The 72,089-nt window shown below is 44.1% G+C and overlaps 1 long non-coding RNA gene across 1 annotated transcript; it reads left to right on the forward strand.

Moving 5' to 3' along the window:
- Positions 1–33,813: 33,813 nt before the first annotated feature.
- Positions 33,814–57,073, forward strand: LOC117068305. The gene is made up of 2 exons (XR_004431063.1): positions 33,814–33,865; positions 53,870–57,073. It is a non-coding gene; the product is annotated as an uncharacterized LOC117068305 (long non-coding RNA).
- The last annotated feature ends 15,016 nt before the right edge of the window (positions 57,074–72,089 follow it).

The raw sequence follows: 72,089 nt of genomic DNA on the forward strand, positions 1-72,089 counted from the left end.
CAAGACAAACTCCGTATAAAATGACTACCGTTAGAAATATTTTAAATATGCTATTATAGAATATTCCACTTTAAGGGATTTTTTCATTTATAGATAAATGGGTCCATTTGAGGAACGTGAAATTATGATTTTGCTTTCTCACAAAGCTTTCTTTAATCCTGTTGCTAGCCAGCTGACCTGTAAAGATAGTATCCTACATCTACCTTAACCTTCTTCCATTTCTGTTTCATTCTGATTCCTTTTCCTGCAACCCAGCATTTGCAGTCTCTAGAGGAAATAAAAGTCAATCAAGTTTAAAAGTGCTGAGGCAGCCCAGAGGTGATCTGTGTGTGCTTCCCACCCAGGCCACTTTCTTGGAGCCTCCCCACGGGTCCCTCGGGGCCTGGGCGGTTGTACCTGCTCTCTGGTGTCAGCAATGGGTTGTCGCCGATCCACAGTGGACGCGCCTGATCCGCCTTCACTGCCTCTCCTTGTAGTTGCCTCTATAAGAAGCTTCTGGTCTTGTTGGCTTGATGCTGTGGCCGTTTTCCCCCTCGTTATCTCTGACACATTGGTGGGCGTTATTTCACAAACCTGTGGTGCTAATTTTGTGTCAAGCACAGCTCTAAGCACTTTACAAAGATGACCCCATTGAAGACCTCATAAAACAGACCTATGAGGCCGGCACTGTGGGGATGCCCATTATACAAAAGAGGAAAGGGAGGTGAGGATGGGGTGAGGGATTTGGCCTCCCCCAGCTGATCATGGAGCCAGAATGGGAAGCCACAACAGATGTCCATTTTTTTCCTGCCAGCAGCGGCCCCTCCTGATTCTGGAGCGGAGCAGGAAGGGCGTAATCACACTCTGGCTGATAACTAAGATAACTCTGGGAATTCCACGGAGAGAGACCCTGGCACTCCTTCTTTGGACAGTGGCCCCAGGCCAACCGTGTCCTAATAAGGGCCTGACTACAGCAGCTTACCTGCAGTCAAAGAGAGAGCAACTGGGAGAGGTTTGCAAAGGTGGCTGTTTAAATGGGGGAAGGCAGAAGAGGAGCAAGGCTAGCTGGCAATTCCTGACCACTTCCCATTTGTTATCTCATCTAATTCGGCCAGGCCTCTGGATAATGAAGTGGTATCATTGTTATTCCCTTTTACATACACAAAATCCAAAGCTCAGAAGAAGTTGAAGGAATTGTGTTAGGTTATACGGCTAACACAGGGTTTCTCAGGCGTGGCATGGTGGACATTTGAGGTAGAACGTTCTTTGTGGTGTGCACTGCCCTGGGCATCACAAGGTGTTTAACAGAGGCCCTGGCCTCTCCTTGGTCCATAGATGCCAGTAGTATCACCTGGTCGTGACAAGCAAGTCTCTGGACATTGACCAGTGTCCTCTGGGAGGCAGAATCTGGATACCCTACCCCCAAAGCTTGAGCTCTTAGCTATGATGCCTCCCCATATAACCCTGGAGATGACCCCCCGACTCTCTGGCTTTAGTGATAAAGGGTTGAACTAGATATCTTTTAATCACCTTATGGCCCTAATGGCCTTCATTCAAGAAGTGTATAACCTGGTGGAAGACCTAAGGTGAGGACAAAATCAGTTGCCAGTATCTTCTCATTGTTTTAATTCCTGTCTTCACCCACCCTGGTGGCCCCAGGAAACACCGAACTGAGAAAGTAGAAGGTAGGGATGGCTTCCACAGAACTTCTCTGTTTTGGAGAAGCAAGCACACTTTGTCCTCTTTTATTATTTATTTTATTATTGTTTAGTATTTTATGTATTTTTGGCACACAATAATCGCACACATTTATGGGATAAGAGTGATATTTTGAAATGTGCACACAATGTATAATGTTTTAAGGGGCCAACTACCTCTGGCCGCTGTGAATTCAGGCCGTCGAAGGCCTGGCCAGCTCTGTGCCCACGTGCCTCGGGGCAGCCTTTCCCTTGCAGGGCTGAAAGGATTCCCTGGTCCCGAGTTGGCCTTGATGGCTCCACTAGCAACAGTTTCCCAGACAGGAAGGCCTGTATGAGCCATGGGCCCGTTCTGGAAGTCACATTTCAGTGGCACCCAGACGTTTTCAGTAAAGGGGCCGCCTGCTGGCTCTGACTGATGGGAGGTATTCTGAAACCAACTACATATTCAAAAGATGAAACTAAATACATGAGGATTAAGTACTTCAGTGAAACAGAAATTACAATTATAATATATTTTTTAACAGAAGTGAACAGGTGGTGCTTTAAATCTATCCGAGATTAACCCATATTCAACACGTTAAGCACCCAGGCTGTCATAATAAACGTTGTCTAATTATGTATTCTTAGGAGTGCATTTTATGTTGGGTTTTCAAATTGGAATTTGTATCCAGCTGAAGTTATCTACACAGTGCAGTTTTTGTGTGTAACAAAGTGAGGATTCAAAATATTAAGTATTTTTTGAGTAACTTCACTTCACTTTGAGGTCTTAGTGTCTGACACATAAAATACGGGGAGTACACATTCTCTGATATTATTTTTGTGAACGTTGTTGTTGTTGTTGTTGTTATAATTTGTATGCCCAATTGATTCCATTGCATAATCTAGAGAATGAGATCCATCTAAACCCCCCAGCAGCATCCATCCTCAGAACCTCCCCTCCCTAGGCCAGGCAGCAGAAGGAATGTCCCCCTTCCCTTGAAATCAGAATCTGCTGTCTCCCCAGGAGGTGCCTGCGTGGAGCTGTGCCTCTTCAGATTAAATGCTGCTGTTGGCATTGAAGCACACAGATTTATTTAGTCATCATATTTGTTGGGCTGCTCTACTGAAAAATGATGGTTCCTAATTAACATATCAACACATGAATCATTTCTAGAGTTCTAGCTGCACAAACTGCCCAGCTGCTGGTCATTTCTCCCAGAAAACAATCAAGGGAAATATACCAAGCTGTGGTTCTCCATCTTGCCCTCTATCCTCCCCCACCCATGCCCATGTCTCCCCTGCTGTTCCCATGAGCGTGACAGGCTCCATGGGACAGGAGAGGTGCCAGCTGAGAGCAGACTGGGGGCTGCAGGGAATGACTTGATCTTTTCATGACAATTGTTCTCAACCAGATCAGAGGACTCTAACGGAGGCAGGGGTGCGGTTTCAAGAGATTATTCTGTCTTGAATACAGAATTGAGTCTTTTGTTACTGAGGAACCGTTTCTACGTATCTAAATCATAGAATTGGCTCAAAAGTCTCTCCCTCTCTTCCCAAGCATGTGAACCAGGTCCTCATCTTGGCCTGTGAGTACTGTCTCCACAGGCATCAGTCACCAGCCAGCATGCAGGACTTCACAAGATGGAAACAGCCAATCTGGGCTGGAATGGGCTCTTGGTCGGGGTAGTGGGGAAGGGTATCTTAACACAGAGTAAGGTTGTGTTTCTGCCTGTGTCTCAAAATGTGCATTCCTACATGTGTGGCAATTAGAAAAGACACATGTGTTTGAATTCCCATTCTTACATTTAAATTTCTCAAGTCTTCTAGTACCCAGGAGGACACAAGTCAAGCCCAGACTTTCATTCAGTCTCACGTACAATCCAGGCACACACTGCTTTTGCTGTTTTGGTCATCTCACAGTTAAATTTGTGAAGACAATCACAAGCCATGAGGACCATTGTTTTTTTTTCTGCCACAGATTCCTCCCAGTGCTTGGGCACTTGTTAAATCGTATACATACCTAATTTCCATTTCTAGATTCTACAATAGGTGTGTCTTTTTTTAAGCCAGTAGACTTATTTTAAGCATTGTTTTGTGGCACTCTAGTATTTCAGCACGTTCAGCTCCAATGCCAATCATTACATTGAAGGACACAATCATGAAAGCCATCACTGCAAATGTTGAAATCCTGAAAAGTTTAAATCCCTAGAGTCTAAAATCCCTAACGTCTAAAACCCTTCCAAATCACCAACCTGAAAGACTAAAGTCTCAGATGGTGAAATTCTGAAAGTTGAATCTTGCGGAAGGAATTCGCGTGCTTTCATCTGTACACAGGATGGCTGCGTTGTGTTGGTTGCATCATGTTAGGTGAAACTATTGTTTTATTGTTTCAAACAACAAACTTGTTGATGTCTTTATTGGGAAATTGAGTACGGTTTAAGGAGAGGCATATGGGAGCCAAGTGAATAAGGGGTGGACTTGTGGGCTTTATTCCACATGTCGACTGGACTGGAATAAGGAATGCCTAGAAACCCAGTAAAGCATTATTTGAGGTGTGACTGTGACGATGTTTCCAGAGGAGACTGGGGTGTGAGTCTGAGTGGCCTGATGAGAAAGATCTGCCCTCATTCTTGGCAGTCATGATCCAATCTGCTGGAGGCCTGGAGCGAACAAAGACGGAAGGCAAGAAGGCAGATGGGTCTGTCTGAGAGCTGGTTCAGACTTTTCTTCTGCTGCCTTGGACATCGCAACTCCGGGGTCCCTGGCCTTTGGATTCTGGCACTTCCACGAGCACCCCCAGGTCCTGAGGCTTTTGGCCTTGGGCTGAGAGTTGCACCATTGGTTTTCCTGGTTCTGAGGCCTTCAGACTGACTGAACCAGGAAGCTACCATTATCCCAACATCCTAGCTTGCAAACAGCTTGTCATGGAATTTCTCAGCCACCATAGTTGTATGAGCCAATTCTCCTAATAAATCTCCTCTTCTATATCGATTGTATATATACATATCTTATCAGTATCATCTCTCTGAGAACTCTGGCTAATTTGGTGTTGGGGAAGCTGCATATCCTTCCTTCTTACTGTATCCTTCACAACACAATGGAAGAAATCTGTGAAATTCTTCCCTTGAAAAAAGGCTGCGATAAGTTTAGTGTACGAGGCTACCTAAGGTGAAATATAAAATATTAAAAGCTAATGATTATTGATGCTGTCAAAGCAGAAAGTCTCTCTTAATTGCAATGGCCATGCAATAATCAGACTTTCCAATGAACAAGCACATACTTATAAAATGTGCAGGCCGGGCACGGTGGCTCATGCCTGTTATCCCAGCACTTTGGGAGGCCAAAGTGGACAGATCACCTGAGGTTAGGAGTTTGAAACCAGCCTGCCCAACATGGTGAAGTCCCATCTCTACTAAAAATACCAAGAATTAGCTGGGCATGGTGGCAGGCACCTGTAATCTCAGCTATTTGGGAGGCTGAGGCAGGAGTATCGCTTGAACCAGGGAGGCGGAGGTTCAAGTGATCTCGGCAGTGAGCCGAGGTCACACCATTGCACTCCAGCCTGGATGACAAGAGTGAAACTCTGTCTCAAAAAAAAAAAAGAAAAGAAAAGTACAGATCACAAACACTCTCCAAATACGAGCGCACGAAGTGTTTGGAAGATCATAGAAGTGAAAATGCAGGTGAAAAATGCAAGAAAAATTTTCTCCCAAATTATTCAATTATGTATGACTACTTCCCTTTCACACATAGCACCAACCCACTATGCTCCGTATTTCACCTTCACGTCATTTCCGACACTGAAGGTTTGAATCATGTAAAGACTTTTAGAGAGTTCTAATTCATATTACGCATTTTTGCAAATTGACTCCATGAAAACGCCTTGTCACAAAGTTGACTTTGTATGTAAGCATTGTGCATGTGTGTGAAATTAATTAATTTTAATTAATGAATAATGAGATGTCTTTTTAAATAATAAGAGATGTCTTTCGTACATTTGCATTTGTGAAAGATAATATTGCTTGACATTTCTTTAGCCGTCTGCACATGTGGTGGTAACTTATCAGTTTTTCATCAATCTCCTCAAAAAATATAGGTTATCTGTCATGATAATTCAGATAACTACAGTCATGAGCCTGGGTGCATGCAGTCACCAATCATAATCATACACATTCATATATCTTGATTTTTTATCTATTTCTTTATGAACAGAGCTTGCCTGCTTATAACTGTTATACCCATGTGAATGTCTTTAGTATACCTGAGTGTTTATGCTTGCAAAAATATGTGTGTTATTATTGCCTATTTTATTGCATAACATGGCCAATCAAGTATTCTGTCCTATTTTTATGCTTCTCAAAAATATTCCCTTTTAAAATATAAATAAATGTTTTCATTAAAGATTTAGTTTAAATTTTTTTCCAGAATTGTATTTTGAGGATTTTGATATTTCAAAACTGTAATTTTCTGGATTATAGGCCTTAGGGGTTTTCAATTTTTCAGGATTTCAACACTCAAAATCGTGTCTTTTGAGATTATGGCCCAAACCTATTAAACTCATATAGACTTTTCAATGTACATGTTACAGTATGTATGTCATTGCTATGATGAGCAACGCCTCTGATAAATGTGGGCAATATCTTTATCTACTATAACTAAAAAATCAAAAGTCCTATTGTAACTTTTAATCTATACTTATATTGTCCTATATACTCTGATTGTCTGTGTATATTGTGTTCTATTAGAAGATAAACAATATTGGGCTTCACAGTTCCTATTATTGAAAACTCCAAGAGGTCCTGAAAAAATATTTAAAATAAAATTTTAAGAGATGATGACTTACATTTTTAAAAGAGGATTTGTTTTTGAGTAACATATAAATAGTACAGAACCCTTCGTACGCCCCTTTACACAACAAAATAGGCAATAATTCAGGATCTCTTGGAGTTTTCGTGATTCCTGTTATTGAAAACGCCAGTTGCTGCTCCCTGGTGAATCCCTGGGCCTTCACGGTTAGTAAATAACGAGTGACACATTTCATACATACATATACATTACATATATATTTTACGTATGTATTACATATATGTATCAGTTAGTCAAATATTATTTGAATGGATAAATAAATAAATACTAAGATAGGGACTTTGAGATAGATGTTTGGGTTTTATTAGCTTACGTGCAATCTTTCATTGGTCTTCTTCAACCACTAAGAGTTTCAGAACACAGGCACGTGGTATCTATATACCTTGACTATTGTCTTTCATCACACATGCAATGCATGGTCAAAGCATAAAGAAATAATGTTTTTACTGCTGATCTCAATCCTGGCTACACACTGGGATCACCTAGGAAGCATTTGGGAAGGATGAAAATGTAATTAGGATGATGGTTGCACAATTCTATATGCTAAAAACCATTGAGTTGTATACTTAAAGCAAGTGAAATTTATGATATGTGAATTATATCTATGTAAAGCAGTTAAAAGATAGTGAATCCCTCACCCAGAGATTCAAATTCACCTTGTCCCAAATGCACCTGATAAAATCTCCCCAGGTGGTTCTAATGTGCAGCCAGGGCTGACAATCACTAGTTTATAATCAGTTCAGAACTCTACGGCCAATCAATTCCTGCAGACACCTGGAATCCCAGACCCACTACGGAGACAATTGATTATTCTGTTTGTGTAGACCTGGCTACCCAGGGACCCACCTCAAATGCCACATATTATCAATAACACCTTAACTCTGTTGTTCCCAAACTTAACCAAACAATATATAAAACAGGGAGATTTTAAAGCAGACAACATCTTTTGGTTCACCTGCCAAGCTTCCGCATCACCATCCCCTGTGTTGGTGCCTGGAAATCTAAATTTGTAAAGGCTCCGTAGAGTCTGAGTTCCCTGACCAACATTCATGGGGCTATGTTAACGTCTTGTGTTAAAATCCAGTACCCAAGTTCTCAAGTAAACAGCAGATATTACCAGGAGGCTCATGTCCCAAAATAGTTTGGGGGAACTATTTGCACTCAAAGTCACAAGACTGATAAATGACAATTAATGTAGTCATGTCATAAGGGAGAGTGACATTCATGTAAGAACAGCCCGAGAGTGAGATTAGCCCCTGTTACTTCTTGGCTGGCCGACCATGGGCGATACCTTCTAATCCATTGGCACTCCCTTTCCTCCCCTTCTCCTGTTATGGAGAAAGGGCTGACCCTCCTTAGGCTGAGGTTAACTCTTCCATCACTGTTCTGAAGCCCATTTCACAGAGAACCAAGATTCTCAATTAGACTTTATTCCCTTTTATAACCTCAACCTCTCAGTTGCCATTCTTTCTTTCAGTTCTTAAATATGCTTCTCGCTCATCTTAATAACAAACAAGCAAAATCCTCAGGACTCCCTTCTCCCGCTTCCCTCTCCTGGCCAGCCATGTCCTATCCATGTCTCCATTTTGCATTCATCCTTGACTTGACTCCACCATCTGCCGCTATTGCTTGGCTAACACACCACTTGTGTCCTGGGCCATCCACGCCAGCACAGCCCCAGCATGGACCCCACCTCCTGATCTGCCTTCCTCGTGCTCGCCTACATGGCTTTGCAATGTGGGCATTCTCAAGGCTCTGTTCTTACCCTCTAGTTCTTACTTGCCCCACCCTTTGTCTTTATTAGTATTTGCCCTAGTGTTCCTCTTTCTTTCCTAGAAGTTCTCCTCTACTTTGATGCTTCAAATTGCTACATATAAACTGAAGGCTCCCAGAAGATTGCTCTCTACCAGATCTATTCAGCAGAACACTCAACAACCCCAGCTTTCAAGTCTCTCTCAAATTCAATATACCCAAGCTGAAATCACGATCTCCCCTACAGGACCTCTGTCTATGGTCTCCATGTTGGTGACTAGTGTCATGCCCCATCTAGTGGGTTAGCTCAAGCCCTGGCCATCACCCTTGGTCTCTTCCCTCTTCATCCCCCTTAAGCAAGGTTGCCCACATCTTCAAGGATTTTTACCCTCAAGTATTTCTCAAATCCCTTTGGTGAACTGTATCTCTGCAATCTCACATTATTCCAAATTGTCCATCAAAAGTGCAATTCTTGTCACCACCTTCTCTTAAACCCATAAATGATCCTCCACAGATCTGGTGATAAAAACCACAATTCCCGGTAGCCTCGTTAAAGCCCCTGGATAATCTTGCCCTCTCCATCTCCCCAGCAGTGGTCATGACTCACTCCCCTTTTCCTCTACTCTCCAGCCACGCTAGCCTCTGTCCTCCATGGAGGGAAATGAGTGTCGTTTTCTTTGGATGCTCTGTTCTCAATGCACAGCACAGTTGCTGCCACATCATAGGCACTGGAACAATATCTGTTGATCAAATGAATCTGAATTCCCGAAGCCTCAGTTTGCCCGTTTAGAAACTGGAGCTGATGATAGCAGCTAATATTTAGAATGACTTTATGAAGATGCTACCGGATGGCACTGGCAAGATACTCAGTGGAGTCTAGCACATCACTGGGGCACTGAACAAAGGTAATTATTTAAATGATGATGATCCTGTGGTCCAAGCTCCTTGGGAGGCTGAGTCAGGAGGATTGCTTGAGCCCAGAATTCAAAACTTCAGTGAGCTAGGATCACACCACTGCACTCCAGTCTGAGTGACAGCCTCAAAAAAATGATGATACTGATTAAGAATAAAGAAAAATCGATCAGGTGCACAAATTCATAGGACAAAATCCAATTTATACCAGATGATCAATTAATGTTATTGCAAGCAGAAGCAGAATCTTACAGGGTTTGTGAATATCACCCCCATATTTGTATATTTGAGAGGATAAAAAAGAAGTCCATTTTGATAGGGAAAAGAACAGATTTGGCACTTAAAGAACACCCCGGCTCTGGTTCAAATGGTCTTTGTGACCCCTGGCAAGTTGCTAACCCTTAGTGGGCCTCCATTTCCTTGAACACTAATCGGGTGTATTGGTCTGGAGAGGTATCTGAATTCTCTAAAGACTTCTAGGAGTGATCCCTTAATCCTGGGTAGGATTGGCCATGACTGGGGCTGGGGCAGTCAGGGCCTCCCCTCTGCTTCACTCAGAGCAGCTCCCATTTTATGTTTCTATATTAAATTCTGGAACAAAGGGTTCTGTGTCTAAAAACCCAATGGTGATACATAAAATGTGGGATTGAGGGGTGTTTGCTTCTGTCAGGATTCTGTGTGCTGCAAGTCAAAGAAAGCCCCACCCAAACCTGCCTCAACAGGAAGAAAATGGCCACTCACAAGACCTCTCCCAGGCTCAGGTTCATGTCTGCGCGGCTCCTGCACCTGCTTCCTTCCCGCCTGTCTCTCGCCAGGTGCGGCTGTGGCACCCACTGACACCTGCCCCTCAGTCCTCCTACCCACGGTCGGCCTTCTGGTCAGGCAACATCTGCGGAGGAGCCAGTCCTGGCACCGTAATCCCAAGGTGGCCCTGAGTCACGCGTCCACCCCTGATCCAGCCACGGAGCCCTGGGGTGCACAAGGTGCTGCTCACGTCAGCTCGGGGTTCTGCTCCCCACTTTAGGGCTGAGGATTGAGCCTCATGTGGGTTATGTGACCTGAGGGTGTGAGGAACAGGGCTCCTCAAGGGAAGTTAGAAAATGGTGACTAGACGGATAAAGAAATGCTGCGAGTGAAACCAAAGCTCAAACATTCTGATGCCTGGATGACTTTAAATCCTCAGAAGAATCTCAATTCCCTCAGGCAACTTCAGTGGAAATTGCTGCTTCAGCTCCAGCCACCAAATAAAGCCTCCCCCTGACCCACGAGCACCTCTGGACTAAAAAATTTAAACTTAAATCTCCAGGCCCTCGGAAAAAGCCAACCAGCCTTCTCTTAACTCAAACCCCGCTAAGGAATAGTCAGGAAATGAACAAAGCCCTCCGGAGTGCTGCTGTCGGCAGAATTCCGACTGTCACATCTTCCCTTCTCCGGGCTGTTTGCTCTGACTCTTATCCGCTCTATCTTGAAGAGCTTGACAAGTTCCTTACCCATTCAAGCAGCTCCCTCGCCATTACATACTTGCTGACCTAGAATATTAGTCTTTTGTGTGCTGCTATATCAAAAGCTTTCTTGAAGTCCAAGTAAATTATAGCCAGGCTTCCTCCTGTTGACTCAGTGCTGTTTCCCTTGAAAAATTCTATCAGATCAACCACGCGTGATTTTTCTTTGGCGAGTTCATGCTGACTACCTGTAATTAAGCCAGGGCGGGCGCGGCACCTGCCCGATGTGTGGAGTCCCTGTTCCCCTTTGGCTCCCTCTGAAGCCAAGATGAAGCCAAGAATGCTCCCGAGTAGCATGGAGACCTCTGTGGCCCCTTCTCCGGGGATTCGCCAAGCAGCTCTAGTTCCTCTTACATTTTTATCATACATTTAAAGGTGTCCTCAGAAATGGTCATTTCAGTTGAAGCAGGAGAAAGCACATGGAATTTGGAAGGTGCAGCCTTCAATCCGAATCCCTTCTCTGCCTTTTAGTAGCTGTGTGCATGGCTATAAAGGAATACCTGAGGCTGTGTCATTTATAAAGAAAGGAGGTTGATTTTGGCTCACGGTTCTCAAGTCTGTACAGGAAGTGTGGTGCTGGCATCTGCTTCCAGTGAGGGCCTCAGGAAGCTTCCAATTACGGCAAAAGGTGAAGGGAGAAACAGGCATATCACGTGGCAAAAGAGGGAGCGAGAGAGGTGAGGGAGATTCTAAGCTCTTTTAAACAGTGAGCTCTCATGCGAACTCATCACCACTCATGACATGGGGAGGGCACAAGCCACTCCCGAGGGAACTGCCCTCATGATCCAAACACCTCCCATCAGGCCCGCCTCCAACACTGGGGATCACATTTCCACGTGAGATTTGGGTGGGGACATACATCCCGGTCACTTCATTATTCTGGGCAAGTCCCCAAATGTCTCCGAACCTTGGGTTTCTGCCTGTCAAGTGGCACTGATAATGACACCTGGTGTGTGGGGTCATTCCCAGAGTTGAATGAGTTAATGAAGTTATGCAAAGCGTCTTATCGAGTCATTCATTTAACAGTCTGCCACATTATAAGGACTCAATCAGTGGTGGCATTTACTTATTTCTGCAAGTCAGATGCCTCCCCAGGCCATTTCTAATCTTATTTCCCATTGCCATTTTTTTCACTGCATATGACCTTAAACATCCCACCCCCTCCTCCGTTTTGTGTCACGTTTAATGGAGAGAACATTTATTCCACAATCTTTGCATTTGCTAGGAAAGAACTGCCCAAACCCTTCGGTTTCACTCTCCACCACGTATCCTCAGGGAGGAACAAGGTTTTCTGAATAATGAGTTTGGATCTTGGCATGTTCAGGTCAAGCCCTCTTTGTCTTTGTAATCGCCTCCCTGCAGCAGCAGGAAAGCTTGGGTCTACTCTTGGTGTGCCCAGAGTAGTCTCAATTTTTGGCTTTTTTCTGGAATAATTCTTACTAGCACCTTCTTTTGGTCTCAGTGTGCCCCATTTTGGGTGGTAAACTCCAGTCACCATGTATCTTTGTCATGCGTTAAAAGTGTCTCTGTTTCTGGCACAGCGGGCAGCTATCCAGTTGTGTCTGTGACCAGGAAGGCAACTATTCTTAACTCAGAGGTGGGTAGTACTGTGCTTACTAGGATTCTGTAAAAATGGTGACCTTATTTTTTTAAGTCTCTAGCTGCCCAGCTCCTGTGTAGCTCTTTATTGGGGTAGGACTCGGGCAGGAAGAGAATGCTAGCAATCCTCCTACACTGTCTGGAATTCATGTCCTCCAATTCCTATCTTATCCTACTCTTTAATTAGACTAAATAAAATGCTACCCATGATGTCTTTCCTATGCCATGCCTCCATTGTCCATCAGCTTGGAGTAGCACCTACTTCCTCTGAACTCCCAGGCGGCCTCTGAACTCTCTTCCTCTGGGTGATACTTGTCCACTTATCCTACACAGCTATACTCATTCATGCATATACAGTTAAATTTGTTCACTTGCTCTTTCAGGGCCAGTCCTGTCGTGGTCCACTTGTAAATTCTGTATAGTCATCATGAGTATTTTGCTGATGGAATGCAGTGGAAAACAATTTCTTTATGTGAATAAGTGAATGAATCAATGAATGAACTGATTTGGTTTCCAGGAGTTGTGATTACAGCAGTACACGTTACCACTAGCTTTGTCCTTGGGTAGCAGGCTGGTGCTTCATTCTAGTCCATCTGGGGACTTGCAATTGTGCCTACCTCAGCTCTGCAATTTATAAAAGTTAGACTTATGAATAAATACCATGAATAAGGTCTAACTGTTTTAAAGATTGCTAGCTACAGAAAATGCTCTGTGTTCATTAGGAGTTGTTAGGTGGGAGTAATAGCAGCTCAGATCCAGCTAGCTAACCGAAAAGGGTGTATCAGTTGACAGTGCATCCAGGGAGTACTGTGCAAGAGAAGGATGCGAGGTAATTGGATGTCAGGAGTAACTGGACGTGAGCTGCCAGGAGGCACACCCCTTCATTGTTCCCCACAGGCTTTGGTTTCACTCTTTCTCATCGCAGACTCTCTTTCTCCAAACGGGGGGGAGAATGGCTACCAACTACCCCAGGTTTTAAGGTGTCTGCCACTCAGTCATAGGAGAGATTGCTCAGGTTCTAGCAGTGTAGGAAGGACTCTGATGGTCCCAACCAGTGTTGCACCCACTTCCAGACTATCACCTGTGGTGGAGGGTGGAATCTGGGAAGGAAGTAAAAGGAGCTTGGGAAGGGCCTGGCAGCTCTAGTGGGGACCAAGCAGATAGGAGAGGGGTGGGTGTGGAGGAGCAGTTCTCAGAAGGTGGTGCTGGGGAAATGGAACAAGGGATGCCAACAACAGATTCTTCAATAACAGCATTTATGCCATTGTACTCTTCAGTGCCGTGCATTGGGCATTTGCTCCGGAGTGCTGGGAGTGAAGGAGGGGCAAGAAGGACAAGAAGGAGACAGAAGAGCACAAAGCTAAGGAGGTAAGAACTGATACCCATTGAAGATGAATGGCCCTGAGAGCAGTGGGTCTTGGAAATGACAGGGTAAATCAGGACTCTCTTTAGGACATAACTAAGGCCACCTGAGGGTGAATATGTCATCATCCTTACAAGTTTGCATTACAGCCTCTCAATCAGCCGGTGTTGTAAGACATTAGGGCTGGAAATCCAAAACTCAACCTCATAGACACCACCTCATGTTATTCAAGCCCTCCCACGTCCCTTTGCACAACTTGGTTGAATGCACCAAAAGCTATCATTTGTATAGATAGCACAATGCACTCCACGCAGGGCCTTCCTATATCAGTCCATTTGGGATCTGGTTCCATGTAATGGGCAGGAAGAGCAGGCATCATTAGCCCCATTTTACAGACAGGGAAACCAAGGCTCTGGAGATGAATGACTTGCAGAGGGACAGAGAGCAGGAGAACCACATAGTGTGGATGAAAGAACCCACATCTTTCCACTTGGATAGGCACAATAATGCTAATAGAATGAATTAGTGAATAAGAACAACATGGGTTTTGGAATCACCTATTAGCTGGACAACTTTGGACAGGCTACTCGATTCTCCTTCCTTGGAACCTCAGTTTCTCCAACACCAAACAATGGAGATGGCATCTAATTAGCAGGATAGGGTGATGCTCAACAAGGGTGGCATCAAGTGCCTGGATCACTCAGGCTCAATAACTGGTGGCTTCAGGTTTAAGTGATGGAAACTGGATTAAAATCCAGGTCTTTCACCTAGTGGACCTGTTGTTTCCACTTCGCTCTTCCTCCTGCATTTTATCCTTCCTCCTCGCAAGCAATGAGTATGATTCTTCAGTGAGGCTTTAGATGCGAATAATCATGGTGTCTGACTCTGTGCACCTGAGAACATCTGACCCACCCCTCTGCACCCTCCTTGTATCATCACTTGCTGAGGGACAGTACACAGACCCCAAGACCATTCCTTTCCTGGCCAAAGACAAACCTCAGAAGTTGTGTGCATGGTTTATCACTGTGGATCCTGGACCAGAAACACCAGTTATGCAGTGTTGAGCCCTGAGAATGTGGCAACATGATTCTCAGACAGCACATAAGTTCATCCCGACAACGGTTCTCAAAAGAAGTTACCTTTTTTTTTTTTGAGACGGATTCTTGCTCTGTCACCCCGGCTGGAGTGCAGTGGTGCAGTCTCAGCTCACTGCAAGCTCGGGCTCCCAGATTCACGCCATTCTCCGGCTTCAGCCTCCTGAGTAGCTGGGACTACAGGCACCTGCCCCCCGCCCCCCGACTGATTTTTGTATTTTTAGTAGAGACGGGGTTTCACCGTGTTAGCCAGGATGGCCTCGATCTCCTGACCTCGTGATCCGCCCACCTCGGCCTCCCAAAGTGCTGGGATTACAGGCACGAGCCACTGTGCCCGGCCAGAAGTTAACATTTTTATCTTGATTTTTTAGATTATATAACTAGTAACCAGCCAAGGTACAGTGTGAACCCTGACATTCAATTCAACCAGCTGTGTTTTAACCACTCTGTCATTCTGCGTTCAAGGACTTTGTGTCCTGGGACAATAGATACTTGGCTGCCAACCAGGGAGGACTCTTCTAATAAGGAAGAGCCATTCTCTGCTTTGGTGCTGGTGGGTAGGGGCAGTAGAGAGCCTCTGTAATGGCTGAGTTGAGTGTCCTGTCTGCCAGGAGGGAGGGGGACAGCTCAGAGCATAGTTAAAATCCTAGCCAAAACTAAAAATGAGGCTGGTGTTTCCTGTACATCGAGCACATGGGCTTAAGCTTCTTTCTTGTCACATGCTACATCTAGTCATTCAAGCTCTGATGTTTGCATGTGGCTGGTCACACTCAACTTACCCTTGCTATACCTGAATGTTGCTTTTAATCAATGGCTATGTCACTGAAAACTTGAACACGTTTATAAATTTAATCTATAGCTAAACGGTATTAAAATGGGCAATACCGTGGCAAGAAATTATTTTTAAATCCCCATAGTGATAATTTTAGAAAGTGATAAATTCGGCTCTTATAAAAATGCGTGCCTTGTAATATATATAATGCAGCTTCATAAACACACATGAAAAGTGCTTAATACATATATGTGTTGAATGAACAAAGGAAAACATGAATGCTTTAAATTTTCTTATTCAACTTGCTCACCCTGTTTTCCAACATCTACTAAGATTTTCACACATACCATTTTTTTCAAATCTAATAAAGGTTCTTGTTTATGGTTTGAGTCACTGTGTCTTTGCAAAAGTGAGATCTGTTGGTATCTTAAAGAAACATATATGCTCCTTGGAAACAAAATGAATCTCTTAATCTGAACACCAAGTGTTAATTCATGACAGCCTAGAAAAAAAAGAAAGAAAAAGAGAAGAAAAAACATACACATAGCATTAAAGTCAACACTAAGGGTTACTTCACTGAAGGCAAATTCCACTGCATGTGACATTATCTTCTGTCTTATGAATGGCAGTCAGACCTTGAACATGGAACAGAAGCAAAGGTGATTTATAGATTGCTAGTGTTGTTTATTGTCATGTTAGGAATTCTCTCTGCATAGTGGGATTATTGCACTTCTTGTTGATTAAAGGTTCAAGACATCATCTCAGAGTCGTAATGGTATCAGTCAGGCTGAGCTGAATTCATACAGAAATTCAGTTACCATCAAATTTGCAATTGTAAATATTTTCAGAAAGAATTGGGTGAAATGAGTAGCACCGTTTTTCATTATCTGTGTGAACTAACGTGCCCTGTGCTGCAGAACAAAGTCTGTGGTAAGAGGATTCCAAATGAAACCCACAGCAAGTGCGTCTACCACACTTCCAGAAGTGTCACATGCAAGGTTTGCTAGCACAGTGTTTGAAAGCCACCTAAGCTGACAGCTGACACCTAAGCCCATAGCATGACAGGTTCTCTTGGCCTAGAACAGTTTGTCAGCTGGGACATTGTAGGCATCTGGGCTCAGATGCCCCGTTTTGGGGGCTGTCCTGTGCACTATAGGATATAAAACCGCATCCCTGGCTTTCATTCGCCAGATGCTGGCAGCAGCTGCCCTGCACTTGCGGCAACCAAAACTGTCTCCAGCCATTGCCAAATGCCCCTTGGGGCAGAATTGCCCAAGGTAAGACCCGCTGGTTTAGTCACACATCCTTTCACCCTGTCCTGGTGTTGCTGGACATTGGGCCTCAGCATCGGCTGACCCAAAATGAAGGCAGAGTACAAATATAAAGTCACCCTGAACCAACGAGTCTGCACTCGGCAAGCGGGGTTTTCTCTGTTCCCATGCAGAGAAATGGACCACGGAGGTAACTCCAGATCACCCAGTGCCCCTCTTCTTCCTCACTGCCTGCCTCTGAAACAAGGACATTCTCGGTGCCACACAAGTTGCCAAAGGTCTCCTGTGCCCTTGCACTTCGCACGTGTTGAGGCTATCAACGCTCAGAACTCACCCCGCATAGGGCTGCTCACTGCAGTCTCCAGCACCCAGCACAGACCTTGGCACTTATGGCTACTCTGCAAACCTTCTCTGAATGAATATGGCACCTGAATATGGCAGTCAGGGACCCTTTAAGATCCTCTTTTACCCCTTCATCACTTTACCTTGACAACTGTGTTAAGCCAGGATGAATGGAAAGTCCAGAAATTTTGCAAACTACTTTCCATTTACTCCTTCCTTTCACCTGGTGCTTCTCAATCTATCCTATCAACCTATCTGTGGTGAGAAAGCTTTTTTTTTTTTTTATTTTTTAACAATTTCCAATCCTTCATGGATCAATACTTTTCAGAAATACAATCAGTCAATCGATTACTATAAAATAGAATGGTAAAATAAAACTGTAAAAACAAAAGCCCATTTTAAATATTAGTAGATTCAAAAGAAACAAAAAGCTCAGTCAATTTGTTATAATAGTTCCTAAACTCCTACTCTGAATTTCTGTGCCTGTCTCCCTTGGATAGTAAGAAACAGTTTGCAGATCCCAGCAGGTCGGGGACCACACTTAAGCAGTCTTTCTTTAACTGACTTTGCTGGTTGGGAACATCTAACTAGCCAATGTCTCCAGTACTTTTGATTAATGGCCATATATGGCCCCAATCAAGATCCAGATTTCTGTTTGGTGTGCAAAAGACTAGGATCCTTTTGTTTTTCTTGATATTTGAAATGTTTCAACCATAGAAAAGTTTAAATAACAGTAATAATAACAGTAAAATAAACATGCAGGCAGATGCCCTTCCTACAGATTCAGCAATTGTTAATATTTTATCATACCCTCCCCCTGCCAGCCCCCTGCATCCCAGGAAACTTGTCAGTCCCAGTCTACTTCTAGTACTTACCTCTAGCAATTTTTGTCATTAAAGCAATTCTCCACTCACTTGTCTACCATCTCTATTGTTTCTGCTCCATACCCTACATGGGCACAGGATGTGGACAGGAAATTCAGAAAAGAAATCTAAACAGTCAGCAACTGCAAAAAATGGTTACTCCACCTCAGAAGGGGTCAGGGACCCACAGGTGAAAACAGCAATTTTGGCACACAATACTGACAATATGAATTGAAGATGGATGTCTCTGAGAGCGGGGAGCATTTGAGCACAGGGCAGTGTCCAGAGCCGTTCAGGAGTAGTTAAATTGGCACACACGTGTGCAGGGCAGATTACTGACATGTTTCAGATTCAAGTGTATGTATGCTCCAACCCAGCCATCCAGTCCCCAGAAAACCTCTGAAGGAAGATACTTTATGTTCTCAATAGCAATTATTTGCTGGAAGAGAAAGATGAATAGAAGAGAATGAAGAAAGAATACATTTTATGCTCTACATTTCCTGAAGTTGGGAACTTTCTATCCTGAGCGTGAATGTATTACTGTGTAAGTTTAAAAATAAATAAATGTATAGGGAGGTGGCTAATGGACTATTGCTAATAATTCAAAAAAGAAGAAGTAAAAATTATTTCTTAAAAATCAAAAACAACACTAGTTTAAAAATATAAATGAAGATATTTAAAAACGTGACTGAACAAAGGCTAAAATATATTCATATTTATATGTTAATATAATATATATATATAATTAAATTTATTTATAACTTGTAAAAGTTTGAGGCAGTTGTGGTAGGGAGAAGGACGTTTAACAACTGTTTGTGAAAATTTAAATGGATACCATATACCTGCCGGGCCACATAGAAATACAAATTAAAATGTTTAAAAATGCCCATAGCTTTCCCCCCAGAAATTTATCTAAGATTAGAGTCTAAGAAATAATTATAGAATATAACATGTACAAAGATTTATGTTAGAAGATATATGTGGCATTATTATTTATAATAGAAACAAATGGGAACCATCGAATATTCTTTATTAAGAAGTTGGTTAAACACATGATGGTATTATATTATGATTGAATATTACACTGTAAGTCATTAGGAATAATATAAGAAATATGTATGACATTGGAAAATGCACAGTATTTTTTTTAAAGAAAAGAGCTATGGAGCTGAAGTGGTAGGATAATCTGTTAGTAATCCATGGTCATCTATAGGGAAAGGGACTAGGGGTGGCCTCTATTTTACTGTTGTGGCCTCTGTATATACAATATTTGTGTTCAGGATAAAATATAAAGCTTCAAAACAAACTTGGAAGCAGGAATCAACCTTCTTAGTCATCAAGCTTCCCCACAGATGGCACCCCGGCTGGCTTTGGCTCATTTACCCCAAGGAAAGTCCTGATGCTGAGCAGCGAGGAACAGGTGGATGAGAGGAGCCCCAGTCTCAGAGAATCCAAGAAAAGACCCCACATCTCTGAGACACCTAGGGTCATCCTCCTTTTTCTTTTGCAGTGTGTATGTGGGGCTGCTTGTGAGTAGGAATTACAGGCAAATGTAGAGTTTGGTGTATAATATGTTTTAGTTAAGGGCTGGAGAAGAAAAAAAACAAGATTCACTCTCTCTGGTTTCAGAGATACCAGGAGATAAGAATGATGGAGTCTGGAGTCATAGGTAAGGAATGAGGGCCTTTCAAAAGATAGACTGAATCTTCAGGATGGCTCCCAAACCTTAGGTTTCTCTCATGAGACTCTTGCCAGTTACTCCAGTCCAGGAGCCCTCTTTCTGGTCCACAGGTCCTCCTGTCCCTTCACCAGGAGCAGCGAGACTCCTGACCTTGGTATCGGCCTTTGAAATCCTCAAGCAGCAGACCCAGAGCTGCTTCTGACCTCTTGCCTGTCTCTGACCCCAACCCTCATAAGCCCTTTCCTTTGAACTCGTTTTAATGGCATCTTTGGTCATCCCTAAATAGCCATCTTTTCTTGCCCTCTTTCTTGTCAACACATTTTATGTCTGGTTGTTTATAGTCCCCTAAGTATCCAGGGATGGCAGGACCCAGGGGAAGGAATTGGGCTTGGGACACGGCAGCCTGAACCCATGCCGGGTCCCCGTCACCAGCCCCAAGGTGTCAAGGTCAATTAATCTCTACTACACATTTTCCTCGCCAGGCAAATGGGGACTTGGTGTTGCTTTGCAGTACTGTTTTAGGAATTGGAGGTAAAGCATAGTGCTTGGATGATAAATCGTAGTTATTGTTATGATCACTATTTCCAGATGAATGTCCTGTGGGAAGTTCAATACAGTGCCCGATGCTAGAAGCAAGTCTGACCGTATCAACTATTCCAGGAAGATGTTTCCCCATATGCAATCCATGGAACATGTTAATGGCTGTTGCCTTGGGGCACTGGGAGAATTATACTTCCAGCTTTCACTTTGTAAAATGTATTTTACACATGTTTGTACACAGACACCAAACACTGTTGTTCCTGTCACTATATGACCATCTATATTAGAAAACTAATCGAATGCTCACAGAAGGCTTACTATGTGCCAGGTTCTATTCGAATGCTTTATATATTTAATCTTTATTTAATCCTTTAGGACTACTATTGTTCCCATCTTACAGATAAAATGGCTGAGGTACAGAGATGTTAAAGCATTTTCCCTGGCACACAGCCACTATATGACAGAGCCAAGATTTGGATAGAGGCGTCCGGCTCGTGCCCACCACACTCCACCACATCCCAGTTACCCAATAGTGAACCTCATTGATTCCAGACGGCATTGACCAATGGCCCACAAGTGGATGCTGCCTGCTGATTGACCACTGCTCTGCATTGTGTATTTTGTCTGAATATTTCAACATATGTTTGTGGCATTATTCAACATTTATGGTGTCTTAAATATTTATACTGCACAAATTGGTTCCCCACAGACCTAAGGCTGGAGGGAGGCAGTTTTATCAAAACAACAGCAACTGCAAATGACAAAAATTCTTAAGGTTCTCTGGAACTTCTACAGTGAAAGCTTCTAAGTGAAGAGAATTATGTACAGATTCATTTTCAAAAATATCAAGAGAAGATGGATGAATAAGCAACATCCAAGGTAAAGGCTGCTTTGGAGGAGTTTAATTTTGCTCCTGAATATTGTGAAATGTATAGTTTACATGCTTTTTGTCATATTATGCATGAAGAGGCAGAATGTTTATACCCTTCTCAAATTAAAACAAAATTTAGAAATAGATTTATTTCATCCTGTACTACATATGAGAATAACACTTAGCAAAATCATTTCTAATTTTAAGAAGCTATGTGTTTTAGAAGAGACCCCCAAAAGCAATGCTTAATAAAACATTTTTGGAGCATGTCCTCTTTTACAACAAAGCACAAAACCTAAAATATTTCTTTATGCTTATATATTTTATTCTCATTAACTTATGCCTAAGCAGATTTCTCTAATTCGGTTTTTTGTTCTGTAATAAAGCAAAGTGCATATAAATCAAATTTTTACCATTTATTCAAGTAATTGATTCACCTTTTTTGGTGCTGTCTACTTTAATCTAAGCCCGCATTTATATTTCATGAGCTCCTCTTGGTGTTCCATCCACATGCCATAATTTTAAAATGTTTCATGGTCAAGTAGGTTTAGAAAATGCTGATCTAGAACTATCTAAAAATGTTTTCATACCTTGTAAAAAAGAGGAATAATTTTTGTTCGCTGAGAACAATTCCACCATCTGTTTTGATGATGTCTAGTTACCAATGGCATAAAATGGCCCATAGACAAAAAAATGATTAAGAAAAGCTCCCTCCGAAGAAAATGATGCCCTTGGGTTTTACCCTTGGAAAGATCAGAAGCCACTGGAAGGTTTGGGCAGGGGAGAAACAAGGGCTGACTTAGGTTTTGAAAGAGAACTCTGGCTCTGTCGGAAGGGCATGTGGGAGGGCAAGTTCAAGCACGAGGGACACAGCAACAACCATTGAGGCAGGAGAGGATTGTAGCTCGGTTCAGTGGAGGGACCAAGGAAGTGGTGAGAAGCAGGCAGGTGATAGGGATGGTCTGAAGTATGGGATTGGCTGCAAATTGAATGTGAGATGTGAGAGGGAGAGTGGAGTTGGGGGCACCTAGGATCTTTGCCTTAAGAACTTGGAAATATGGAGTTTCCATTTGCTAAGACAAAAAAAGTCTATGGTTGAATTTTTTAGCTTCAAAAGCTCAATTGGAACATTTTAAGTTTGAGTTGCATCTTAGCTACCTGATTGGGAGCACTGAGTAGGCATCTGCATTGTAAAGGAGAAGGACTTGCCATAGCTATAAAATTGGGGTAGTCAGTATGTAGATGATTTGCCAATAAACTGGATGAGATCCCTCAGGGAAATGACTCGCAAACTTGACTGCATGTAGCAATCACCTGGGAAGCTATGACAACAGACTGAGGCCTCTGTCCCCCCCAGGAGACTGACTGCACTGATCTACAGTGCACTGAGAGTTTTCAAGGATGCCCAAGTGATTCTGATGTGCAGCCAAAGTTGAGAATCACAACCTTTGGGATCCAATAGAAATGGAGAAGTGAACAGATCTGAGCTCTGAGCCCCAGGCAATCCAACATTTTTAGGTTAGAGAGATGAGGAGTAACCAGTAAAGAGACTGAAAAGGAGCATCAGTGAGGAGAGAGGATGAGAAACACTGGTGTCCCAGAAGCCAAGTGAAGAAAGAAGGGTGCCATCAGCTGTTGACAATGCTGGGGGCAAAGATATAAAATGAGAACTAAAACCAGACCATTGGATTTAGCAGTGGGGGTGTTGATACCTTCCTTTACAAGAACTGTTTTGGTGAGTGGTAGGGATAAAGGCTTGATTGGATAGGTTCAACTGGAAAAAAGAACCGAGGAACTTGGCACGAGTATAGACAACTTTTTGAAGAAAATTAATATAAAGGGGAACAAAGAAATGGGCTGGAGGGGATGTAGCATCCACAGAGTTTGGATTTGGGTCTGTTCCTTGAATTTACATGGGGATTACGCTGCAGTAGGATGCAAAGGAAGGAGAGAAATTTGTGAACTGCTGGGGCCATGTTGCCCTTGAGCATTTCAAAGGAGAGAAACTAGGGCCAGAGTGGAGGGGGTGGCCTTGGACGAGAACAGCAGTAACAACAGGGAAAGAAGAGCATACGGTCAAGCTGTACACAGGCTGGCAGGAGTGGGGACGGCAGAATGTGACAGTCCTCTCCTTTCTGCTTCTGTGTTCTTACGGGAAAATGAAACAAGATTTTCTGTGAGGGGGGATGGAGGAAAGGACATCACTGCTTTAGGGAGAGAAAACCAACAGTGGACTAATCCTCTTGAAGCAATGGAGGAGTCAAAGAATTTGCAGTGAGTCCAAACTACAGCACACAACAGAATCACCTGGCATGCTGGTTAAAGGTGAGATTGTGGGGTTTCAGCTCCAGGGTTTCAGGTTTCATAGGTGATGCCTGTACTGTGGCCAGGGGACTTCCCCTGGAGAACCACTGGGATGGGAGGCTGCAGACACCTGCTCGGCTCAAAGAGGGCTCTCTTAAGGGGAACTTATGTTTTCTGGTTGTATCCAGGTAGCCTGGCTGTGTTTTCCTCCAATTACTTTCAGCTGTGAATGTGGAGGTGGAAGTAAAGATTTAATTTGACCAATTGAGACTTTGCCAGGTAAGTTCAAGTAAATGACAAATATCCTCTGTTCCCAGAAATCCTTGAAAACGTTTTCTTTGAAAACCAAATGAAAATAGCTCACCACGAATAAGAACTTTTCCAGACAGGGCCACGTAGTAAATATGCATTGGCATGTATGTTAAGAAATACTGTTTCATAATTTCAGGGACCACCAGATACAACAAGTCATAACAGTCTTATCCATTTGTTGTTCTTAGGAATTGCTGGGTTCCATGTGAGTTTTCTTGGACTTTATCAACTATGTAAAGGTGATGTTTATATGGATATATAGATATGTAGATGAGTATGTGCCCATTATGTAGTTTTCCATAGTACAAAAAGCTATGGAAGAATCATGTAAAACCTCAGATTTACCTGCCTGAGTTTCCACTTCTCTATCAATAAAGTGTGCATAATAATGTCTGTTCCAAAGAATTATAATGATTTAAAAGTCAATGTTTGTGGAAGTTCAAGGCTAGGCACTTGGAAGTTAGTATATCCTGATACGTTTAAGTTACATGGTTTTGATGACCTTGCATCACTCTGGGTCCTGTGCTTCTTGGGGTCTTTCTTGACAACCTTGCTCAGTGGTATCAGAAGGTGGTCAGTATCCAAGAGTGGGCTCTAATTTCCTATCTGCTCTTTCTCAGGAAGCTGATGAAGGCTTCCAGCAAAATGGCAGCTGGAGAAGAGAAGAGAGAAACTTCTGAGAAATACATATGTGTATATATATGTGTGTGTATATATATATACACACACACATACACACACAAACACATCCACATACATATATACATATATACTTTAAAATTTCCATGTATAGACACATGTATTTTTTTGTTTATGCATGTATGGAGATATATATCTCCAATAAATGGTGCCTAACTTGTTAATGGCCAAAGCACCTTCCCAGCTTTTAGATGAATAAATGGATATTAAATTCTACCCCCAACATGCTGTCTCTGGTAAGCAGAGAGCTTTTGAGTAAGTTCGTTTTGGAGTCTTAAGCTGTCTCCTAGGGTAAGTCCATTAGTTATCAGATAGGATGGAGCACCAGAGACATCGCCTGACTCCTTAATGAGTTTCCCGTAAATCTGGGCTATTCAGTAGAGGTCGAATTGATAACCACTAAGAATGAATATCAATGCCTTCTAGAGTTCTACATGGAAAGTGATTATAACTACCAAATGGCCTCTACCTTATCGCGCTTTCAGGAAAATTGGTACTTCAGATGCTCATAATGGCTAACTTGAAAATCAGGAATTTTTTATTCTAGTTATTGTCAGTGAACCAAGACATAGAGCCCTCTGACAACACGCTTTATGCGTCAGAGAACTAATTCTTAATTATTTGTTCCCTTAAATGTACAGTTAAATTATTTTTCCTGAAGTCATTTTTGTGGTGTTTTGTTCTGGATCTGGAATTTTCAGATTTAAAAACTTTTGAAACTCTTCTCTTTCCCCTCAGTCTATTCCACCTTAAGACCTGAAGTGCAGGCCGGGCGCGGTGGCTCAAGCCTGTAATCCCAGCACTTTGGGAGGCCGAGACGGGCGGATCACGAGGTCAGGAGATCGAGACCATCCTGGCTAACACGGTGAAATCCCGTCTCTACTAAAAAAAATACAAAAAACTAGCCGGGCGAGGTGGTGGGCGCCTGTAGTCCCAGCTGCTCGGGAGGCTGAGGCAGGAGAATGGCATAAACCCGGGAGGCGGAGCTTGCAGTGAGCTGAGATCCGGCCACTGCACTCCAGCCTGGGCGACAGAGCGAGACTCCGTCTCAAAAAAAAAAAAAAAGACCTGAAGTGCAACGTAGTTGTATTTCTGGCTTTCCTGTAGATGAAAGCACTGACTCATTGGAATATGGCCCAGAGTAAGGATTTGAGAGGACTTGATGTTCTCTCTGTGCAAAAAGTGCTAGAGGATCCACAATACTTCAGAACTATTCCATCTGATTTGTGTTTAACTGGGCAAGAGAAGACAGGCTCTCCCATACTCAAATAACTGTCCAGTACACATGCACACTGGGCTATATTCTAGCCCCTCCCCTTCTGAAACAAAAGCCATCACACCTTGTCATGAAACTGTTCTATGATGATCTTTCCCAACGTTTTGTCTCAGTGATGTCTGTAATTTTTTAAATTTTCATTTTTGAGATGGAATCTCACTCTTCCCCCCAGGCTGGAGTGCAGTGGCATGATCTTGGCTCACCACAACCTCCACCTCCTTAGTTCAAGCGATTCTCCTGTCTCAGCCTCCCAAGCAGCTGGGATAACAGGCACCCACCACTACAGCTGGCTATTTTTTGTATTTTTGGTAGAGACGGGGTTTCACCATGTTGGCCAGGCTGGTCTCGAACTCCTGACCTCAGGTGGTTCACCTGCCTCGGCCTCCCAAAGTGCTGGGATTACAGATGTGAGCCACTGTGCCGGGCTGATGCCTGTTGTTTTAAAAATAAGTTCTGAGAAGGTGTCTTATTCAAATGTTGTATACCTTCTTTAGTGATTGGATGGAAAAATCCATGCAGAAGAGGAAAGCTGTTTTATGCAAATTGCAACTTCTACTAATAGGACTTAAGGGAAAGGGACGCCCTTTGTAAAAAGAAAAAAAAAAAGTAAAAAGAGAATTACCATATTCTTTGATTGCAAAGAACCAGCTTTGGGGATTTGCACTTATAAGTCTAATCATGATAATATTTAATCATAAGAGTTGCGGTCGATCGTTTTATTGCTCCCAATTATTCACTGCCCTCCCTGTAGTGGGATTACACTTTCCTGCCCTTACTAACACCAAGCTTATCCACTGGACTTGCGTGGCTTAATAAAATGTGAGTGGAAATTGTGCGCGCCATCCTCCTAACCACGGCACAGAGTCCAACGGGATGCCCCAATCCTACGCCAGGCCCCAGGTCTCACTGCACTTTTCCGCACACACAACTAGCCAGAGAAAGAGCCAAGCCGCAGATGGTTTCTGGCGACGTGAGTGAGAGCTGAGCCTTATCACTACTAGGCCCAGAAGCTGGAGGTGTTTGTCACCATAGCATAGCCGAAAGGAAACCAATAGAACAATAACATTAATTTATATTGAACCAGATATTCTTTCCAGTGTGTTTTCTGTATTAATTCACTTAATCCTCACAGCAGCTCCATTACTATTTGTATTTTGGAGATGAGGAGGCTGCGGCCTGGAGAGTAGCCAACAGCAGGGCCATTACCATCACACAGGCTGGAGAGTGTCACATCTACCATCTGAGCCACCAGCCTGTCCTTTGAAGCAGGGCAGGACACCTGCTGGAACAAACAGCAACCTCTGCCTTTGACTCTTTCAAATACAAGAGATGTTCTCGTGGAGGAATGAAGTCACTGGCAAAGCAGGAAAACCAGACACGGAAAGCCAAACGTCTGGAGCCTAGCACTGAATTTGGGAAATGTTTTGTACCTTAAACTATATGTGCCAGGATACATTAAAAAGGAAAAAATTAAAGGGTGGAAAACTTTGTGGGTCTCTTCCAGTTCCCAGCATCCATATATCAAGAACCTTGAAATTTAAATTAAAATCCAGTGGATGTAGGTGACCAAGAAAGGTACCAAATTATACCCAGGTGTTTTATCTTTTGCTAATTGATGAGTTTGTCATAAGGGTTTTCTTCTCAATAAAAAGAGCTCTATATTTTAAAATAAACTTTTAATTTTAGAGTAATTGTCGATTTAATGAAAAGTTGCAAAGAGAGTACAGAGGGTTCCTGTTTATCTATACCCCGGCTTCTACAGTGTTAGCACCTTACATGCCTGTGGAATGCTGATGAAAACTAAGATATTGCTATTGGTGCATTACCCACGCTTTGGGCAGATTACAACAGTTTCTCCAGTAATGGCCTTTCCTGCTCCAGATGCAGTTCAGTGTCCTACTTTACTGGTAGTCCTCACAGCTCCTTTGTCTCTGGGTTCTTTCCCTCTGCTCTGTGGGCATGTGGTGGGTTTCTGGAGAAAAATCCAGGGCTGAGCGTGGTGGCTCACAACCGTAATCCCAACACTTTGGGAGGCCGAGGTAGGCGGATCACCTGAGGTCAGGATTTCGAGACCAACCTGGCCAATATGGTGAAACCCCGTATCTACTAAAAATACAAAAGTTAGCTGGGCATAGTGGCGCTTGCCTGTAGTCCCAGCTACTGGGGAGGCTGAGGCAGAAAAATCACTTGAACCTGGGAGGCAGAAGTTGCAGTGAGCCGAAATCACACCACTGCACTCCAGCCTGGGTGACAGAGCGAGACTCCGTCTCAAAACAAAAACAAAAACAAAAAAAACCCTGAAAAAACCAGCAAGAGCGTTCCTACCAGCTTTTACAGAAATCGTTTGCCCCAGGTAAGCAAAGGTTCACGTAGTTTTCTCCCTGAAGGCACCTGTCTCTCCAAACTTCAGGTTGGCTACTTGCTTTTTTTGTTTGTTTGTTTTTTGGTTTGTTTGTGTTTGTTTTTTGAGACAAAGTCTCGCTGTGTTGCCTAGGCTGGAGTGCAGTGGTGTGATCTCAGCTCACTGCAACCTCCACCTCCCGGGTTCAAGCAATTTTCCTGCTTCAGCCTCCTGAGTAGCTGGGACTACAGGCATGCACTACCATGCCCAGCTAATTTTTGTATTTTTAGTAGAGACAGGGTTTCACCATGTTGGCCAGGCTGGTCTCGAACTCCTGACCTGAGGTGATCTGCCAACCTAGGCCTTCCAAGTGCTGGGATTACAGGCATGAGCCACCACGCTGAGCTGCTTGCTTTTTGACCTCAGTTCTCTGATGGGTTCAATCAAAAGCGTGTACTTGTAGTGTGTCCAGTTTTATTTCTTATAAAAATGGGAGTGATGCTTATTCTAGCTCTCCACAACTTCAAACTGAAACCAGCACCACTCTACCTCTTTTTTGTAAAAACAAGCACATGTTTGGTCTAGAAACGTCAGTCCTAGAGAATGTAAGTGGACAAATGCTGAAAATATATGTAGAAAGTTGTTCATTATAAGTCATAAAGTATAATAAAAAAGTTATTATAATAGTAAAGAACTAGAAACAACTTAAATGTTAATGAATAAGAGGCTAGATTGATAAATTATGACACAATTATATATTTGCTGTATGTCACTCACAGTAACGTGTAGCTCTGTGACTATCAACATGGACAAATACTTCTGACAGATTATCAGGTGAAAATTTAGACTCCAAATTGCACACCTGTCTCCTAAGCCCAATGGCATGTACTTGAATGGGTTCATGCGTGACTGTGTGCTCATGTTTGTAGGCAGCAGTTATTTGCAGAGGGTGAGAAATATAACAATCCACTTACTGAAACGCTAAAAGCAATTGCCAATTTATGATAGGATTCTACAGAAAATTTTACTTTATGCTTTTCTTCATTGTTCAGTTTTTTAGAATATGTATTTAGAAATGAGTGTGTGGTTTAAAATGAGTGTCTATAGAAAAAATCAATTTTCATTTTCAAAAAGAGGGGAAGGGAAAGCCTGTTAGTGTGTCAGCCTGCACAGGAGTTCGGGTGCATGTTTCAGAGGAGTGCAGATGAGCATGCCTTAGCTGCAGTAAATGTATCTACAAGGAATTCAAAAGCCTCTTGGCATAAAGTTTCCAAAGCCAAACTTACAGAAGGGGGCCGAGCAGGGTTGTGATTCTGAGTGCAGGCTCTGGAGTCCACAAGACCCTGGTTCAAAATGTAGCTTTGCCAGTTACGAGCCAATAGCTTTAGGTAAGTGTCTGGAAAAACTGAAATCATTTTTCTATCCTCTTGTTCAACACCGCAATTATTAACACAGAAGACTTTTGCGCCCAATGTGTGAGGGTTTCTCCTGATTACCAAGCAATCAATTGATTCTTCAGCAGACACCAGGTGGGTGTCCTCCAATTCAATTATGACACCATCTACCCAGAGATAGCGTCAGACCCCACAAGGTGAGGACTCAGCTGCTAAAACTTCCCCGACTCCTTCAGAATCAGTCGTAAGTCCAGGCCTTTGGAACTTCTGACAACAGACCCCAAGTTGGGATTTCTAGGACCTTCTCTTTTGTGTTCAGTTACTTTGCTAGACTGAATCACAGAACTCAAGGAAACACTTATGTTTACTAGCTTATTCATGTTATAAAGGATATTGCAAAGGATCCCGATGAAGAGATGTGTAGGATGAGGTACGGGGGAAGGAGCGCAGAGCTTCCGTGCCCTCCCTGAGTGCCACTCTTCAGGACCCTCCATGTGTTCAGCTACCCAAAAGCTCTCCAAACCCAGTTCTCTTAGGGTTTTACAGAGGCTTCATACATAGGCATGATCAATTAAACCCTTGGTTGTTGGTCATCAACCTGACCTTTAGTCTCTCTCCCCTCCCTAGAAGTTGGGGATGGGTTTTAAAGTCACAACCCTTGAATTATGTCTTGGTCTTCAGCAACCAGCTCCCTCTGGAAGCTACTGTTACATGCTTATGTGCTTATATCATTATAGGTTATCTATCTATATGTAGTTATGTATATTATATCATAAATATATATGTTATATACATATATATCATATATGTTATATGCTTATTATATCATATAGATATATAGCATATAATGCATTATATAATCATGTGCTAGATATCATATCTAATAGATATATACATCTATATCATATATAATAATATATAGTTATGTGCTTAGGCACTTATACGCTCTCTGTATACAGAGAGCTCTATGTATACATACATTAAAAAGGAAAAAATTAAAGGGTAGAAAACCTTGTAGGTCTCTTCCAGTTCCCAATATCCATATATCAAGAACCTTGAAATTTAAATTAAAATCCAGTGGATGTAGGTGACCAAGAAAGGTACCAAATTTTACCCAGGTGTTTTATCTTTTGCTAATTGATGAGTTTGTCATAAGGGTTTTCTTCTCAATAAAAAGAGCTCTATATTTTAAAATAAACTTTTAATTTTAGAGTAATTGTAGATTTAATGAAAAGTTGCAAAGATACTACAGAGGGTTCCTGTATACAGAGAGTGTATAATGATATATATGCGATATATAGTATATATAGTATGCATTAGCATACAAATGATACACAGATACACATACAAAAAGATTTGCATTAGCATATAAAAGGATAGTATGTTGAAGACTCCAAGGATTTCAGGAATTGCATGCCAGAAACCTAAACAAAAAACAAATACGTATTTCACAATATCACAGTAAATTACTTAAGTTCTTGGAGCTTCAGTTTTGTCATCCTTAACTAGCAAGCATAAAGCTTTCCTCATGAGGTTACTTTGCAGATGCAATGAAATAATGTATGTTCCGCACAGTCCCTGGCACATAGTAAGTGCTCAACAAATGTGCATGAGAGTTCATATTAGCACTAGGTGGTGAGGCCCATTTGTTGTAAATATGGTTTGTGAGATGATGTCACACCTTTCCTCTAAAGGATGGATTTCCTGGCTTGATTTCTGGCTTGTACACTTGTGCAACTTCTAAAAACCCTCCACCAGGGGCACTTGCCTGTGCTCAGTGAAAGTGGCTTTAACTCATTCAAGCCTGTCTGGCAGTGCATCCTCCCACTGCAGGCTCAAGGTGGGAAGTTGGAGGACAGCCTCTTTCATAGGCTGCACAGCACATCTAAGGAATAAACAGTCTGAATGTTCTCCCCTATAGAAAAGGAAGCCACAGCTACCATGGTCTCCCCACACCAGTGTATCAATTAAACCCAAAAAAACTACTTCAGGAGGCAAAGAGATGGTGAACAGCACTCTGGCTTGAACCCGTCAGCAAGAGCCACTGCTGACAGCTATGAGAGTGGCAACACAAGTGTGGCTGAAAGACACCCACCGAGGAGGCTTGTGGACTTCTACTCTAAAGGACAGTAAGACATAGATCAGGCTGTATCATCACAGAAATCCACAGCACAGCCTTCCCTCTCCCTCCATCTCACATGAGTGAGAAACCACATTCGTGAAAACAATTAGACAAATCGGGTTTGCAGAATCTTACCCGGACATGGTCATTTTGTCATTTTCCATCTGAAATGCAAGTAGCTAGTGGAGACAGCAGTGTAAGTGGTTGGCTAACTCCTACAGTGCTCATAAGTTAACTAATTATTTCCATGGTCATTAAATCACTCTTTTCCATCTGTAAAGCGCTCATTAAGGCAAGTTGGGGATGGGGACCACCCTCTTTGCTATGCAGATTTTCCAGCCCCAATGAGCAGATCAGGCCACAGCTGAGGTGGCGATGCCATGTGACAACTCTGCAGAGCGTGAATGATGTCAGCATGTGGGACTCAGCTGGCAGGGACAGCGTGGCACGGGGCGGGGGGCACGACCTCTCGTCCCGGGGACCTCTGCACATTAGCCGCCTTCACCACTGGATGGCTGCCTGACGGTGGACGTGTGGACCTTTCTGGTCTCCGTGTCCTCCTCTGTGAAGAGTTTAGAGTTCTTCACTCTTAGGGCCATGGCCTGCAGTGGATGAATGAGCTCCGTGAGGTTCAATGCCCAGCACAAGTAGGCTCAATGCATGCCAGTGTTACTCTGTTTGCAGCGAGAAGCACAGGAGATCCCAGTGGGCCCCAGGTCCCGGTGAGCCTTTGACAACCTTGAAGAATGTAGAGGGACATCCTGTGGCAGTGGGATGGGAACACAAGGATTCCAGAGTAAGATTAGCAAGGGGAGGTGGTGAGGCCTGCCTCCCTGAGAAGCTGGGTAGGAGTCCAACGGAAGAGAAGTGGAAGATGGCTGCATGAGTAGTATGAAGCAGGGTCACCAGTGAAGGAGGCCTTCAAATACAGGATGAAGACCTTGGTATGGGAGCTGGGCAAGGTGGGGTATGCTTGCAGTCCCAGCACTTTGAGAGGTGGAGGTGGGAGGATCACTTGAAGCCAAGGGCCTGAGACTAGCCTGGGCAAGACACCGAGATCCCGTCTCTAAAAAAGCAAAAAATATCAGGTGTGTTTGTGCATACCAGTAGTCTCAGCTACTCAAGAAGCTGAGGTGAGAGGATCCATTGAGCCCAGAAGGTCAAGGTTGCAGTGATCCGTGATTGCACCACTTTGCTCCAGCCTGGGATACAGAGCAAGACCCTGTATCATTAATTAATGAACAAATAAATAAATAAATATTGTCATGGGGACTGGCAAGATAGACTAGTTAGAAGGCCATTAAAGTAAACCACAAACCGAGGGCTCAGGGCTGGTCCAGGAAAGCAAGACGTGTGAGAAGGGAAAGGCCCAAGAGCTAAGGCAGTGAGCAGTAGAAGAATGAACCTCAATTGAAAACCTCTGTGAACTATGGAACATCAACAAAAGAAGTCTTTGCATATTTGTTTTGTCCCCAAAGCAGACATATACAAGAGCACTGTGACTGTCACCAAAAAGATAGCCAGTATAGGAAATACATGTTGGGTGATGCAACCGATGGAGAAAACCCTTCAAGATGCTTATGAACTTTGCTCCAAATCTTACAACACAACTGAAGGGAACCACAACTCAAATGGAGTTACATACGATTTCACTGTCCGTTTGTGCTTTAAATGCATTCCATCATAGAAGTCAGAAAAGCTCAAATATTTTAAAATGCGAAGTATTTTTTTTCTTCAATTGTACTTCATTAATCCCTTCCAAAAAGTCTACTTTCAAAGGCTCAAGAAATTAGGTCTCACTTTTAAAGAATGCAGAAAGGGCGGGACTGCCCTCAGAAGCCTCTATGGCCAAACACCAATATTGTCAGATACGAAAACACTGATGAATCAAAGGCTGTTCGAAGCATCTGCCAATTTTGAGGCAAAGCCCTCTTTCTGTACTGATAAGCCTGCTTGACTGACAATACAGTAACTTTTTTTTTTCCTCAGGTGAACGCCTTGCACCAGCATCTTAAAATCGTTAGAAGAAATGGGATGAAAATGTTCATTAAAGGTGATGAGGAAATTTGGACGAGACGGAAAACCACCCTGATAAGAAGGGACCGAATCAAAAGCATCAAAGGTAGGGCAGCCGCTCCCTGCAAGGTTGCAGCTGGAAGGAGCCTGTTCAGGTAAGAGCTTAATTAGGGCTGTCAGTCACACTAATTGCCTGTGATTAAATGGTGTGAGTCAGCAGAGCTGGGCATTGGCCCAGAGGTAAGCCTGCTTCATCCATTGTGAACTGGGGACCTGGGATTGGGAGGCTTACCAGTGACGGGCAAGTGACACACGGTGTGCACTCCCAGATCCTTCCACCAACACGCACCCTAAGCACTTGCTTTCTTCAAACAACAGCACTTTGTTTTAGCATCATCAAATCATGTGCTGGAAAAAACTTCCAAATAGCCCTTACTTGATGTCCATATTTCCAAGGTTGGGCTCAGATTTCAATGAATAATAAGCAAGCCCCTTGCGATCAGCTATGAAAGATTGGTCGCCTTTGAATGGCAAAGGTTTTCTTGTTTCTTGATTTCTTCACTATCCTGCCTCTTGATAGCCCATGCCCACTCAAATTGCCCAGCTGGTGTTTGATGACGAGTATTTCTGCCTGAGATCTCTTTCTGTGTTTGTTTTCCCTTCCAAAACCAGTTCTACCTTTTCCCAAGAAATCCCTTGACCGCCATCACTTATCTTATCTCCATCAGGTTCCTTATTTCCAAATAGAACCCATATTTGGGGGGAATGCCAGTGTCACTATATCTAATATTGTATTATCCAAGAGATATTCCATCACTTATCTTATCTCCATCGGGTTCCTTATTTCCAAATAGAACCCACATATGGGGGGAATAGGGCCACTTCAAATCCTTTAGGTGGCTCCTTCCTCACCCTGCCTCTCCCCATCCATCCCTCCTTAGCTGCTCCCTGTTTATTTCACCTCTGTCTAGCACTTAACACACCCTGCCTGAGGACCGCTGGAATCCAACTGGACGACCTGCTCTTTGAAAGGCAAATGTCTGTGCTTGGTTCCTGTCTGTGGCCCCACGTTTTAAAAAAATATGCTACATTAAAAATATTTTTAAAATATCTAGAGTCAATGCTCAGGAAATTGTTATGGGGGAACATGAGTACGTACGTTTTTCTGGGCAGAATAGAAAGTCCTGGAGAGGGACGCTGCAAAGGATCTAAAAATGTCTGTGTCTGTTTGCATCTGCTTGTCTTTGATAGGACACCAAGTAAAGCAATAAAAATGTTAATCTTCTCAGTCCCGCCTCTGCCTCATGGAGCCTCTGAGGCTGTGACAGCAATAAGGTAGGTGGAGAAGTTAAAGGGGAAAACATAAATTAGGTCATGAGAGGATAAAGAGACGGATTTCCAATAGGCTTCAACCTTCAGAGATGGGAGGGCCTAAATTAAATGGATCATACAAAATTCAATAAACAAGGATTGGAGATGGCAGATAATTTATCCCATTATAATTTGAATTAAGCTGGAGCATCAATAACACCCCTGACCCGAAGATTATTAAGAGACAGCTAATAACAGGAACAGAACCAGCACACAGAGCCGTTGATGACTGCTCAGAATTTAGGGCTCAGGCATTTAGGGCTGGGGGATTGATTGCTTGAAAGATAAATTTCATCCTTGGTGCTGCAGAGCAGAGCATGGTGGGGATGAGCAACTAGTGGTGTCCCAGAGCCACCAGCCCACAGCCCACTCACATGTGACCAAGACAGCATCACCTTCCCCTAGGCTAGTGGTGTCCCAGAGCACAGCGTCACCTTCCCTAGGCTTGGTGAAACTTTAGACAGATTCCATCTTGACTGTCAGCCCCTCACCTCCCTTTTCATAGAGCATGTACTTTAGAAAACGTGCAATTGTAAATCCTTTGGAGCTACAAATCTTCCCCCAGATTCTGGCTCATTTTACAATCCAGAAAAGACCTGGAAATTGTCTGGAAATTGTCTCTGTGAAATGTGAATGATGAAGGAGACGGCACTCCAAGCTCCCAGTTTCTGAGAATAGGAGCCTTCTCTGATGGATGCACATTAGAAAACACAGGTGGCCTAATCCGAAAAGAACGTTTGCAAGCTCAGGAATAACTCGGCCTGCTGGTCACATCTCGTTGACCAACCTCCCGTCTGCTGGCATCCTCCCATCCTTTCCACTATCTCATGCCTGCATTGGAAAACTCTCCCACCTTTTGTATCATGGAAGTTGAGCTCAGGTTCTCTCCTCTATTGCAATAGTCTTTAGAGAAGTCTTCCTGGCCTGTTTAACTTTGTTCCGTACAGTTTTTACTTTTACTTTGACAAGCCATCAGTGGAACCATTTGCTCCAAACCCAGATCGCTGGTTCTCAAGTCAGTCATCCTGTACATGTAGCAGGTGGGTGAGAGCCAGTTAAGCCAGTGTCATTATTTCTGCTGCTATCAGATGACTCAGACTGTTCCAACATGAAAAACAGACCAAATCAATCACATAACTGGGTTTTGTGAGTCTCAGAGGAACTGGTTTGATGGAAGTTCAGTTCCAAGGCCACTTTCTTCTTCACACAAGTCTAATTCCACCCTCCCTGACATCTGGTTTGAGTTAGTCATCTTAGCTATTTGGCTTGATGGAATTTTTGCTTTTCAACACCATTTGGGCATTGTCAAATTACATCATAATTGCATCAGCAGAGGCTAATTGCATCATAGCAACAGGGACACTTTTGAGCAACGTTCTGGGCTCCTTCATGCACATGTTCCTTTATTCATACAGGAACGCCCCTCCCCCATGACTTTCTTCCCTCACCAGGGAAAATACTGTTGTCTCCATTTCATTGATAAGGAAGCAAGGCATAGACTGAGTGTCTTGCCCAAGGTCACCTGCACGGATGGTGCCAGAGCTGGAATTGGAGTCCATGCAGCCTGCATGATTTTACAATGGAATGTAACAAGGATTTTATTTTATACATTGGGAGTCCCAGGATGAACACACACACAGGGAGAATATCTAGAGAGCTGTCAGGACCCCTGGGGTAGAAACCTGAGGGACCAAAGGGGACTTCTGCTGGAAGGAGATCCATCCTGGTAGAAGAAACAGAGGAAAAGCACTGTGTGTGTCCAGGGACCAGCAGGGCATGGGCTGGGGAGTCAGGAGTGGAGGGGCCATGGCAGGACCGATGAACTCAACCACCTCACTAAATTCTGCAGGGCTTCAGGACCCCTGTGAAGCACACAAGACAGTGCCACCGCCCCCCCTCTTCTAACAACTTAGACATTTGAGGACATCGCTGAACCTCGAATGTCAAGGGTTTCAGTGCCATAGTGATTGGGTGAGAACCAGTCCACACAAACACAGACATGGGCAGCAGAGGCACATTGGGGGCAACAATGGAGCAGTGGCAGTGCACGAGCACACATGAACACCCACCCATCTCTGGATTTTCAGATATTCTTTGAGAGGAACTTTCCAGGGAGCCGAGGGGAGGACGCATACCACTGAAGATTGCTTTGCAGTGGCGTATGTCTCTCCTGCACTCACCAGCCAGTGAGGTCTGGGGAATGCCTGGCCTTGCTTTACCAGCGCATTCACCATCCCCACCAAGAGCAGGAGCCATCCTTGCCAGTTTCCGCTCGTTCACCATCCCAAACGAGAGCAGGAACCATCCATGCCAGTGTCTCCCGTAGGTTCTATCAAAACCACCATTTCTCATGCACTGCCTTTCCGCGCTTTGGATGGCATGAAATCTGCACATGCAAGTCTTGAAAGCTGCCAGGAGAATTGTGTGTTAGTCAGTGAAACTATTACCTGTTCATTTGATAAGAGAAAATTAAATTATTTAGTTCCCAATAACACAAGCAACATCCCAGCCGTAATAGTGGAGTAATTGTTTTACAATTAAGGCGTGCCCAGAATGTACATTACCAACTCATTTAATAATGTGCACATTGAGTCGCTTATTTTTTTCCAAAGAGGCAATTCAAATAAGTAATTTAGTGGTAGAAATAAACTATGAATTTAATTTATATGTTCATTAATTATACAATTAAACAGAATACTAATTGACTGTAGAATTATAGCTAAATGGGACACTGCACCCAGGTAATTAGTTCTTGTTCTGTTTTTCATTGCGAACACAATTTTTGGTGGTCTCACCCTACCCAATTAGGTTTTGTTTGGCTTTATTGGAGCATAAACCATTCTTCTAGCACAAAGATTTAATCCTCACAGTACAGTGGGTGTGTTACACTCCTGTCCCAAAAGGTTATCTCTTTACTTGAAGAGAAAGGACATCTGATTACCGTCGTCGCGAATGGGAGGATGTTGTGCCCGTCTGCAATTTGCAGTGTCTTCTCTGCAGAAGGAAGAGAGAAGGCAGACAGAGTAGGTTAGTGCCAGTAGCATTTGGACTCCCCGGAAGGTTCCGCCTAAGGGGGACTGGGATCTGGACAAGGGGTTCACCACCTCTACAGTCTTCACTCACCGAATTGATCAATTTTATATTACCCAGAACTGCCACTTCTAACAGGTGATCTCCGCATAGGCAGTCAGCTCCAAGACTAAGGAGAACAGACATGCAGGAAAGATGCCCATGCAGGGAACGAGGTGCCTTCCCATATAATCAAGACGCCTCTGCAGTCGACACACCACTCCCGTCTCTCCTGAGGGCAGCATCCTCAGATGCTCTCTCCTTGCTCTGATTCAGTAGCTGGAGGGTCCGACGGCTCACAAGGAATTCCTGGTTCAATTCTCAGATACACACAGGCAGGTTTTGCTTTTCTCAGCTGCTCAGAAAGAAAGCAGGGACAATGTGAAATGGTGGTTCCCTTATGACATACATGTTATACCAGGATAGAGTGAGCACCAGGGTCACAGGACTCGGGGTCACAGGACTTGCAGCCACGCGGCCAAAGCAGCTGCAGAGCAGCAATCCCTATGACTTCAGAGGCATTGGAATCCCCCAGGAGTGTGGGGAGCATGCTAAAATGCAGATTCCCAGGCAGAGGGGCTCCCCTGTGATGCTAAAGAAGCTTAAACTACAGGGCTTGTCTTGGGCGTAGTTCTCTGGTAGGCAGTGTGGGAAATTCCAAAGCTACCCTTTGAAAGGCCAAGCCTGGCATGAAGTCAGATGTGAAGACGGGCTCTTTCCCAGTATCCTTCTCTTAACACAGTGCTTCTGTCCAACCACATTTATCTGAATAAATCCACAAATATTGAGATCTGCCCCAGAAATAAAGGGCACCGCTACAGCAGACGGCAAGGCAGACTCAAATCCCAGAGTACGGGATGCAGGCCTTTAGCTGAGCTCAGGGACCATAAGAAACGTGCCTCAGTGCCCAGTGTGCATTTCTAAGGACCCTCCAACGAGTCTCCCGTGCCTAACACAGCCGAGCTCCTAGTGTTCAGAAGTCTCCTGTGGCTTCTCTAACAAATTGCCACCCTCTTGGTGGTTTAAAACAACACAAATTCAATCTCTTACAGTTCTGGGGGTTAGACATCTGGAGGTTCCAGGGGGAAAATCTGTTTCCTTGCCTTTCCCAGCTTCCAGAGGCCACCTGCACACCTTGGCTCATGGCCCCTTCCTCCATCTTCACAGGCAGCAATGACATCACTGCCACCTCTGCTTCCATCCTCACATCGCCTACTCTGATTCCCTCTTCCCCGATCAAGATTCCTATGATTACCTGGAGCCCACCCAGATAGCTCATGGTGCCCCAAATTCTTAAACTTTATCATGTCTACAAAGGCCCTTTCACCGTGTATGGTGACATTTCAGGTTCCCAGCATTAGAGTGCAGACATTTGGGTGGAGGGATCATTCTGCTAATATTCCCCAGGCAGAAAAAAAAAAAAAACATGTGCAATATTGCCCAGATCGCCAACACTAGGAAAAACAAACGCTCTTTCTGGGATCCTTTAGCATGCTTGGTGTTCACTGCTTGTTGAACTTCCCAACCCACTCTCAGGCAACACAACCTTGAGAAAAGGGGAGCTTAGGAGCAGCTGGGATGCCCTACAGCCGACATCCTTCTTGCCGCTGGTAGAGAGGATAAGGGTGGAACAGATATTTTTGCTTTGTTTGTTTGTTGCATTATTTAGATTATGCAAAGGCATATTCCCATGAAAGCTCATTGACATAGCAGTGGAAGTTGGAAGGGAAGAGCCTCAAGGTGATTGCTTAATCCAGGGAAGGAGCGATTGCTCAGAGCGTCCCTCATTTTGCCGTAAAGTTGTTGATGTGACAAGGTCTCAAACTAGATAATTTCAGAAATGATGACTTGACACGAAAGGCAAAGTTGTACAGGCAGCGTAATCAAACAGGCGGTTGGTCTTGGTTCCTGAGTGTCAGTAACTAAAAACCGAACCAAGAGCACAAACCAACACCTCCTAAAGTCTGTTCTTTGCACACACTGGCTTCTGCGCCTCTCCCTGCCTGGCCCCTTGGATCCTTTTTCTTTATTTTGTTCCGAAGTACTGAGTGCCTTTTAACATCCTCTGTAACGTATTTATTTTGTTTCTCATCTGCCTCCTCCATGAGATCAGGGATTCTGTTCTTTGTTTTCTATCCCAAGAACAGATACGTGCCTGGTCTGCAGGTGACTGATAAATATTTACAGAATGAATGAGTGTGAAATGCCATATGATTAGTAGACTGCATTTACTTAGCATAAGGGAAATAGCCGCTCTATTACACTGTTAAAACTGGGTTCTTATTGCTGCTTAGAGAGTAGGATTTGTTTAAGGTGCAAGTCAAGCGGGGATTCCTTAGGGCTCTCTCAAGTCCCCAAATCAAGCCAAGCAATGGAGTTTTCAGATAAGATCTGGTCAGCATCCTGCCCTAAATCAGTATCTCCCAAGTTTCCACTAAAATATTTATAGAGGCACAGAGAAAAGTTGAAAAATTGAGAAGCCCTCACACAATACTGATGAAAAAGTTAACGATGTGCTATTATAAACGGATAATTATAGATAAGAAAACCCTTGCTAGGAATTATAGATATTTTCTAAGGAGACTATCAGAGCTACCAAAATAGAATCAATCATCAATGACATAATTATAGAAAAATTGCTGGAACTGTAACAAAGATCTGAGAACACAGGCGGCAAGCGTTCACCAAATTTCAAAGAAAACCAGTAAAAAAATGGGCCAGATTTGGGCCAGATTTAGACACATCTTGGAAAGTATTTAAAATAATAAAGTAAGGGTAAATGCAAAATACTAGATCATTTTTAGGAAGAGAAAAATATGGCTACCTAAAAACAAATACAAATCAGCATGACCCCAGCTTGCTTTTTTGTCACACTCCTGCCCAAAGGAAATAGAGCAGCAACTGCAAAGGTTCTGAAGCAGACGGAGCGATCCGAGGACCCCACTCCCACATGTGTGGGAGTGACACACGCTCCTGAGATTTACCTCCCAGATATGCTTTCTTGGTGTTACAAAAATGTAGCCTTCAGCCTTAATAAGAGCTACGCTTAAGAATTTAAGGTATTGGCCTGGTGCAGCGGCTCACACCTGTCATCCCAGCACGTTGGGAGGCCTAGGCAGGTGGGTCCCCTGAGGTCAGGAGTTTGAGACCAGCCTGACCAACATGGTGAAACCCAGTCTCTACTGAAAATACAAAATGAGCCGGGCGTGGTGGTGCATGCCTGCAATCCCAGCTCCTCAGGAGGAGGCTGAGGCAGGAGAATCACTTGGACATCAGAGTCTTTAAAAGAACCGTATTAGATAAGCACCCCACATCTAACTGCATTCTAACTGGATATGCTGCACAGTTGAATCTAGGATGGTTCTCAGCGCTGCATTCTTCTGGGGGGGGCTGGCCCATGCCCAGAGATTCTGACTCTATTCCACAGTCAGGACTGAGAGCAACTCTCACAGCTAATGAATGATTATCAAAATGAAATAATTTTATCATAAATTATCCCTCATCCATACAGTGGGGAAAAGGCACAAAAACGTGAGGCCCACTGCATCTGCCTCGCAGACACTGGGTGAGTATTCCCTTCTTTCTTCTCTTTTGCATTTTCCAGGTTTTTAAAAGAAAAAGACATTTTTTTTCAGTGAAAACAATAACAGCGAAAACTTTCTATAAAGAGCTGAGTTTTATGGGTCACAGTGACCTGCTACCAATTCATTCTGACATTCGGCTCTAATTAGAAAAGAAAGCCCTGTAGTTTTATCTTATTCTTACAAATCTTATCAAACGTGAACTGCGAAATCTTTTCCGAAACTTTTCTCCTAGGTCCCACTTGGTCGAAATAAGACTTTAATAAAAAGACCAAAAATTAGTTTGTAGCCAGGAGACTCCTGGAAGTTTGGAAGTTAATCTGTAGTTGAAAAAACAAACAAACAAAAGGCTTTCACATTTGTTTAGCTCTGGGCTTTTCTGGTTCTGCTACTTACTGACCTTGAAATTAAGGCAGGCTATCTAACTTCTCTTAGCTTCAGTTTCCTCATCTTTAAAATGGAAGTGATGGGCTGGCCACAGGGACTCACACTTGTAATTCCAGCACTTTAAGAAACTGAAGCAGGTGGATTGCTTGAGCCCAGGAGTTTGAGATCACCCCTGGGCAACTTATTAAAAAAACCATCTTTATAAAAATTACTAAAATTAGCCAGACGTAGTGGTGTGGGACTTTAGTCTCTGCTACCTGGGAGGCTGAGGTGGGAGGATCACCTGACACTGAGAGGCTGAGGTTGCAGTGAGCTGTGATCACACCATTCCACTCTATCATCAGTGAGATACCTGAACAAGACCCTGTCTCAAAGACAAAAAAAGGAAATAAAATGGAAGTGATGATATCTACTTCAAAACAGCAAAGACAAAAATAAACTAAGGAAAGGAGAGAGAGTCTCCTTCTCACAATATGGACAGCAGAGATAGATGGCAGTAGGAGGCTCTACTTGTATGACCTGGAGAGGACCTTCCCCTTTGCCACCCCCAGTAGAGATGATTTTGGAACGCTCTGCCACTAAGCATGCTGCTTCATGTCTGATTAACTTCACAGTTCAACAACACAACAATCAAAACAACAACCTTTAGTGTATGGGGTGCTCCCCAAGACCACGCTCAGAATTAATAATTCACTAGACAAATTCACGGAATGTGAGCTGTCATGCTCATGGTTTAGCAGGATGAAGGGACTCAGGTTAAAATCAGCCCGGAGAAGACAGGCATAGATAGGGCAGGGTCCAGAGGACTCCGGTGCGAGCTCCATTTGTCCCTCTCGATGGAATCATGCCAGACAGAATTTACTCCTCTGGCGAGGATATTGGATAGCGCTTAGTCAGTGTCACCAACCAGCAAAGTCTGCCTGAGCCTTGGGGTTCAGGTACTTACCGAGGATGGTCCCTTAGCCTTTGGTTTCCAGGCTCTCCAGAGGGAGGGTGAGCTGTTACCATGTGGCTCAAGGTCCCCCAGTAAACGACAACACTCTTACCAAACAGTATATGACCCGGGCTCAGAGCTGGCCATCAAGAAGCTGGGTGAGGGCCTGTCTTTTCTCTGGGCAAAGTTAATCCTCTAGGCTCACCTCTCATCGAAGGTTCACTGTTTGAAGAAATCAAGACGTCAGTCAAGAATAAACACCCATCAGAAAAATGGTAGAAGGGATTCTAGGACTCTGGGAGACAGCTGACAATGGAAACAATTGTTAACATTTCTTTTTTTTTTTTTTTTTTGAGATGGAGTCTCGCTCTGTCACCCAAGCTGGAGTGCACTGGCCAGATCTCAGCTCACTGCAAGCTCCGCCTCCCGGGTTCACGCCATTCTCCTGCCTCAGCCTCCCGAGTAGCTGGGACTACAGGCGCCCGCCACCTTGCCCGGCTAGTTTTTTGTATTTTTAGTAGAGACGGGGTTTCACCGTGTTAGCCAGGATGGTCTCGATCTCCTGACCTCGTGATCCGCCCGCCTCGGCCTCCCAAAGTGCTGGGATTACAGGCATGAGCCACCGCGCCCGGCCAATTGTTAACATTTCTAAGAGGAGGTTTTGGATCTTAAATTAGGAAACTGACTGCAATCAAATCCCCTCACTAAGTGCTGAGAGGTGACAAATTGGACTTTCCAGAACTGACGGTCTTGACAAGGGGTCAGGGAACATTTCCTGCAAAGGGCCGGAGAGTAAACATTTTTGGCTTTTGCAGGCCACATGGTCTCTGTTGCAAGTACCCAAATCTGCTGAGTAGAGCGGAAGCCGCCATTGACAATATGTTAACAGAGGTGCCGGGTTTCAATAAAACTATTTATGGACATTGCAATATAAATGTGATATAATTTTCACATGCCATGAAATATTAGGGGCCTTTTGGTTTATTGCATAAGTGAAGCTCAGGGGACTTGGGGAGTGATGGAAGTACCTTCCTCGATACTGTAACGGTAGATACATGTCATCATACATTTGTCAAAACCCATAGAAGGTACGGTGCCAAGAGTGAACCCTAATGTCAAGTATGGACTTTGGTTCATAATAATGTATCAGTGCTGGTTTGTTAGTTTTAGAAAACGTCCAACACTAGTGTAAGATGTAATAGGAAAATGTGTGTGCCAGGCCCCATGGTAGCAGGGAAAGATAGGTGGAACTCTGTGTACTACCTGCCAAATCATTCCATAAATCTAAAGGTGTATTAAAAATATAAAGTATTTTAAAAAGTATAAAAAACATTCTTAGCTCACAGGTAATAGGAAATCAAGTGGTGGGTTGGGTTTGGCCTGTGTGCTGTCATTGTACTTGAACCCTCAGACAAGCTGGGACAAAAGCTCACGTGTGTGGCCCTCACATGGTGCAGAAACGATGCTGTGGGTCGGTCCCAGGGGCAGTGGCAACAAGTGAGCAGAGTCAACATGGGCCAGAGGAGGGTTGTTGACGGGAAACTCGGGTGGGAGCCTTAAGGAATGGGTAATTCCCACTACTTCTTTATGCTGTTTGCTCAGGATCTAATTTAGAAACATGAGCAGGACCTAGAAGCAACCTGAGAATCCACAGGGCATGCATGAATGATTTTGACTTCCCTGAGCTTGGAAAAGCCATTCTTCATACTTGCTGTTGGTCTAAATAGCTGTATTATTTGCAGCAGAAACTTTGCAAATCAGGCCTAGAGGGAGACAGGAATTTCTCCAGATATTGTGCTGCCCTTAATAAACTGCTCACCCTCCTAGCTTCTTGAAGATGGAGTAATCAATAAGGCATCACTTTGAACAGTGTAACCAGCACAATTTATTTGGCAAACACATATGAGTGCCCACTGTGTGCTCATGGCTCTCTTGGCTGTAAGAGCTTATGGCAATTATGAGGTGATGTTGGAAACGGCTGGTCGAAACCTCCAAGTAAGAGAAGAAACAAGTGGTGTCATATTGATCTCATGGAATGGATTTTAATGCTAATAGATTTTAATGCAACCCAATGTGCTCCCTGTGTGGCAGTTTAGTGCCTGGTTAACAGTCGTCTGTGACTGTTTCAGCTGAGCCTCACTGTGCATCCAATTATGAGAACACATTAATCCACCACTTGACAAGATATTTATTTATTGCTTCTGATATTTTCATTATGCCGGCCAAGGCTCAACCTAGTTTTGTAAAGAAAAAGCAATGAGCCGGTCGCCCACAGGGATGTTGAGAATGGAGACCCCTCTGGTTTCCCACCTGGAGATGGTCAGCAGAAACCAAGGCATATCCTAAAATGTTGGTCTCTGCATTCTCACTATTCTCTCTCCTTGGAATTCAGAAGGAGTCAAGGCCTAATTACTACCTCTACTCCTGTGTCGAGTGTTTACCGTGATTAGCTGGTCAATAACTCATTGTTTATAGGTTTCAATACAGCTTGGGGATTTTCCATTACTCTCCATCTACAGCAGTGAGAACTGTGCTGTGTTCCACAGGACCCCCTTTCTAGGATTTGCCTTCTACCTGGAGGCTTAAAAGAAGAAATGAGTTGGCTTAGCAAATGGCTCAAGGTGTGGGAGCGTGAGTCAGATTTCAGGGATCCACAACGCATCCCCAGCTCTGTGATCTTATCTGTGAAGTTATCTAACTTCTTGCGCCTTCCTGCAAGTCAGCCCACCTGCAACATGGAGAAGTGCTTAAGATGATTCCTGGCTCAAAGTGTGCAGTAAATGAATGACATCAATAAAGAGACCAGAGCAGTGAGAACTAGTCATGTCCAGAGCACTTTTGGGAAAGAGGAGAAAACGTGAGAGGCGGCCTGCTCTGGGGACCGAGTTCAGCATGAATCTCACAGCTGAAAATGCGTACCCGGCTTCCAAACCACATTTTCCATGACTGTCTGCCCCAGAAATTGTGGTGCCTTCTGCTAATGATCTTTGGGTTCCATGGCTACTTTTAACACAGACATTTGCTGCCATCTTGAATATTAAAAACATCCCGACAAAGGGCCTGCATCTGCATCCTTATGCTCCAAGTCCACATGGTCATTAAGAACTGAACCAGTTGGAGACCCTGGGCAGGTGGGAAATTATGCAATGGGGAGTGTTTCTCTGTGTGGATCTGGGGCCCCACACCCACAGCCCCTTCCTTGCTCAGCCTGTTGGCTCCTTCATTCTGGCCACATAGCACAACAGTCCATGAATGCAGCAGTGACAGGGCTGGTGGCCTCTCCGAGTCATCGTTCTTGCTCCAGGACCCCTCACCAGCCTCCCCCTGTGGCTGTTCTCATCTCCCATAAGAGTGACGGCTGATAGCTCCAAACTCAGCCTGTAGGACAGGCTGGGCAGATCTCACCTCCTGCCTGCTTCTTTCCCTAGCTAGTCTTCTCCATCCACTGCAGCACTTGGCTTCCGCACCATCCTTCTATGACACTGAAGAGTTTACAGACTGATGTCAAGGGCTCCTTTGACACTCAGTGTGGCGGGCAGGGGGTTCTCGCTGGGCATGGAGAGTAGGAGGCCAAGGCCACTAGCAAACTAACAAAGTGTACTACGGGAGCCCTGCGTGCTCTACCTCTGAGGGTCAGTGTGAGTCCTTTCTATTTGACGATCAGAACCATCTCCACCAACATATTGTTACACAAGCATGGGTCCTAAATGAGGATCAGCTCAAGAGCTGCACTTCTGGGTTGCAGATCAACTCATGTGGTCTCTGGGAAAGTAAGTACGAGAAGTTCAGGGGACCCTCTCTTTCTCTCATCTTCACTCCCACCAGTGATCACAGCTTAACCTGCCACTGTGGCAGGTTAGAATAAAAAAGGATGGGGTTTGTTCCTACCTTTGAAAACATCACAGAGAGTCAAAGGGAATGTTTCCAGGCTGAACTAGACCCCGCTGAGTGACACAAGCAACAGGAAAACACATCAAGACCATCAGCGATGGCATTTGAAAAGCAAATTTGATCCATGGTAGTGGAAGAGCCAGCAAGTCCCCATCATTGAAAGCAAGCTCGCCTTTTAACTAAAGGTCTAGCGAGGGTCAGGCATGGGGAGATCTTGGAGAAGGGACATCTTCAGGGAAAAAGTAAGGAAGAGTAATGATTTGAATTCTGCCATTAAACTCCGCACAGGGAAGACTGGTTATCAGCCGAGAGGCAGTAATGGATGTGTCCTTCCCCTCGTTGGGTCAGACATCCATGTTGATCCTCAACAGGGATTCAGTGAGGCAACTAAGACAGGGAACCACGAAAAGAAAGTGGAGACTGATGACAAACTATGGAAGAATGCCATAGGATCCAGCCAGTTCCACTTCGTCCCGCCATCTGTGGGCAGGAGGCAACAGAGCCGGCCAGATTCCATGCCACTCCCCAGCAATACTCAACCAATCCTTGCTATCATTTTTGGTACCATTTGTAATTTGTGGGTTTGTATTGCTAAGTCAGTCTCATGGAGAGAAGACAGAGGAAATGGGGCAAATCATCAACATAATAACAATGAAAGGGAGAGGCAAGAAGGAGGCCACTTCAGTCCTTTCACTGCCAAGAGCCACTGTCCATGTGAACAGATGACTTGAATATGATCACATTTTGTCAAAGCCCCAGATAATTCAGTGTGGAATACACATTCCATAGTTTACCTTTGCTGCAATGAATAACCTATGCAGGAACCACATTCTGGAGACACTGTCTATCGATCTGCCTTCTTTTACAATCAAGAATCAAATACAGGTGATGGGCATCATTTTCCTTTCAATTATATCGTTAAAAATGACATTTTCAATTGTGCTGCTGTAATAGTGGCCTGATTTTCACTGCAGATCTCATGAAGCATATGGCAAACTTACAGATAAAAACTTACGCTCTAAGAGATAACCCATCTCTCTGATGTCTTGTTTTTCTGTAGACTCAGAAATGTTTCGTACCATGGAGCTTCACTACCAAAAGTGTGGCCCCAGGGCCAGCAGCACTCTCATGGCAAGTGAGCTTTTTAGGAAGACAGAATCTTGGGCTTCACCCAGACCAGCTAAAGTCACCTGCATGTTTTATTTAGATCTCTAGGTGATTTGTGTGCTCTTTAACATTTGAGAAGCTCTGCTATAGTGCAGATTGATAGCAACTGCACTGCACTACGTGTGGCATCTTGTCCACATGATGTCATTCCCGATGGAACAACCCCTGCTGCAGCTAGACACCTGGCTGATGCCCCTTAAGCCAATGAGGCAGAAGCTCACAGAGGCCAATGGTTTATCAGAGGCAAACACAGGCAAAGCATTACCTCCAATTGGATATTTTGGAGCTCACTTAGAATGTGTTGGCTTATTTTCCACTCTAGTCACTAAAATGCCTTACAAAGAGCCCCTCTAAGAAAGTTTAATTTCAACAGGGATGATGTCAGGGAACTTTGGGAGAATGTAGATTAGTTCAAGTTTGTTCTTCTGCTTCCTCTCCACACCTCCTGGCCTTTGCCTTACAATGTGTGGTGTTTTATTTAACATTTTGTAATTGCAGAATGCATTTATGCTTTGTTTATCGGATGTCTCTCTATACCTTCTGCCTGATGAAAAATGACGGAGGTGATGCAATTGTGGAAAGCGGAGGAAATGAATTTTAGGTAATGTGTTTTTATTTGACATCCAATACATTGTTTTATTTTACTATCAAGACATACACCTGCTTAGCTGGCCATTTAGAATTACCAGTAATTTTGATATTTTCTATTTGACATTTCAGGGCGTGGAGCAACTCTGGGAGGGAGAACATTAGTATTTTGAAATCAAATGTGATACAGGAATGTAGTTTGGCTCTTTGCTTTGTGCTGATGTTTATGCTACCTGCAGGCAAAAACAGAGGTCTTTTTGAAAAAGAAAAGCACACTTACATTCTTTATTGAAACATATAATTGAGTTCTTTATATATCAGAGAAGCCTATTCATTTGTATTGAATGGTCACTGAGATATTCTGTCTATTGAAAATTCACATAGCCTCTGTGCAAATGCAGAATGTACTCTTGCAATGCCTCCCCCACCAAAAAGTAATCCTTTTTGGAACAACAGTTTTGATCAATTATTTTAGATGAATATTTGGACAGTTCCGGTTCAGAAAAGATGATCGACAAAAAACCAAAAGGATTCTGGCTACTTTGGATTGTGTGAGTATCTTAGGTTCGTGGCTCTGATGGCAGTGAAGGGAGGTTCCATCTCTGTCAATTATCTGTTAAAGATATCCACCTATGAATGCTTTGAAGTAGAAAAGTGTGTTCAATGTAAATTAACTTTAACATTCAAAGATGATGGTTCATGATTTATTTTCAAAATAGTGTATCTGTGAAAAATTAACAGCCACAAGGTTCCAATTATCTCAATGGCAGTCAAATTTATGTGGCATGAAGTACTTTAAAAAAATCGGGAGGTGTGTTTAGTAAGGCTAAATTGGTGTTGGCTTGCTGGGTCACAGCTTGAAGTCTATCTGAACGACGTGGATCTCATTAAACATCATCAATTTAAAATCGCTTAGGTGATAAGGATGAAGATGTAGTTTGGGGCTCAACAGACATTTTTCTTTTGTTCATAAATGTATACCCTCTAGGAGCAGCTCTGACTTCTTCAAGCAGACAGTACCTTGGAAGGCAAGCTGTGAAGGCAGTCAGGTGGGCACATCCCTCAGCCTGGACACCCAGTTCTCTGGCAGCCTGACTGTTAAAAGGAGGTTCAGATCATCAACTCCCTCTTGCCCAGAGCCTCGAGTCCTGGCTGTGTGCAGGTATTGATTTTGGGAAGGAGCTCCAAAATTGATCAATATCTGGTGGCAGCTGAAATCTTCAGATATTTGTTAAAGAACCAGATAGTCATGTTTCTGTGGACAGAGAGGGTGGCTGGTGCTCAGGGTTCCATGATTAAATAATGCCTCATTTAGCTGTTGTTGATAAGTGATGGGTCAACGCAGGAGCGGGTATTTACTGTGATTAATCTAAACAGGAGCAAGCCACAATGACCTGTTCCTTTGGCACCTGTATAAGTGAAGAAAATTTGTCATTTGCTAGTTGAGAAGCAGTTTCTCACTTCTAATGAGCTCTGCAGATAGAGGGGACTTCAAACGGGCCTGCAACCACAACCAAAAATACTGAGCTGCTGGAGGAGGTGGAAGACCCTCAGAACACCGTGAGCTTTCCAAGTGTTCTTCCCACACTCAGAAGGATTGCAGGAAATGAAGTCGTACCATTAGCAGGCAGCCACATGCTTCAGCAGTTCACAGCATCCTGGAGATACACCAAGACCGTTCTCTCCCGTAGACGTAATGCCTGGGGGAACATATGACTTTACAAATTTGTCTAACTAGCTCCATTGCCTAGTGGCACAAGGCACTCTGGATTCAGAGTGGACACACAAATTTCTTTCACTAGTAAGAAAGAATTCCCAAATAACTCCCCTTTTACCATTCCATGTTCTTTGGAACATATTTTGGGAAGCACTGTTAAAATAATCTATACTGGCCCTCACCAGTATAGGATTGTTTCTAGGATTGTTGACCCATTCTGGCATGTCTTAGAGAAGAGGGTAAGCTGCTGATTACACAATTATAGCTGCAAGGGAAGCAGATTAAGATAACCAGAAAACAGCCACATCCAGTCAGATGATAGCCACATTAAGGTGAAAAAGTTAAGATTTCAGTGAGTCAAGATAAGATACCCAGAAATCCTTGGCTGTAACCAGAATCCTTATATTTTAGGTACAGACTTTTATTTTTAATAGTTTTCCTATTAAGACTTCTGGATTCTCCAAAACACAGCTTAATGAAGTGAGGAGACACTCATGTTTGAGTTTCTGCTGGTCTCAGCAGGCAAATACCAGTGTGCACTGAGTCTGTTTACTTACCTGAAAAAGGAAAAATGACCATCCCTAGCTTACAGGACCCTTGTGTAGAATAATGAAATATAAAATGTGGCGTACAGTGAATGACTTGTCAATAAATAGTATGTGAAATGGCAAATTGACCTGATGGGAATATGTTGACCACACGGCTATATTATATACAGAGAGTGGATACACACAGGGGTTTGCATAAATCTTTCTGTGTGTGTGTGTCTGTCTGTCTGTCTGAGTAGTCTCAGAACCTTGGCACTGAATGAGGCTTCTGTCAAACCCTTAAGAACTTATCTTTTTTTCTGATCTGAAATTGACTTGCTCAAACTGAGATCCTATGTGATCTTCTTATAAAATTCTTGGGACTCATTCGTCTTGTGCCAACTCTGAATAAAATATATTGAGGAAGCCCCTGAGGAGACAGAGGGATAGTTGTTATTCCTATAGTTTCGCAAATACACCCAGCTCATCGATTTAAGCATAGTTCAACCTTTGAAGAATGTGGGTTCTCCCTAGCAGTAGCATTCTCCAGCAAGCTCAGAGTAGGCAGCAAAATTAGAGCTTGACCATGTACAAAGGACTTTCCTACGTATCACTCAGCTCAGTGGCTTTCTGCCTGGGGTTCAGTGACCAAGAACTGTGTCCATCATCATCATGATCATTGCCAAGTCTTTTCTTTCATTTATTCCCGGGATCAAAAGTCACATGGGTCAGATTTGAATTTCTCAGTGTCAAAGAATTAACCAGTACCCTCTGGTGGAGGGCAGCTAGAAGACACTGCAAGGCAAGAAGAGAAAAGCAAGATCTGAAGACATCAATAGAAAACAGGACCATGAGAATTTGCTCCATTTCCTGTGAGTCCCTCGGTGTTTGAGGCAGTACCTTCTGACATATTAAAGGACCTGTTAAGTATTTTTTAATAGGATGGAGAACAAGCCCCTTATTACCTGGTGTCAGGATAAATTATAGGAATATCAGGCACCCGAAAATAAAATTCCACTAAAGTGTGCTACGTTTTCACCCTTAAAATTACCTTTGAAAACATGTGCATTTACTTGGGCTAAAGAATTTCATTTTCTGTGCAAAGTTTCTCAACTTCACAACACTCTTGACATTTGGTGGGGAGAGTCAGATGATCTCTGTTGTGAGGGCTGTCCAAAGCACTGCAGGATGGTTAGCAGCACTCCTGATCCCAACCCACTAGACGCCAGCACCTCCCCACCCCAGTCACAACCCAATGTCTCTCTAGACATTGCCAAATGCCCCCTGCCAAATGCTATTGCCAAATCTCTCTCCAGACATTGCCAAATGCCCCTTCTCTCTCCTCCCCTCCTCTTCCCCACTGTGGGGTCAAACCACGCCTGTTTGAGAAATGCTGTGCTAGAGTTTACAACTTGAGCTCAAGGATCCATTCCTGGGGAAGTCTATTGAGTGGAGCCATTCCTTCCTAGGGACTAGGCTGCTGCATTCTGTTCCTGTGGCTGAAACAGGTGACCACAGACTCAGTGGTTTAAACAGTACAATGTTACTACCTAGTCGTTTTAGAAACCAAAGTCCAACATGGGTCTCACTGGGCTAAAATCAAGGGGATTTCAGGGTTGGTTTCTTCAGGAGGCTCCAGGGTGGAAGCCAATTCCTGCCTTTCCCAGCTTCTGGAGGCCTCCATGCTCCTAGACTTGTGGCCACTTTCTTCGTTTCCAAAGCAATCAGCAGTGAAGGGCCGCATCTTCTCAGGCCACATCACTTGGATTCCCTCTCCTGCCTTTCGCTTCTGCTCTCAAGGACCTGCAATGACACGGCCCACCTGGGAAATCCAGGAGAATCTCCCTTTCTTAGGGTCAGCAGGCAGCAGCCTAAATTCCCTCTGCAACCTGCCTTCCCCTTTGCTGTGGAAACTCACAGCCTCGCGTTCTGGGATTGGATATGGATAGCCATGGTGGGAGGCGGAGGGAGATGATTCTGACCACCCAGATGCCAAGAAGACTCTTGGAATAAAATCCAAACTCTATAACGTGGTCCATGAGCCCTGCCTTGTAGAACCTGCTCACTGCAGGCGCCTTTCTCACTCCCACAGCCACGCGTCCTTTCTGATCCTCAAACATGCCCCTTTCCAAGGCCTTTGCCTTTGTGGCTTTGGTTCATTGTTGAAAACTTTAGGGAATAAAGGGGAGAGCTGGTGCTACTCTAAGAAACGCATGCCCATTGTCAAGAATTCAGTGGTACTTCTGGTTTCTTATGTTTGATTAGGATTCCATAGTGTCCTGCCTCTTGCTGGGCTCCTGGCACAACATGTGTGGGTGTGTAAGTATGCTTGTGAATGTGTTCATGTGTGTGTGCATGTTCATGTGTCTGTAAGTGCACGTGTGTGTAGGTATGTGTGTATGAGTGTGTATGAGTGTGTATGTCTGTGTGAGTGGGTATATGTGATGTGAGTGTATGTGTGTGCATGTGTGTATATGTGTGAGCGTGTGTGCAAGTGTGTGCATGAGTATGTACGTGTGCAAATGTGTTTGTGTGTTTCTCCGTGTGTGTGTACAGTGTGTGTGTTTGTATATGAGTGTGTGTATGTGTACGAGTGTGTGTATATGTGTGAATGTATGTGTGTGTGTATCTGTGTGAGTATGAGTGTATGTGTGCTTGTGCGTGTATGTGTGCAAGTGTGAGTACACGTGTGCATATGTATATGTGTGTGTGAGTGTACGTGGGGTGTATGTGTTGAGTGTGTGTGCCTGTATGTGTGCAAGTGTGTCTACATGCGTGTGTGGATGTGTGCATGTATGTGTGCAAGTGTGAGTGTCTACATGCGTGTGTGGATGTGTGCATGTATGTGTGTGTGGAAGTGTGTATGTGTGTATATGAGTTTGTGTTTCTCCCGGATCTTGCTCCCTTGGAGCTGCCTCGCTGTCATCTGGCAAGTCTCAGCTTAAAGTCACCCCCTCGTGCGGTCTTTTCTGCACAGCATCCACAGAGCAGCAGTCCTGCGCCTCCTGCTACTGAGATGGAGCGAGATTCTCAGCATCTCATTTACTTTCCTCACACATTTATCAGAATTTGTAATTTCTTTATTAGATTATTCCCTGCCTCCACCAAAGAAGTGCATCTCATCGAAGAAGGAATCAAAGGAAGCTGGTCGATGAGCTCAGCATCGGTGCCTGGCAGTGAGCAGTGAGCTGCGTGGCACCCCTGGCAGACGTGTGTTACTGAGCAAACCAGAGATTGAGAAGCAGAGGGCAGGGAAACAGTGTCATGTATTTCTCATGAGTTCTGTGATTGCTCACAGGCTGAGCAGGAAGGGAAGTTAGAAAGGAAAAAAAAAAATGAAGGGATGATACATGAAATTGTGTGAGCATTCAGTAGCTGCCAGGCCTCCTTTAGTAACACCATGGGTTGAAGGACAGGTGTCCTTGTCTGCCATGCAGAGAGGAGAGGTTTCAAGCTCAGAGACAGTAAGCAGTTCTAAGCTGTCCAGTCAGGATTCAAACACAGCACATTATGAGGGTGGGCCTTGAGTCTGGCCGAGGAACAAGGGTTAGGCTTTCAGGCATGGGACTCCCTCTAAGGCAACCTCTGGTTCACCTTGCTCTCATCTTTCTGGTGCTAAGACTGCCACCTGAGCTTGGACACCTGGAAGCCTTGTTCCTCAAAAACAGGAGAGAATGAGGGGAATTCCTTGACCCCTTCTGCAACTCGAGGCACAGACCATCTTCCCAGGATGACTGAGGGGGCTCCACGCTAAGAATCTGCCCTTCGGCACATGCCAACCACAAGCACGAAGGCTTCTTTTTTAAGACCATTGTGAGAAAAAAAAATGCTGCCATCATCGGAGGCAGCATTTCTGCCTTTGATTCCTTAACGAAAATGACTTCAGTCTCTGCCCTTGTTCGTTTCTTGTTACTACAATTATAAATGCCTCCGTGGCTTTGGGGAGAGTTTTCTGGAAGCAAGGAGGCAGAAAATCTATTTTTCTGAAAGCTTTTCTTTTTAAATTAGGCAGTTGTTTCTTGTGTCCCTAATGCCAACCTAATAACCTTTCCTGATGAGATGACGGTGTCTGAATTGCTGCAATTGCTTCTCTGCAGAAGGCGCTTTCTTGGGCTGTCCTTCTGAGTGGGTAGAGCAGGGGTCCTTTGTCTTGGCTAGGGCTCTGCTGTACAGTCACCAGTGTTGACTGAGTATGTTGTAAAAGTTTTGTCTCTGCTCACCTCGTGAAGGTCTCACAGAAATTCCCTGTAAGATAGATACAATTGTTCTTTTAGTTATATGGTAACCAGTGCAATGTTCCAAGAGCTTTACCTACACTTTACCTCTTGCAGGTCTCACAGGAACCCTCCATGAGATAGATACTGTCATTGTCCCCATTTTACAGATGAGGAAACTAAGGCACCGAGAGATTAAATAACAAATCCACAGGCAGACAACTCGTAGGTCACTGAAACCAGATTTGAATCACGTATATTCTGGCAAACCAGCTCTCTGGAGTGAGCAAACAAACAAAAAAAAGGTGAAGGAATAGACTTTTTAGCATTTGCCAATTTCCATGGTGTAAATAGTCCTGCCATGGCTGACTGAAAGCTACCAATGATTTAATAGCTGACTTGCTAAATTCCTGAATATTTAACCACATGCTCTTGCCAACCAGAGAGTGCTGGCTCAGACTCTGACTGGATCTTAGACTCTTGGCTACTGGGTTTTGCAATGCTTAAAAAAGGTCTTTAGGAGAAAAAAAAAAACGCACATGCATTTTGATATTCTCACATTCAAGGTGTGGGGATGGGGAGTCATACCTTTGGATGTTACTGGAAATACTATGCATTTGGGGAAGTCTTCTGAAACGTACGAAAGAAAGCTAATTCCAATTTTAAATCTTTAGGGAGTGAGTGGGAAGAAGTTTCTAGAATTAGCCTATCATAAGAAAGTTCTGCAACTTTGCAAAGCTAGGAGATCTCTGACTTAAATTATTTCCAGCTTAGCAGATGTTCTTCTATTTTTTCTTCTCTTTTTATCATCTTTGATTTGGACCATAGCTACACTCCAGTGGTCTGTCGTCTTGGCTCCGTGAGGTCAGAGGAGTGCTCATTTTGGAGAAGCTGGCTTAGCAACAAGCCCCTTCTCTGAGAACTGGCCTGGGAACAGCCCTGCTGGAGGAGCAGCCACACTAACCACATCCGGTCCTGGACCAGCGGGGCACTAGCTGCCACTACCCACTCATCTCCAGAATTGCAACCCAAAGAGGTGGAGACAGCATTTCCTGGTGGTGGGCTTCTGGCTTTCATTCATGTGATTTGAGGTATCGTGGTTACGAGTGCTGTATGTGAGCAGGGGAAGTCAGTGAAAAAATAAAGGAGACAGTGAATCCCAAAGATGCAGATATTCTGGCTCTTGAGAGACAGAAAGAGGGTCTTTGATTCCTGGTAGAAGCTCCAGCTTTCCCCTACTATTCACCTGCTATCGGGGTCCCCCTTCCAAAGATCACCCATGTAAGGGCATTTGAAAGGGGCCACACAGCCTATATGTATTTTCTCATTAAGCAGGTGAACTCCAAAGTCATGCTATATCTTAGTCCAAAAGTCTGCCAAAAACTTAAAATATTTCAAATTAATGTTCAGCCAAGTTCTCCAGCATAGCTTACTAGAAGTTATGCAATAAATCCAAATAATGCAATGAAGAATGGCTTCAGATTCAAACCACATATGGCCAGATTCTGATGGAGAAATTTCAACCCAAAAGAGAAGTTTCTTTTCCTTCCCAAATAAGGATTCCAATGTGTATTTTTCTTTCTTTTCTGGATTGATGCATAATAGGAATCTTCAGGAGGGACAATATGATCTTCTGAGAAGAGGGAGCTCATTGGCACAGTTAGTTATAGACACGGCAGGTTGAGCCCAGGTTCAGAGTCTTTGGTGCAAGCTGAAGGAGGCCTTGCAAGGAGACAACCAGTGCTAAGAGTGTGAAAAGTGACACGTGGGGCCTACTGTCCTTCCTGAAGCACGAGACAGTTAAATGGTGCAATACTAAAGCAGTCTTAGCTAAGATAATGGTGATGGTTGCACAACTATATGAATTTACTCAATACCACTTAATTGTCCAGTGTAAATGGGTGAATTCTAGAAGACATAAATTATCTCTCAATAAATGTGTTTCAAAAAGGCTCATTATTGGCCATGTGCAGTGACTCATGCCTGTAACTTCAGGGCTTTGGGGTACCAAAGTAGGAGGATCACTTGAGCTGAGGATATAGCCTGGCCACCTACTGAGACTCCATCTCTACAAAAATATAACACCAAAAAATAGCCAGATATAGTGGGACATGTTTGTAATCCCAGAGGCTGGGGAGGCTGAGGCAGAGGGATCGAAGGATCAAGTGAGCCCAGAAGTTCAAAGCTGCAGTGAGCTATGATGATGCCACTGCCCTCCAGCCTGGGCAACACAGTGAGATCCTGTCTCTAAAAATAAACAAAAAGACACATTGCTGAGGAGGCCACTTCCTGCTCCTTCTACTATGGTTGTATTGTTTAATTTGGATTAAATGTGTCAAAAAAAAAAAAAAGTAAAACTTGTTCCTACAAGAAGCAATTATGTTAGCTTAGAATTTGGAACATCAGGCCAAGGAACTTTTAGTCTAAGGTAGACTGAATAGCTCAATGAGGTTATGCAGTAGCTAGCTCTCTCCCCCTTGTTCACCTCACCCTGTTCTATTACAGTTGAATTCTTCACCATGGCTGGGAAAATGAACCACCATGTCAGACAGGTGGCTTCCAGCGTGGCAGTTACCAGAGAGAGAGCCAATGTTTTCATTCACTTTCCATAGAGGATGTTGGTTTGGCTAACCTCTTCAGTGTGCCCTTCTTGAGATATTGACTCTGGCCAGGGAAAAGAGTCCTGCAACTGCTTGTGCCTGGTCAGAAGACCCGCCTCTGTGGCCAAGTAAGAAGCAGCATCCTGGTTGACAAAGTCCGCCAGGACTATGTGGAGAGGGCAGGGGACATTTCCCCAAACACAAAACAAGGTGCAGTTACCATAAAAAAAAAAAAAAAAAAAAAAAGAACAGACAGCAAAGTAAACTGAATAGATAAAACGCAGAGCTGTCATGGGTTGTCTAAACTCAGCCTCCTTGTCCATATTATCTGGTGGATCCCAAATCATGCATCAGATGTACATCAGACGTAGACTGAATGCATCAGACATGGACTGAACTCACAGCCTGGAGCTGAATCCAGCCACAATCAGCTGAATTGCAACTGACCTGCAGACACACGAGTGAAAAAAATCAAGGTTTCTTGTAAGCCATTTAGTTATGGAGTCGTTTGTTATGCAGCATTGGTGTGGCAGTAGCTGACTGACGTACTCCCTTTTTTGCAGAGCAAGGAGTTGGTATTTTCTCCCAATCAGAAACCTCTCCACAAAAATACAAAACAAAACAAAAAAGCAACATGAAATCCTTCACACAACAAAGTACCTGACATAGCCATAAACTCTTAGCTCATTAATGAAACTATGTCTCAGCTTTTAAAACCCAGCCACACAGCTACATGGCCAGATGTCTTTGTCTTTAAGATTGCTTTTTATATCTGTACAACAGAATGCTGAGCTTACTTGGACACACTTCTATTCTTTGTAACCAGACCAGAACTGTCATCCACAGAATGGTGAATGTCCATCCCTCTTACATCCCTCTTGATGAACCATAGCAGTGACCTACATGAACAGTCAATCTCCAATAGCCATTCTGACCTCCACCTTCCCTAAGGACACCATACAGCATTTACAGTGAATGAGATGCAGACATTCCTTGAACCATGGGAAAATGAAACAGTCCTCTTAGAGTATACATTTGGTAATTTATTTATGAGATTTCAGCTGTGCCCAGTGTCCTATGTCCTTGGGGCACACTGATGACTTCCATGTGCATGATTAAAATATGAATAAGGAGTCAAAGAGAAAAGTCAGACATCTTTGTGGATAGAAGTTATGAGACATTCTTGGATATCAGCCAGGGAACACCTCTGAACATGCTACTTTTTTCTAACAGTTAATTTTTTTTGAGAGACAGAGAGTTCTAAACCTACAGAAAATTTGCAAAAATAATAGAGCATTCAACTACCCTTCGCCCAGCTTCCCCTTACGTTACCATCTCAGAGAGCCATCACACGTTCATCAAAACTAAGAAGTTATTCTTGCCGCAATACTGTTAACTAGAATATGGAAATTATTTGAAAATCCCCAGTTTTCCTGCTAATGTCCTTTTTCTATTCCAGGATCCATCCCAGGACCCCACATTGTATTTGGTCATCTGTGTCCTTTTGGTCTCTTCCAATTTTGGGCAGTCTTCTTTAGTCTTCCCTTGTCTTTCATGACCTTGACACTGTGGAATAATATTAGTCAGTTATTTTGTAGAAAATAACAGAATTGGAGTTTGTTGTTTACTCGTGATTAAAGATACATGTTATTCAGAGGGATACTCCTGAAGTAATGTGCCTTCCCAGTGCACCCTAGAAGGATCCCATGATATCACTATGTATTTCTGTGATGTTAACCTTGAACTAAGGCTCGTGTAGTGCATGCCAAGATTCTCCACTGTAAACTTACTACTTGTCCCTTTGTAATTATCAAACATTTGGAGGGCGATACTGAAGACTCTGCAAGTATCCCCTTTCTGCTTAAACTCTGAAGGAAGCACAATAAATGAAAATAAATTAATGGCTCATCTGTTCCAATTCATAAACTGAAGTGACTACCTGTAAAGGCAAGGAAACCACACATCTATTCTAGGTACTGCTCCATGCCAACCCTTCATTTCAAACTCTTGAAAGTATTTTTAGGCACCTATATGGCAGACAGCAATGGAGCATGCTGTGGGCAGGCAGATGAGAGGGCTCCTTTAGCACAGATGCCAGGGTTCCAGTGTGTGGGAAAGAGCCACAGCTGGCACACAGTGATGCCCAGGTGTTTCCATGAGCCATGTCTTAGCCCCCTCATGGACACACAGTCGTTTTTACCAGGGGTCTCCCTGGGCCCCAGGCCCTTGACCTCGCAGCTGTCCTGCCCACAGCATCCTTACCTTCCTCTTCAATTGCCCGGCCTCCTCTTGTCCCTGTGGGAAGGAGCATGTATTTACAGATGGGGCCACTGGGAGGTGAAAATAGCACAACTCTGGGTTCTTTCTAAAGAACCAGAACAGAGTTTTGGGCTTCCTCTATTTCCTTATGAATGTACAAACCCATGCATCAGTTTCCTAGGCTAATCTGCCATGACAGTTCCAGTTGGCTGGTTGGATTCTCTCTTTCCTTTTTTTTTTTTTTCCTCCTCAACTGAACATAAGTTAAGGTCTCCAAACAGAGAAATTGATCCAAGATTTCATTTTCCTCCTCTGCTGTTTCAGCTTTATGAAGACCCAAGTGGTTACTGTAGAAACTTTTGACAGGCCCAGCAGTCTGGCAAATTAAATCTTCCAGCCCAAGCAAATCCTGACCTGGAATTTCCGCACAATCCCCCTGCCTGTTTCCTGGGTTTGTCTGTCTCTTCCCTGATAGGGTATCAGTTTACCTCCCTGTGGGTGAGGGTTAAATAATAAAAAGGTTGAAAACAAAACAAGCTTATCTTACAGGCAACCCACTGCTACTATTGCTTTTTCATTACAGAAGAGAGAAATGGGACCAGGAAGAAATAAAAGAAGAAGGTATTGTGGAGGAAGAGAAAAAAAACACACACACAAGGTGGAGAGTGAGATGGGAGTCTCTTGGTAGGTGGATAGGCAGCTCCGAGCCGATGCTGCTAGAAAAGAACCTGCAGTTAGATTTCTTTCCGTTCTACTGGGGCAGAAAAAAATATTGTAAATGTTACATTATGAATGGGAGAACTGGCCTGGAAAAAATACGAATCTCCCATGACCTGCCCCAACCTCACAGCTACCCAGGGCCGTGCACTTAGCTGAGCTGATTTCCCTCCAGTCCACCCAGCACATTTCTTTTTCATTCACATTTGCATTCCCCATTCTCAGTAGAGCCGGGAAGCAGAAGGTAACCTGAAAACGGGCTGCTGGCCCCAGCCTTCCGGTCAGAGTCAAAGTCAGAACCCTCCTTTCTTATAGTGCATTTCAGCTACCTCTGGCCTGGTTAGAGGAGACCTGGGGCCTCTTGCAGGGCTGGTACAAGCAGGTGAGGGCAAGGGTCGCCAATGGGCAGCCTGGGCCAGAGAGAGCCTCCATCTGCCAGATCCGGACAGAACCTGCTCCAAAGTTCCTGCAAGGAGAGGGTGAGATACCACAGCAGAACGATACCTTTAACTTATCGGCAACATTTTTAAAAATAAGTCACATAAAAGTCAGTATGCCCAGGTTTTGCGGGCAGTGATATGATTCAGTATCAAGGGGCTCCTGTTCCCAGATGGACGCAAACGGGCAGGGCCGCCCTTCACACACGGTTGCTCCGTCCAGCTGCTCCCTCCCTTGGAACTCCTCATAACCCATCCTCTCACACGAGATCCCTGTTCCCTTCGCTGGTCACCGCCAGTCCCTGGAGGTATCTGCCTGCACTGGAGAATAATGGGCTTGGGATGGAGGGAGAGGCAGAGATCAATCCACAGGGCAGAAGAGACACTCTCTATCCTGGAACCCGAGGCTACCCAGGCTCACCATTTTTTTGGTCCGATAGTCACAGTTTGATGAAGATTTACCAACGAAAGAGAAATTAGAGCAGATTCCAGCTTCCATCTGCAGAAGTGTCCCTCCAGCATGGAAGGCAGTGTGATAGGATGCTGGGAACCCAGGCTTAGAGCTGGATGGCTGCTGCTCCCTGAGATTGGGAAAGTTGCCCTTTGGATGCCTCAGTTTCTCCATCTGGAAAACAGGAATTGGGACAGAACCTGCTCCAAAGTTCCTGCAAGGAGAGGGTGAGATACCACAGCAGAACGGTACCTAACACAGAGGGTGCAGCCAGGAAGCACACGCTGTTGTCCTTTTACGACCTGTGCTTCTGAAATGCTTTTCTGAAGAAAGGGAGGAGAGGGATTGGATGGTGGGGAGATTGTAGAACAGCCTTCCTCATCTGAGCTCGGGATAGAGAGCGGGGCAGCCATCCTTCCTTCATGAGGGTCTCGGAGGAAATGGGACTGAAGACAGGACTGTCAGCAGGGCCCTCACGCCCCACTCCTTCCACAGCTGCCAGCAGCGGGGCTGTGATGGTCGGGGAGCAGCAGGGGGAGGGGGAGGGGGAGTTGGCAAAGTGCAAGGCCCAGAGCAGGGCCCATTTGTCCAGGTTTGAGGGCAGTGCCTGGTCTACAAATCCTACTTCCGTCCAAGGTGCAGGATGGACTTGCCCTGCAGACGTGCTTAGCTGCTGCTGGGCCTGCTCCTGGCCTCCGTGGCACTTCCGAGACTGTCCACCAAGGTATGCAGCACTCGTGGCTGTAACTTCTTAAAGGGTCTTCCTTCCCTGCTGGTCTGTTAGTCTCAAGAGGCTCAGGCAGTTTCTCTCTGTCCATATCTCACCCCCAGAGTTGAGTCCTGTGCCCAACATACATCAGAACCCTGATGACTGTCCCTTGAATGACCAAACCAGAGACCCTGCTGGACACAGGCAGGATCCTTCTGGTGCCCACACCCCCTCAGGGTGTTTGAAGGGAAGACTTTTATAGAAGCAAAGTCTGCCCAAACAGCATTTCCATGGGGACCTACAGTGTGCTGCCCAGTCTTTACCTTCATCAGGTCACAGCCAACATTGGGTAGTGTGCTACCACGATCACAGACCCACCCCGGCCCAGCCACGATCACAGACCCACCCCGGCCCAGCAAGGCTAACTACGTGAGCACTGGGTGAGCTGAGCCTGCAGCTGCAAATCGTCATGGACGTGGTGTGTGCAAGCTGCTTCTGTTTTCTCAAATTACTTTTCTCTCCTACTGCAAGCAAATCAGAGTGAAGCTGACATATTAATGTTTCAGTCTCAAAAGTAAGAAGAGATATACCCAATCCCCTTTTTTTTAAAATCAAGAGAAGGTCCAATTCAAGAACTAGAGCCTGATAATGGAAAAAACATACATCATTTTTAAAAAATCAACATATGGAGCAATTGTTAGTAAAAGGTGACAGTCTACTTCGTCCCACTTAACGGAGTAAACGGGCAAACACTCTTTCTGCTTAGTTTTACTTATAAGCAGGAAACAACACAACTTCAGAGTCCTTGGACTTTAGAGTAGACCATGGATAGTTGGAAGAAAGCTAGATACTTGTTTTTGACCAAAATGGAATGAACTTATGGAGAGAGAGACTGTCAGAAGTTGGATGATGCTACACCTACAGAGAAAAAACAAAATCCATAAACTTCAAAGAATATAGGAGAGGGAATACCTCTTTCTTCCCCAAAGGAGAAAAAGCAAGGATTTTTACCCCTGATTTTAAAGTAAATCACACCAGGGCCCCAATCCCCACTCTTCACACTTCCAACCTAACCCTGTAGTCTGTCCTCATAAAGAACTCCAGGTGGGGTGCAGTGGCTGATGCCTGGAATCCCAGCACTTTGGGAGGCCAAGGTGGGTGAATTGCTTGAGCTCAGGAGTTTGAGACCATCTTGGGTGACATGGCAAAACTCTGTCTCTACAAAAATATGAAAGTTACCAGGCATGGTCATGTGCACCTCTGGTCCCAGCTACTCTGGAGGTGGAGGTTGGAGGATCGCTTGAACCCAGGAAGTTGAGGCTGCAGTGAGCCATGATCATGCTACTGTATTCCAGCCAGGGTGACATAGGAAGACTCTCTCAAAAAACAAACAAACAAAAAAAAAAACCCCAGAACTCCAGGATGGTAACTTGGTCAGGCTGTATGCCACAATGCTTAAACACTGAGCCAGGTGTTGCTCTGAAAGTATTTTGCAGATATAATTAAATCCCTGATTTGACCACTTTACTGAGACATTACCCTCTACAGTGGATGGGACTGAGTGAATCAGTTGTAAGGCCTTAAAAGTCACACTGAGGTGTAGAGCTTGGCCTGTGCCTGTGGGTTTCCACCCGGTGCGGTCTTCCCTTCTGGACTGCCTGCCCTATGGGTTTAGAACTTGCTTGGGAAGCCCCTACAATAAAATGAGCCCATTTCTTGTCATCAATGTCTCCAGATATATAGATAGATGGGTAAATAGATAGATAGATATAGATAGATGATAGAAAGATAGATAGATAGGTAGGTAGGTAATAGATAGATAGATAGATAGATAGATAGATAGATAGATAGATAGGGAGATATACTCTTCTACTAGTTATACTTCTCTTGTTGAACACTGACTGATACCAACTCGTAAGTGGGTTTATTTGCAACCTGTTGATGGTCTCTCAGATGATATTTTAGCTTGTATTCATTATATCCCAACCAAGCAATCTTTAACATTGCAAAGCGGAAGCATCATTAAATTTAAATACCTGACCCATTATCTGTCTCTGCCTTATCCTCTCTTCTTCCAACCTTGGTTGGAAACAAAACCAAGGTTATATGTACCTTTTTATATTATATATGTAAATATATATGTACATATATATGTGTATATACATATTTTCTTCATTTTTTATTGTGAGAGAAACTTTCATAAAATAAAATGTTAACGCCATAAAAAAGGTATGTTGGATCTGAGATGTTGCTAGCAAAAATATCATAGTTCTTATTTGAAGTATTCAGTGAGTATCTGTGTTTGAGTGTGCAGCAACCTGACATGGGGCCACCTCTGAAGAATTCACCTTTTCAGGCAGATAGTCTTATTTAGACTCCCAGTGCCATTTGTGAGATTGCAGTCTAGAGACTCCTGGAAATACAAAGCCTTTGACCTGGGATAGGTGGAGAAATGATCGCAAACATGAAATTCAATACAGAGAATGGAGCAGCGGTTAGCGTGTGTCTACCGGCTATTCTCTTTCGACCTTGACCAGCACCAGTGGCTTGGAGGGAAGGGGGCAGGCAATGGGTTTCTCGGGGGGCGAGGTGCCTGCTCAACCACTGGACAAGGGAGCAAGTCCCGGCAGTGTGACTTGAGCTGACATTTGGCTAAGAGCTCCTGACTGGGTCTGAATTCTTACAGCTCACTATCCGGATGACACAGTCCTTGCTTTTTACCCGCAGTCTCCAGCCTCCTCACATTTGAGTCTAGCGGGATCTCACATTCCAGTCCATCTTAAATCATCATTTAACATAGGTCTCTGTGCTCCGAGGTCCCCAGGGTACACCTCAGATGAGGCATCTTAGTTGTCCAGTTTGAAACGTCTGAAACATTTTGCTGACTGGCATGAGATATTTTGTGGGAAAAGGAGTTGTGAGTTGAATACACCCATAGGAAGCCTGGATTCCTGTTTGAACCTCCCCTCTCAGAGACTCACAGTGAGTACTGATATATTAAAGTCCTGCAGGAGAGACACTTGCTTTGCTTCGTTCAACCCACCTTTCTTGGACTTTTTAGCCCAGGGAACCTCTTTGCAAAAGAACACTTGTAACACCCAGGGAGCTACTGTGCTGATGAATATGGTTTGAGGACGCCTCATCTACAGAAGAGAGATAGTCCATTGCGTGCAGAAACTGTAAATGAAAAAGTAAGAGCAAATGAAAACTTTGTTCCATTGTAAAACAATTGAAAAGTAAGAGGGTGCATTTGAGCTGAATTTTTAAGATGAACAAAGGTCTAAGATATTGATATTGATTGATATTGGCATCTCTCCATCCTTCCTTCCCTCCTCCACTCAGGAATGCGAATATGAAATAGTCCATCAGTCATGAAGCCCTCTCTTAACTTCAGACTCTCTCTTGCTTTGCAATGCTCACTGCTTTCTGTAATAAGTCCCTTAGTGTTAGAGGGTGCCCCTTTAACTCTGCTTCTGCCAAATTGAGAACCAACTCTAGCACGTCTGCCCATCTCAAATGCAAACCGCCACCTTGTTTATTCTGAAAAGCTGTCAGAAGGACACTGCTTCTTGTCTGCTTGGCATTTTAATAGGAGGGCCTCTGCCAGCCAGTATGCATATTGCAGGGGCTCTCTGCCCATCAGGTGCTCACACCCTTTGGTGCTAGGGAAGGAGATCTCTCCTTTCTGATTCCAATTTTCCCCCAAAGAACAGTTCTTCCCCAGTTTGACTTATAAAAGGCAGAACCACTTGCAGCTGCCGAAACAGCCCAGAGATGGTGTTTCCTGATCTCGCTTCCCTTCTGTAGGATCTGCTCTTTGTTAAGCTCTGACCCCTAGTGTCATTAGAGAGAAATGTTTGCCCCTCCCCACTCCCAGAACACAGGGAACCTTGCAATACCCCAGCATGAGTGAAAGCAAGCAGGGACATCTCCCCAGTTGTCTACGCTGACTTACCAGAAGGCTCTGGATCCAATGCCTCAGTGCCTGGCTCCTGCCCCTCACTGATTTTCCTGAGTTTTTCTGTTGGCTAGAAAGAGTAGATGCTCCAGAGTCAATGAGGCAGGGCTGAGCTGTTCCCACAACATCAGTATAGAGTCCAGCATTTTCTTCCGTTAGGCACTTAGCTCTCCAAGCAAGAGTGCTGCAATGAGAGGCTGTGGCTTTCCAGAAAGTGAATCAAATTCTCTCAGCTCCTGGAGGAGGTTCTGATTCTGCATATGTATATAACCCATAGAAAATAATCCCCAGAGAGACTCAGCATTTTGGAATCCCCAAATACCTCTCTCTACACTGCATCACCTCTAACATGGATTAATGTAACCAAATGATGGCTAGAAACCATCAGGGCTTCCTATCAAGCGGTGCAAGAATCTGCATCATTAGCAACTCTAATGCAGAAGCACATTACCCTGCAGAGGTTTCCTGAGCACCTACTATGTGTAAGACACTGTGGTCAGTGATGTGGGGACATCAAGCACTGTTCTCATCCTCACAGACTTTGGAATATGATTGAAGAGGCAAGCCTAAAAAATACACAACAGTACAAAATTATAACAAATAGTGTCTAATTAGGGGCTCATTTGCTTGGGTGGAAGTACAGGAGGCATTTGTTGCTTTTGTGCTTTGGGGTGCTGCTTCTCCCCGATTCCATTTGATTCTCCGGGGACCATGAATCAGATTGCCTGGCTCTCCCAGGCTCCAGGGATGCAGGTGATTCAGCTCTGGTCAATTGAGTGCTCCATCCCCAGCAACAGGGATTGGTTCAAAATGAGACCAGGTGCCCAAGCAGGGCCAATCAATCATTGTTGCTGGAATTGGTTTACAACCTATGAAAACTGTGAGAGAAGGAAGCTCTTTCTGCTGGGATTGCCAAGCTGAGCTGATGGTTCCTGAATTCTGTGCAGAGCTGGGCCTAAGGGAAGGGTGCTGGGGCAAGGGTCATGAAACGTAGCAGGTACTTAGTCCTGCACAGCCCTGAGAGCCAGAACCTCCTTGAATTTGGCCTGAGCTGCCTCACTCACCTCTCCCTGCAGCATGTACTTCCAGTCATAGAGCTGATAAGTTGAGTATTTGCATTGCTAAATATGTCTTTGTTGGGCCGGGCGCGGTGGCTCAAGCCTGTAATCCCAGCACTTTGGGAGGCCGAGACGGGCGGATCACGAGGTCAGGCGATCAAAACCATCCTGGCTAACACGGTGAAACCCCATCTCTACTAAAAAATACAAAAAACTAGCCGGGCGAGGTGGCGGGCGCCTGTAGTCCCAGCTACTCGGGAGGCTGAGGCAGGAGAATGGCGTAAACCCGGGAGGCGGAGCTTGCAGTGAGCTGAGATCCGGCCACTGCACTCCAGCCTGGGCGACAGAGCGAGACTCCGTCTCAAAAAAAAAAAAAAAAAAAAAGTCTTTGTTACAATAGACACTGGTACCTTCACATAAAATGGACATTTGGTTGAAGTGATGTGGCAAGGAGGGCCAGTGGGACCCATGTCCCATTCTGGGGATGTGACTGGCCATGCCACGCTGTCTTGAAGCAGTACATGGACGAGGACGTTACAAACTTGGGGAATCAGACCCTATGCCTCTCTAGATGTGAGATCCAAGGGCTCAGGGGAAAACAGGCAGGTTGTTGGAGAGTTATTATTGACCTTGTGGAATGTTTAGTAACATCCTAGAACAAAGGACACTTAGCCTGCCCATCTGAAATCAGAACAGGAACAGAAAACGTCTTTATTTATTGATTATTTATCAAGAGACAAAGCTCTGGATCCAACTACACCTGAAGGGAGCTCCTGCCTTGCTTTCTAAGTCAGGAAAACCAACTATGATTGCTAAGAAATTGCCCTTTTTCTTGAGCCAGTTCAAGATGGGTAATGTCCATTGAAACTAAAGGACTTCTGGTGAAGGTAGGATTGGAACCCAGCCCCTCTCTGACCACAGTCTAAACTATAAGCTCCTTGGGAGCAGGTGCCTTGAGCCCTCCACTGTGTCCTCATTGCCGGTGCAGCCTGACACCTGGCAGGCCTGGTCCAACGTGAAAAGCGAACGAGTGAATGAGTGTGCAGTAAAGAGGCAGCTGGACTCCCTTTAGAGGAGGGAAGGGTCACTTTGCTGGGCACACCTACTTGGCATGCAGCCACTGTTAACCTCGGAACAGCTAGATAGTGAGACAAGGCGAGAGGGTTCTAGGAAGGACCACCTGGGGCCCTGGGCCCTGGTGCTGACAAGCCCCACCCTCAGCAAAAGGCAAACTTTCCTGGGCCTCCTTCAACCTCCCTGCCTTGTCCATGAAAGGATCGGAGGGTTGGGGCGAGGAGGGTGTAATAGTCGGTTCTTACATTTCTATAAAGAAATACCTCATGTTATCTTCTAGAATTTTTATAGTTTCAGGCCTTAGATTTAAGTCTTTGATCCCTCTTGAGTTGATCCTCATATAAGGTGAGAGATGAGGATCCAGTTACATTCTCCTACATGTGGCTTGCCAGTTATCCCAGGATGGCTGTATTTTGGTTTATTTCTGGGTTCTCTATTCTGTTCCACTAGTCTATGTGCCTATTTTTATACCATTTGATCCAGCAATCCCACTACTGGGTATCTACCCAGAGGAAAAGAAGTCATTGTACGAAAAAGATACTTGCTCACGCATGTTTATTGCAACACAATTCACAATTGCAAAAATGTGGAGCCAACCCAAATGCCCATCAATCAAGGAGTGGATAAAGAAATTGGTATATATATACACACATACATACATGCATGTATACAAAATATATAATTGGTATACATATATACCATATATTGGGGTGTGTGTGTGTATGTGTGTATGTGTGTGTGTGTGTGTGTGTGTATATATATATATAATGGAATACCACTCAGTCATTAAAAGGAATGAATTAATGGCATTTGCAGCAACCTGGATGGGATTGGAGACTATTATTCTACGTGAAGTAACTCAAGAATGGAAAACCAAACATCATATGTTCTCACTCATAAGTGGGAGCTAAGCTATGAGGATGCAAAGACATAAGAATGACACAATGGACTTTGGGGATTCAGGGGGAAAGGGTGGGAAGGAGGTGGTAGATAAAAGATTACAAATTGTGTCCAGTGTATACTGCTCGGGAGATGGGTGCACCAAAGTCTCAGAAATCATCACTAAATAATTTACTCATGTAATCAAATACCACCTGTTCCCCAAAACCTACGGACATTAAAAAAAAAAATTAAAAAGAGGAAACAGGCCGGGCATGGTGGCTCATGCCTGTAATCACAGCAGTTTGGGAGGCCAAGGTGGGTGGATCACCAGAGGTCGGGAGTTTGAGACCAGCCTGGCCAACATGGTGAAGCCCCATCTCTACTAAAAATACAAAAATTAGCCGGGTGTGGTGGTGCATGCCTGTAGTCCCAGCTACTCAGGAGGCTGAGGCACAAGAATCACTTAAACCCGAGAGGTGGAGGTTGCAGTCAGCTGAAATTGCACCACTGCAATCCAGCTTGGGCAACAGAGTGAGACTCCATCTCACAAAGAAAAGAAAAGAAAAGAAAAGAGAGAGAGAGAGAGAGAGAAAGAGGACAGAAAAAGAAAGAGAAAGAAAGAAAGAAAAGAAAGAAAGAAAGAAAGAAAGAAAGAAAAGAAAGAAAGAAGGAAGAAAGAAAGAGACCTGAGACTTGGGGGTTTATAAGGAAAGGGGTTAAACTGGCTCACAGTTCTGCAGGCTGTAGAGTAAGCATGTTGCCAGCACCTGCTCAACTTCTGGAGAGGCCTCAGGGAGCTACAATCATGGCAGAAGGCAAGAAGGGAGCCCATGCATCACACAGTGAGAGGAGGGGCAAGTGAGAGTGTGAGGGGGAAGGTCTCACACCCTTTTACACAGCCAGATGTTGTGAGAACTCACTATAGTGAAGAAAGCACCAAGTCATGAGGGATCACCCCCATGAGCCAATCACCTCCACCAGGCCCCACCTCCAACACTGGGGATTCCAATTCAATGTGAGATTCAGAGGGGACAACATCCAAACCATGTCGAGGGTGTGCAGAACACAGCCAAGGAGACTCTGAACCAAACACGTCAGGGGGTGTGCAGAACACAGCCAAGGAGACTCTGAATGAGTCACAACCCGAAGAATTCCCTCCCCCAGCCCCTGCGACTGGCTTATAACCAATGGTATATGACAAGCGCAGGGATTTTATGGACATAATAAAGGTCTTAGTTTAATTAGTTTATGATGATCACAAAGAGATTATCTTGGGTGGGCCTGACCCAATCCAGTGGTGGGGCACCCTGTTAAAGAGGCCTCTATCCTTCCCTGATATCAGAGACATCAAGCAGAGACATATCCTCCTGTGGCCCTGAAGAGGCAAACGCCGGTGCTGTGAACCACCCGTGGAGAGGGCTGGCTTGCAGGAACTGCAGGCTTGGAGAACTCCAGGCACCCCCTGAGATGGCAGCCCACGTGGCATCTTGACTGTAGCCTTGGGAGTCCCCGAGTCAAGGGCACAGCAAGGCCTTGCGTGGACCCGAGAGGCACAGCAACCCTGTGGTAATAAATGTGTGCTGTCTCGAATGGCTATGTTTATGGGAATCTGTCAGGCAACATTAGGAGACGAATGTCGTGGAGTAGGGAGGTGAGAGGAACTGCTAGGTGAAGGGGATAATCCTCTGTGATCTAAAATGAAGAGTCTTTTGCTGTGCAATTAAAAAATGAAAAAAGAGGCTTTGTTCTTTGCCTTTCCTTCATTTAAGTGTGGCAAATAATCTGCAAGGAGTCCCTGAACTTGTGCAGAAAATGGGGTTGGGAGCACATCCGAGAAGAAGCTTGCCCTGTTGTGGCCTCTCGGAGGAAAGCAGGCTGGGAAGGAAGAAGGTCTTTCATGCTGTCTAGATGAGCTGATTTCATTTCTGTTCTGAATATCCATGAGCTCATTTACACATGTGCATTCAGCCACATTTCCCTCACTCGAATTTATTAAACATTTCCGTTCGTGCCCTTTGTTCCCAAGATTTCCTCTTGCCTCTGTTTTCCCACTTAGCTCTCCGGGAAACCTCAGCCTCGCTATAACATAATGTCCTCAGCTATCTTAAGAACTGTGTCATTAAATAGCAGAGTGGATGAAACGTTCTAATTCCCTTACTCAATTATATTAAATTATACATTCCCACAAAAATCTCTCCCATCACTGCATTATTTAAGTAGAAAGAGCTAAATAAAGAAGACCTCTATTTTTCATTCCTAATTCTCAGATAATTATAAATATACTGACTTTTTTTAAAAATCATGGATTAACTTTTATGGAAATGGTTGATTTCCTTTTTGTGGAGACTTGATTTTGATGGAAGCCCAAAACTAGTAATAAAGATAATGCTGAAAGTATCAGCCATTGTGTTCACGAGAACACCTCACCTGGGCATTTCTATAGCAACTATCATTACAGAGCAATAGGCCAAGGTGGAACGCACTGAAGAACTCATTTTCTTTGTTTTTTGTTTTTTGTTTTTTCTTGAACCCAGCTGTTTTATGTGACCCAAGCAATGTTTCTGAATCCAGGCTGTGCCCTTTGTGGAAAATGTGTTCATTATTTTATGCAGGGATTTGCAAATGCTCACAAACTGAATTTTAGCAAGTGGAGCTCTAGTTCCCCATTGACTTAACTTTTGTTTTCCCGAATGGGTTTTCTGTGGGTGTTGAATGAATATATGATGTTTCCTTGCTCACTTTCTGTCCTTCAGAGTCTTTCTAACTCATTGTAATAAACCAACAAAGAGAAGAGGTAACTATTCAAAGAAACGAATTAATCAATATTGACCTAAAACCCAGATTCATTTAAATAATGCAGATCATCAGACTGTATCCTTTTTAATATTGGGAAAATGCGGTACACATTTAAGAGCATGGCCTCCAGAGACCAATGTCCAGGGTCTGAA

Source organism: Trachypithecus francoisi, unplaced genomic scaffold (assembly GCF_009764315.1).
Source record: "Trachypithecus francoisi isolate TF-2019V2 unplaced genomic scaffold, Tfra_2.0 Lachesis_group21, whole genome shotgun sequence".
Lineage (NCBI taxonomy): Eukaryota > Metazoa > Chordata > Mammalia > Primates > Cercopithecidae > Trachypithecus > Trachypithecus francoisi.